Source organism: Pseudorasbora parva, chromosome 1, assembly GCF_024679245.1.
Source record: "Pseudorasbora parva isolate DD20220531a chromosome 1, ASM2467924v1, whole genome shotgun sequence".
Lineage (NCBI taxonomy): Eukaryota > Metazoa > Chordata > Actinopteri > Cypriniformes > Gobionidae > Pseudorasbora > Pseudorasbora parva.
The window spans coordinates 57,598,348-57,656,809 of NC_090172.1; the positions used below are offsets into that span (position 1 = coordinate 57,598,348).

General features: G+C 39.2%; 4 protein-coding genes across 8 annotated transcripts in view; 3 read left to right on the forward strand and 1 right to left on the reverse strand.

Annotated features, from left to right (window-relative positions):
• Nucleotides 1-1,676: 1,676 nt before the first annotated feature.
• On the forward strand, nt 1,677-9,965 carry si:dkey-19b23.7 (uncharacterized). Of its 4 annotated transcripts, none has more exons than XM_067446261.1 (9): nt 1,677-1,976; nt 2,178-2,249; nt 2,337-2,416; nt 4,667-4,738; nt 5,401-5,576; nt 5,660-5,717; nt 6,475-6,646; nt 8,577-8,774; nt 9,036-9,965. In XM_067446261.1, the coding sequence occupies exons 2-9, from the start codon at nt 2,210-2,212 to the stop codon at nt 9,149-9,151; spliced, it is 912 nt and encodes a 303-aa protein (XP_067302362.1). In that variant the 5' UTR covers nt 1,677-1,976; nt 2,178-2,209; the 3' UTR covers nt 9,152-9,965. The 4 variants fall into 4 exon arrangements, with proteins under 4 accessions (XP_067302362.1, XP_067302380.1, XP_067302372.1 ...); XM_067446279.1 differs by having other exon boundaries at nt 1,680-1,976; nt 2,337-2,408; XM_067446271.1 differs by lacking the exon at nt 2,178-2,249 and having other exon boundaries at nt 1,680-1,976; nt 2,337-2,408.
• A 1,943-nt stretch (nt 9,966-11,908) lies between these two features.
• Nucleotides 11,909-30,224, reverse strand: si:dkey-19b23.8 (uncharacterized). 2 transcript variants are annotated; one of them, XM_067446315.1, is made up of 4 exons: nt 30,203-30,224; nt 27,801-27,901; nt 14,141-14,830; nt 11,909-13,208 (listed from the first exon to the last, which is right to left on the reverse strand). In XM_067446315.1, exons 2-4 carry the CDS (start codon nt 27,817-27,819, stop codon nt 13,123-13,125), a joined length of 795 nt encoding a protein of 264 aa, XP_067302416.1. In that variant the 5' UTR covers nt 27,820-27,901; nt 30,203-30,224; the 3' UTR covers nt 11,909-13,122. The 2 variants fall into 2 exon arrangements, with proteins under 2 accessions (XP_067302416.1, XP_067302407.1); XM_067446306.1 differs by lacking the exons at nt 27,801-27,901; nt 30,203-30,224 and adding an exon at nt 17,299-17,628.
• Nucleotides 30,225-35,043: 4,819 nt separating this feature from the next.
• Nucleotides 35,044-41,946, forward strand: LOC137078742 (thialysine N-epsilon-acetyltransferase-like). The gene is made up of 6 exons (XM_067446388.1): nt 35,044-35,248; nt 35,732-35,783; nt 35,901-35,984; nt 39,125-39,226; nt 39,306-39,346; nt 39,436-41,946. The coding sequence occupies exons 1-6, from the start codon at nt 35,186-35,188 to the stop codon at nt 39,607-39,609; spliced, it is 516 nt and encodes a 171-aa protein (XP_067302489.1). The 5' UTR covers nt 35,044-35,185; the 3' UTR covers nt 39,610-41,946.
• A 7,156-nt stretch (nt 41,947-49,102) lies between these two features.
• Nucleotides 49,103-58,462, forward strand: part of tnfsf12 (TNF superfamily member 12) — a 13,399-nt gene continuing 4,039 nt past the window's right edge. The window contains exons 1-2 of the mRNA XM_067446419.1: nt 49,103-49,750; nt 54,561-54,642. Coding sequence (XP_067302520.1) covers nt 49,577-49,750; nt 54,561-54,642 — 256 coding nt within the window. The 5' untranslated portion in view covers nt 49,103-49,576. The remainder of the gene's footprint in view (nt 49,751-54,560; nt 54,643-58,462) is intronic.

Genomic DNA, 58,462 nt, shown 5'->3' on the forward strand with positions numbered 1-58,462 from the left:
GTACAAATTACTCAACAGAGGGACTACATCTCTATAAAGAGTCCATTCTGCTATTCTATAGAACTATATTAAACATTTTCACTACCATCAGTTGTCAGAGGCCCTACAGAGGCACACGTCTACATTTCCTAGCTGCAAAATCAGCTATCAGGTCATCATATGACAGTTTCTGAGCCACGTCCCCATTGATAACCACAAGACAAAATATTCAGGGATTCTACTGAAAACCAGAGGGAATCTGGCACAGAGATTCACCTTTTTCTCGACTAATTTGGTCTAGGCCTATGTTTTGAAGTACTTAAATTGTCTGGTTGTAATTGGTTGCAATCACTATGGCGCATCCAGTTAGAATGCACTAAGGACTCTGATGTTTCTTCTGTAACATTTATTCTCCACCATAAGTCGGGGCAAGTTTGTGGTTCTGAAAATATACATACAAATTGGTAAATAACAATATACAAAAGGATGCCAATAGCAGTACACATAAATGATGTGTAATTATGATAACAATGGACAAATAACAGTACAAAGTACTAAACTGTTACACAAGAAATGAAATCCGCACTTACTAGCCTATAAATTGTCATGTAGGCTTATTTTATCATCATGTAAGAATCCTGTTCTGAGCGGGGCTCGAACTCCCGGCCGTAACGTCATTAGCGCCATTCCGGCTGCCTTTATGTAAACAACACAACGGTGCATTTACGGCATACACATTTAGCTCGCGAATGTACAACAAAGAATATAGCACTCATGGTAAATATATGTAAACATGTCTTATAATAATTATAGTACAGAGGAATACTCGTTCTCCATTAGAATTGTCTATGCACGATTGCGATAGATAAGGATCTATGCTACTAATACTTTCAGTTCGCGGTAAACTATGATTTTAAACAATCATAGTACATTATTAGGCTATGTACACATGACAGTCCTTCATAACAGCCTATATTACTTTTGTATTGCATTTGTATATTAACATGCTTTTAGAAATATTTTATGTGTTATTTATACTAGTAGACTAGCCTATTGTGATGATTTTTTCACGACCCAGATTTTTTGGTGCCCCCCCCCCAAGCACTTGGTGCCCTACGCGCAGTGCGTGATGTGCGTGTGCGGAGCGCCGGCCCTGCGTTAACAAACCAAAAACTGTTAAATGGGTGCCTTGCACTCCCTCCCATCATGTGATTCTGCTTCTCCTTTTCACAGTCTGACAGAAATTATGGATGGTTTCAAAATATGGTCACATAACACTAAAAGTGTACAGCTGCCAAGATAAAGAGGGTGGGTCAACTAACTTACCCTCTGGCTCATCTTACCCCACTCTCTCCTACTCTTTGTAGAAGCCTTGGCCTAAATACCACAATCCATTATTTACACAAATATTAAGTAGGCTAATTCTTATGACTGAACACAAAACGGCAGATGGCTATTAAATCATTTGACTATAGCCTATAAATTCCAGATTTTTTGGGTCATAAATATGCAACTCTGTAAAGGCTGAGGTAGGCTAATATTTCAAGCGTCATTGACTATTCGTGTTGGGTTTTATTTGATTTATCAACCCTGTAAAGCTCTTTTAAACGTTAACTTCCAAAAATACATTAACAGTATTACACACAGGAGGTGATGTGTGATTTTACGTTTTTCTTAAAAAGCACATCAAGCAGACGAGCCCTTGCGGGAGATGGGCGCAGTGTCACAATGATCAGTGCGAGAAATACGAAATAAGAGCTGAATCCTGATACAGACAGACACACATGAACCCGTGGATGAAACACATGAGAGAATATTGCTCGCATTATTAATTTCCTCGGAAAAAAATATGTAGCCTAGTTGGGGGGAGACAAAGAAGAGGAGATGGAAATAGGCGTGACAGTGTGCTTGCAGTAATTTGTCTAATGTAAATGCATCACAATTACATCAAATTGGTGTGATTGTCCATCGGCTTGCATGTAAACATGAGTTCTGATGTAAGTACACATATGCGCTTGATTGCATGCATCTTTATGCTCAATTCTCTCGTTATTTCGCTAGATATTGTTTGACAATCATAAACGGTGTTGCAAATTTCGTACTATTATGATGTGTCTGGGGAAAACATTATTTGTTAAACTAGGCTACTAAATTCACGGGGTTTTATTTTCTCCTCAACCCATCGCTGGCAATGACAGGCTTGGCTGCCGTTGCCTAGTAACGGAGCCCGATGTGGGCTTCATCAAATCCTGTTCATTCAGCATTAGAAGGTTAAACACAATTTGTTGTTATATAACTGTGTCTTGCGTCCAATATAAAAACAGCTAATCATATAAACTGTTTGCCTTTTGCGACAGATGCAGGAACAAGAACAAAAGACCAGACTCCAGAACTTTCTTTCCGAACTTGCAATACTGGGTTCTTTACAGGTGGGCTGGTAGGCTACCGAGTAATACGTACATAACATTTAATTTTTAACTAACCTATATGAGTGAAGTTTGTGGGAAAAAAAACCTTGATGTTGGCTTGACAAAGCCTTTATAATAACTTATAAAAACACATTGCCAGCATGAATTAGGATGTTGCTATCATGATTTGAAATGTTGTACACATGTTGCTAGTATGAATGAATGAGCATGTTGTTAGCATGGTTTAGCATGTTGCTAGCATGATTTAACACATAAGCTGTGTCTGGAATCGAATACTAGCCTACTAAATACTAAATAGTAGGCCTACGCGAAAAACAGTTTGCCAATAGTTCACAATATTCGAAGTAGATGAAAATAATAACGTTACACTGTAAAAAAAAAAAAAAAAAAACGATGGACAACGCCTTTTAACTATCTTCCATTGTATAAAAAGTTTAAGACGCTAATGTCTGAATGGTGCTGACATCATAGACAGTAAAAGAAATGGACCGAGCGTTCCCATTGACGTCAACGGCGAAAGAATGAAGTCAACCTAGGGGCACTCACTTCCTGATGGCTGAGCGAACTGCGCAGGCTCAGACGGAGCTTGACGACGTAGAGGTGACGTGAGCCTCCTGTCTGACAGCTGTGAGTCTTCTAGTAGATCTAGTAGAAAGCTGAATCACGTTGTTTAAATATTTTCTCCCGTTGCTTTTGGCTCACTATGGGCTTCTCCCCATTCTTCCCCCTTGACTTTATCAGACTAGTCTCCACGTCCCCCCGACTGTCTCATAGACAGTAAAAGATTGCCTGCGAGCGTCTCCTCAGGTCTATACGGTAATTTCTCAATTGTGCGACAGGGTCGCGTTGGTTATGACGCAATCGTTAGCCTATTTTTACAAAAACAGCTTCTGCGGGGCGATAGTGTAAGATACAAGGTAATGGAGCCTTTTATACATTGTCGTGTTTCTTTAGAAATAAACAATGGACAAATGGAGTCTTTAAACGCCTCAGATGTAAAGTTATTCACTGTCAAAGTGACTCAAAAATGAATGGGAGTCAATGGGATGCTAACAGCAGGTGATGGCTTGGTTAGCAAATGGCAGCCCCTAGGGGTGGAACGCTTTCCGAGCGCTAGATTACCCCCTTGGCTGACATCTTGCGCTGATTTGGGACCTGAGTCTGCGCAGAGCAGGAAGTAGAGCCAGTAGGCTATACAGTTTACTGCAGAACAACTCATTACATTTCCCTCATTCCATAACTGTTTGTTTATTTCACACTGATATATCATGTCAGTGTTAAATAAACAGTTATGGAATGAGGAAAATGTAGAAATTTAAAGCTCCAATCTAAAACTAAAGCTAAAGCCCGAACAAAGTCTGTTGGTCTCGAAGGTTCTAAGAGGGCCCCAGAAAATGTAAGAGAATAAAAATAAAAATAAAAAATGGATAAAGTCTACCAAACATTTGGTTTAATTTCAAAATGTTCCTCTCATTTCTTGGCGTATACATACTTTCCAGAATTGTATACCTGTATCTTTGCTTTGTATCTTTAGTGAGTTTTTCTTACTATAGTCCCCTTTATCTTGCTCTCTGGGGTTGTAAGGCAGTTTTCTTAATGCAGAAGCTGCTTACATACATTTACTGTGGAATTTACAAATCATTTTAAATTGAACATGTTCTTCTTCAGGTTTATACATCCAACATTAACCATAGCCAATTTAAGTTTGGAAACAATATGTGTTATTTAAAATGTCACACTTACTATTTATTTAACAGTTTAAATGTTGTTGTTTTTTTCATACATAAAAATATACAGATGGATTTTAGGAAGGGGGTCCATCATTAAAGGTTCATCATTATTTAGGGGTTCCTTGGCATTATAAAGTTTAAAAACCCCTGGTGTATAAGACTTTACATAATGAAGTGTTATGTTTTTATGAGCCATTTGTATCTACATATGCCGCAGGTCATAAGTTGCCATTTTGCGCCGCCATGTTTCTACAGTAGCCCTAAACGGGCAAACTTCTCTACAGAGCTCTTGCTACTCTCTGCTGTCTCTGATGACATCTTTGTCCTGTGTCAGCCACCGTAGCTTCTCTTTGTGCTTCGAAAGGGAGGGGTGAGCGGTTGCAATTCACAACCTCACCACTAGATGTAGCTAAAATAGTAGATCAGTATTTGGTTTTGTCAAGCCAACATTCAAACTGCACAGTTTTTTCATTTTTTTTATTAAAGTTTTTGATGTAACACTGCTTTCACTGTATTTTATGTCTGTAGGGATTCCATTATTTTCAGCCCTGGCTAAGAGGAAGAGAGGAACTTCTGTTGACCGTGGTGAACGATGACATGGTGGGCTCTGTTAATCAGTTCATCTCTCTTTATTTGTCTCATAGTTTTTATGTCCACAAATGTGTTTAAGAAGTTTGGAGATGTTAAAGGAATAGTTCTCCAAAAAAGAAAAACTGTGTAAATAATTACTCTACTAGACTTTCGTTCATCTTTGGAACCAAATGAACAGTTTTTTGATGGAATCTGGGAGCTTTCTTTCCCTCTTTGACAGCTACACAATTGACACTTTGATGCTTTTTAAAAGTTCATAAAGAGATAAAAAAAACTAATCCATATCAATTGAGCGGTTTACTCCAAATAAAAGCCTAAATTCAATCTGTTCTTCACATAAAGCGATCGTGTCTCTTCAGACAATTTGGACTAAATCGGTCAATTTATTAGTTTTATGATCTGAATCAGTTCTGTAGCTGTCAATAAGGGGACAGAAAGCTTACAGATTCCATCAAAAAACTCTTCATTTGTGTTCTGAAGATGAATGAAAGTTTTACAGGGTTTAGAAGGACATGATGGTGAATTATTAATAATTTGGGGTGAACTTTCCCTTTACGTCATCAGTGGTAGTGCAGCTACAAACATCTATGAACACATATTAGTATATCTCTGGAAACAAGTGCTGCTACATTAGTGACAGTTACATCTAATGTCTTCGTCTTTGCTCACAGAGATGGCGTTCTCCTGGGTTTGCCGTGTCTGTGGCCTCCACCTTCACCAGCTCAACCTGCAGCAGCAGTTACAGTCTGGACAGCGATTACGCCAGCTCACCTTTAGCAGGAGAAGAACCACATCCACAACACAGACACCAGACACCAGAGCCCACACGGCAACACACTCCCAGCAGGTGGAGAGGAAATATCCTTGGACTCACTCTAGCAATTATAAACTAAGTGCTCTAAATCAACTCTTTTCAATATTCACTTTTAGGGATGTTGATTCTCATCTTCTCCCTGCCTCACCCAGTGAGAGAGAGATCGCTGTTCCTGTGAGTATCGTTTCGGATTCAAAGACTTCAAGGCCGATGTCAAATTTACAGATTAAGAACAAACATTACCAATCTTAAAATACACTGGAGTTTATTACACTAGTTTAGGCTTGACATTAAATTGTTAAACTATAAAAAGTCCCATAAACTTTCATTGAAGGGGGTCAAGACTTATAAAATAAGACTTATATGCTATACGGCATAATGACACTACCATTCAAAAGTTTGGGGTCTGTAAGATTTTTAATGTTTTAGAGGAAATCTCTTATGCTTACCAAGGCTGCTTTCTATTTGAATATATTTTAAAATGTCATTTATTACTGTAATAGCAAAGGTACTTTTTCAGCGTCATTCCTCCAGTCTTCAGTGTCACATGATCCTTCAGAAATCATTCTATTTGCTGATAAGGTGCTCAAGAAACATTTATTATTATCAATATTCAAAACAGTCATACTGGTTAATATTTTTGTGGAAACTCTGATGCATTTTTTATGCATTTATTTGAAACAGAAATCTTTTTGTAACATTATAAATGTCTTTACTGTCACGTTTGATCAATTTGATGCATCCTTGCTGAATAAAAGTATTAATTAATATATCCTGTACATATTGATAGAGGCATACGGATGAAAACAGTATAGGCTGCATAGTGCACCCTTGTATATTCCCTTCGACTTTTGAGTTTTCTTTAAGATAACAAGACAAAAATTCTGATGCAGTGGTCAAGGCTCTCTAAAGAGTTTTTTTCTCATTGCAGGAAATGAACTGCACCCTGTTCCTGTTAGCCGGTTATGCCAAGTATGGGCAACCTTATGCCTGGATTCGATCCAATCACGAGCGCCTAGTAAACGTTGGAGGAACTGATACACTAGTCAAAGATACACCAATGAAACTTAAGTCCATCACAGACTGGGTTTCATCATCCCAAGGTTTTAAGATCAACTTTTATTGGCCATAATTTCACAGTTTTATTTTATACACCAATTCTTCATGTTCCTGGCTCAAGGTTTAGAAACTTTTAAAAGGTTAGAGATTATGCATGAATGCACATATGACTTACTTTAATGGCTTATGGTGGTTGTATATACAAATTAGTTTTGTGTTACCATAATGCATATCATCACACCAGAGGGACAGTGATCAAACATCTCGCCTTTACCTACAATTTTGCAAAAGAACTAGCTAAGGGTACGCTAGCAATATACTAAACGTGGAAACATTGTTAAACTATCCCCGTTCAAATGGATCTGGGAAAAATGACTAAAACGCTGTATTATTCATGCCTGGCAAGTAGTGGGCAATGTGAAATTGTAAAGAAACACTTTAGACTGAACACGTGATACGCATGGTGTCACTGTTTTCACAAATTCACATTTTTGTAGTTTTTTATAGACAGTATAGCTTTCAAAAACGTGCACTTTGAAATGCATAAATGTTGAGTTTTTAGTGAAAACTGTGTTATGTAAATGACCCCTAATTATACTGAAGTTTTAATTTTAGGGACCGTTTACACGACTAAAAACATAAAACTTTTTAACCATTTTGGCCGTTTATTTACACAACAATGGCATTTTGGGGGCCTGAAAACACAAACTTTTGAAAACAAATTGCAAGTTTTTGAAAACGACAACATTATCGTCTCTGTGTAAACTGCAAAACCACGAATTTGTAAAAACTGTGACGTCATGCACGTGCTTGTTACGTGTTCAGTCTATAGTGTTTCTTTACAAAGTGGCATCGCCTGCTACTAGCCTGGCATGAATAATACAGCGTTTTTAAGCTGTTTTTGCGGATCCATGTGAATCCGTGGATCATTTTGAAATGTGAAGACAAGTCACATTTATTTATATAACGTTTAATACAATACAGATTGTTCCAAAGCAGCTTTACAGTGGTAACAGGAATATGATTCAATCATACAAACAGTTAATTTCTGCTGTACAGCAGCTCTAAAAGAAACTAATGTCATTGTTTATCTGAAGTCAGTTCAGTGTTGTAAAGATCAATAGTTATTTAGTTCAGTTCATCTATAAAGCAGTTCTGCAGAAAACAGTGATGTCCTCGTCCAGCTCAGTTCAGTTCTCATCCAAAACTGTCAGTGCAGTAAAATCAATAAAATAGTTGAATATCAAGGCCTGGGGCCAATTGCACAAAACTAGGATAAGGGATTAAGCTGGAATATCTTGGTGATCTTGTCATCTCTTTGCAAAATGTAGTACACTGCTGTCTTGTAAACATACCCCGAAGGCACACTCACACCAAGAACGATAACGAAAGATAACTGTATATTAGCGGATGAATTGAGCCAGGATCACCAAGATATCCCGGCTTAATCCCTTATCCTAGTTTTGTGCAATAGGCCCCTGGTTTCACAGATAGGTCTTAGATTAAGCCAGGATTAGGCCTTAGTTCAATTAGGCCATTTAAGTAGCTTTTATAAACATGCCTTAAAAAAAAACATTACTAACAATGGCCCTGACATATTTTAAGATCTGTCAGTGCAGGTTGCTTTTAGTTAAACCAGCTCAAACATGGATTTTAGACTACAGTAGTTTAAGCCTTGTCTGTGAAACCAGGGCTAAGTGTCCCCAACTAAGCAAGCCAAATGAACAGTGGCTAGAAGGCCAAACTCCATCAGGTGACAGAATAGAGAAAAAAAGCCTTGGGAGAAACCAGGCTCCAACTTCAAACCAACAAACGAACATGGTGCGATTCAGGCTGCATCACAAGGCAGAAATTGTTGATATAGGTCATAGACTTTGGACAACTTCGGAAAACTAGCTTTTAGAACATAGTTGTCGTGTAAACGTACATTATAGAGTCCTTACATAACACACAAAACTTTTATCTGCCCTGTAGAAACTCATGTATGGGACGTAGTGAGTGAGTTGGTGGGACTGTGCACCATGCCGCCTCCCGACAACCCTTTCTCTCTGGACATGCGCTACCTCCAAACCCTGTCCCTCCCAGAGCGCTTCCTGGCCACTGGGGCCCTCCTAAATTTCCTGGAGATGATTGTGGTTCAGGGAAGCCGAGAGGAACCGTTCTATGATCTGGGTGAGCACAGAGCTTGAGTTTCTTTGAAAGATTAGAGTCCGGGAAATCTAGGATCTAAACATTTTGAATGTTCTTTTGTCTTTGTGCTCACAAGATGTGAAGGGGTGTAAGAATAACAATACAAAAATCTAAACACAGCGAGGACTTGGGCTTGATTCATACATCCTGTCTGTTGCATATAATCACTTCACTGTATCATAGAATCCCTTAGGCTAGTTTTTACCATAATACCGTCTCTTCTCCTTCTTGTTTGTTTCTTAGTTGTGGCAGAGTTGGTGCCGTTGAGACGACTTCATTTCCAAAGCCTCTCTGAGTTCCAGAAACTTCAAGGCAGTGACAGGTTTCCCAGGACTTCATGCCCCTTCCCCGAAAAATAAGAACTGATGGGTTCAAAAACAACATGCAAGAAGGGTATTAAATACCAAGGGATTTTTACTAATTGACATCATGACTTTGCGTAAACATACACGCCACTTTCTAAAGCCAAGTGGTGTTATCTGTATGCATTTTGAGCTATCCGCATGTATGTCAATGCCAAAACGCACCATCATCTCTGCGTGTATGTCTACGCCATATGATTCCGCCAACCTGATCTCACAGAATTAATATTTATTGCCTAATTTTATATTTTGGAGCAACTAACTTTACTCCTACCCTAAAGCTACCCACTCCCAGCAGATATAAAACATGTAACAGGCAAATAAATGCACAGTCACATGTATTTATTGCAAAAACAGTATAAAAGTATTAACTCATGTTGCATTCCAAGTCTTCTTAAGTAATACGATATCTTTATGTGAAGAACAGTTGATCTTAACATTTTAGTCGTTGAAATTATGATTGCGCCCCTTTGTGAACAGCACACACGCACTCGTTAATATTTCTCATCCAAATGATACACACGACTCCTTACAATAATGTGATTGGTCATGAGACACACGAGAGCCAATGACATTTTACAATCAAAGCTGATGTAATGACGCAATTGATCACGATACATACAACACAAGTCTGTCAAAACTGACCTGACGTTTCTTCCGGCGGCAATATTTGAAATGTATTATTAATCTTTGGCGGATGGACTCGACGTTACTGATCGCTTTTGGGGATTTTCTTCACACAAATCAATCGTTTGGCCTCAGAACACTTGGGATATTTGTACTTTCTGAATAAATTGTGCCTGCAGTCGTATCTGCCTGTTATATCCTGTCTTTTATAATACACAAATGAGTAGGTTTAGGGAACAGTTTGAGTTACGCGTTCAAAATGTGTCTGAATATGTGTGTGTCCACAAGGTAAATGGATTTATAAACATGCAAAATTGTTTTTTTGAAAATGTACAAATGCAGAATGTTTCTTGTGATTGGTAGGTTTAGGTGCAGTGTGTGTGTGTGTGGTGTGTATGTGGGGGTTTAGGGGTAGGGGCAGTGTAAGGGGATAGAATGAAACGGCGCTGATAAACACGCTAAAAAAACGATTATGCTTCTTGATAGCACGCCAAAATGGCATACGAATTGGCGTGTCATACATACTCCATGTCAGGAGATCAGTCTGAATTGACTTAAAACTCCAAAATCACAGTCTAAAACTGTAACAAGTTAAACTAAGTTGAACTAATACAGAATGTTCTGTTCTTTATTTTTGATACCGAGGACCAATAATGTGTGTAAACAAAGTGATCTAATAATGACAGCTTTAGCCCCATGACTTTAAGCTCCTAAATGACAGCCATGGCATGTTTTTGTGAACCACTGCACGTACATGTCTTTGAAAAGTTATGAAATCAGACCAGGAGTATTTTAATCCCTCGCATTAAAAGATTTACACCCCATGACTTTTGCAGTAACTGCTCCCTCTACAAGGATCTAGCCTGTCCTGGAAGTCAAGGAAACCACTGGCTACACGACACCGTGTTCTACTAAAAATGGAAAACTTTTTATGCATTTTGGCTGTTCATTTACATGACAACAGCGTTACACAATAACAGGTTTCAAAGTGCAAGTCTTTAAAAACTATACTGTTATCGTCACGGAATTTGTGAAACGGACGTCATGCGTATTACATGTTAAGTCTATAGCAGGGGTGTCCAATCCTGCTCCTGGAGGGCCACTGTCCTGCAGAGTTTAGCTCCAACTCCAATTAAACACACCTGAACCAGCTAATCAAGGTCTTACTAGGCATGCTAGAAACGTACAGGCAAGTGTGTTGAGGCAAGTTGGAGCTAAACTCTGCAGGACAGTGGCCCTCCAGGACCGGGTTTGGACACCCCTTGGTCTCTAGGGACAGTGCGTTCCTTTACAAAGTGACATTGCCAGCTACTGGCATGACATGCATGTGTTTTTAGTCCCCATGGATCTGTGTGAACAGGGATCGTTTCTGCAAAGAAAAAAACACCTTTCATTTTTAGTACATCGTTATCGTGTAAATGTACCCTTAGAAGTTCTTTTTTGTCTTCACTATTAAAAAATTAAGGTGTTATTGGTCTCATTTTGGTTCCCCAAAGAACCTTGTAGGAACAATTCTTCACACCCTTTTCCACTAAAAAGGACCTTTTGTGGAATGGAAAGGTTACATGGATGTTAAAGGTTCTTCATGAAACTATTAATGCCAAGAACCTTTATTTTTTAAAGAGTGTGTGAAGTGTTTAATAAATGTATTGAAGACAAGACACAAGTGCTTTATGTATAAAAAGTTTAATATTCCATAAAATACACTTAATATTTAAATAGGTACACGCACAGTTTTAAAATAAGGTACAAGAACATTCATAGAACATTAAACACCTCATAAAGCAGACAGAACAGATCCAACAAAGGATCTGAAGTCTTTGTAGTGCGAGATATGGTTTAATACGACTTTAAATAAAATCCATAAGGATAAAACAAGGAGGGGAAGGGGTAGCTTTGACGTAATTGCCCTAACGTATCGGGCAGAATATTTAATACCACGAGGCACTGACTGTATACTACTGTGATGCATGATGCAGTTCTCAGTAAGCATATGTAACGTGTGAAGGAAATGGCTACTTATGGTGCTCGACAATCTTTGTACTTGGGGAAACTTGATTTTTCCAGTCATGCAAAGCAGGGCGTCCTTGTTTAAAATACTTGGGTTTATGCAACCAGGCCACTTGCGCTTTATAACTACAATAACGGCAATTTCCAAGGACATGGCGCTCTATGCAAACATGCCTTTAAATATGTCAGCATTCAGATGTCATAAGCAGTTGCCTGGAGACAGTGGCTTAGTTGGCTTTTTTCTGGGCTGATGTTGTAAAACAACTTGCAGTTACAGAGGAAAAAAAGGAAAAGGAAAGGAGGTGATTATGGCCTTAAAAGCCATAATGGACTCAAAAACTGCTGGAATGCATGTGCATAGAGAATACTTCTCATTTTTAGTAATACAATTAACTCTACACTTCATTATCTGGTGGGAATCAGAACATACACTTCAAGTTTAAAGTTTGAATGAATGACTCAAACTATGACTAAAAATGGCAAACTGAGGTAGAACCAGGCAAAGCATGATATGGCTATGATAGACCACCAGAAACATATCTCAGTACCTCCCGTCTTCCCAATGCCAAATTACAACCAGTCCTGTTTGTCAAGTTGGTCCTGATGCCAAGTAAATAATTCACCGTGAATGATGTTCATATAGAGGATGTAACAGTATCATTTGTAACAATGTGTAGAGATTTGGCCACATGAAAAAGAGCATTTGGAAGAATACAGTATTTAGGATAAAATGCTGATTGTCTTTACCATATGCATTTACAGCATAAAAAAGCACTTCTGTTGTGCATTTGGGACAGAAACACTTTACCGTTGATGTTCTGATCCTGCTGCTACTGTTTACCATCATGCATCCACCCACTTTCCACACAGATCGTCTCTTGATACCTCTAAAACAAACAAAAGCGGTCTCGTTGCTCATCAGTCATATTAGCAAACTACCCAGACATGTACACAGAGGAGGAGACTGACTAGAAACCCTCAACTCTGTGATGCACACATGGCACACTTTAAAACTAGATACCAGTTCAGTGCAGATGAGCAGCTTTGGTTTTGTCTCTTGGTCCTTAAGCAAACAGATAAAATGACTGAACCCATCAACTTCCTTAACCAAAAATAATTATCTCTGGAAACCTATGGTTTATCACTTTGGTAAATCTGTAACGTCAAATGTGTTGGCTGTTCGGACATAGACTCGGCACGACCTCGAGTTGCAATCTCTATAAAAGCTCAAAAGTTCCACCAGTTGTAGGTGTGGTTGTCCTTTTCCTCACATTCAGTTCTGGAATTTCCCAGGCATCACAAAACTACGGTCCAGGGTGTGACGGGGTCTCTCAATGCCAGTTGTCACTGGCAGAACCTCTTCTGGAGATGGAGCGGAGAGGACTGCGGGACACCGACCCCCTCTTCTTCCAACGGACTGCAACACAGAACAACATACAGTTACAATTTACAATGGGGAAGAAAAAAAACATTTAGGAATTATTTCAAATTTTACAAGATTCTAGTGCAGGGGTGCTCAACTCTGGCTCAAGATCCACTCTCCTACAAAGTTTAGCACCAAACCTAAATCAAACACACCTGAATAAGCCAATCAAAGGGGTCGACTTTTGGAAGATGATTTCCTTTAACCTAGGTTGTTTAAGATTAGATTGCCCTGCACACCTGCTACACTCATTTTGAATGATCTTTCAAAGTTGGGTTTGACTTTGCTTAAGAGAAGAAGAGCATTGCTGGCTGGACTTACGGCTGCAAAAAACGAATTGCCACACGTTGGAAACCTCCACATTCACTCTCCTTTCGAGCCTGGGTTTTAACATATATGGATAGTTTACTTGGAGTCGTCGACAGCTAGAGTCCACGGTGCAAAAGAGTCAGCAATAGAGGCTTGGCATTCACTGCTAACCACTCTTCATGGGCTTCAGATCTTATTTGTAACTGAGATTGAGAGATCTGGATCCAGGTTGTGGGTGGGTTATACCTGGGCTTATAATTTTCTATTTAAATTTTTTTTTCTATTTGTATTTATTTATTTTTCTCTCTTTTTTTAATATATCTTATTCTTATATTATTCATATGCATATATATATATATATATATATATATACACACACAAACATAAATACATATGCATGTACATATATTTATACTCTATTTTTGTGGCTTGTATATACCTTTAAATAACAATACAAAAGCCAATCAAGGGCTGTAACCTAAATCACCCCCTATACACAAATATAAAGGGCACTATTTGAGGGGCCAGTCATTTGTAGTGGTGTCCGAAAAAAGAAACCACGCGTGCTATAGGAATCTTGCTCTCATCTGTCTCCACTTTGATCCTATTCAACTCACCTTTTCCCAAACTGGCCGGTAATGTTGACCCTCTGGGTGCAGTGGGCGTACCAGGCACCTCCGGCTCCTTAGTGGCCCCGTCCCCCTGCGGCAAGGTTGCGCACCCACCCTGCCAGTCATTGAGCGCTCGCTGAAACGACATCGCCAGGCATGCGGTCATGTCCTTTGCTCTTTCTGCGCGACTGCACCAGAACACTCTGCACTGCAGCTGCTGACCGGGCTGCCTGCAGATGTACAGAAACACATTGGGTCTGGCCGTGTGCGAGGCGCAGTACGCGATGTCCTGCAAGTAAGTTTTGGTGAGCTGTCTTCCAGTGCTCAGTTCTTTAACTTCAACGTATCGGGGCCGCACTACCAGGGCATGGTCTTTAGAAAGCTTTCCGGGGGTCCCGTCTAGCAGTCGATCGATGGCATCCTCCGCCTGTTCCAGATCCAGGGAGAAGATCTTTTTTGTGCCCAGGTAGTGCACCTTGAAGAGGGGATCGCCATGAGAGAGGCTTTCCGTGCGGTCGCGACGAAATCGCCGCCGCAGAGCCGCCGGTGAGTTCTTTATAGTTTGCATTAGATGAAAGGAGGCCAGAGCCATCGTGGGAGAAGACAGAAGTGGAGCTTTTTTGGAGTCACAGGGATCCTTTTCCTGCTTATCCAGCAAGCCTCCCTGTGTGGCGCAGCGGAGAATAGCCTTGAGATCTGAAACAAAGGAGGAGAGAAAGAAACTGTTAAACTCATCAAATCAAAGCACAACTGGAAGACACATTAAACAATGCGGGCATGATTGAAATTGTCTTAAGAGACATTTACTCAAGTGTGGTTTTTCACTTACACTACTTAAATGCTTAAGTATAAAATGACCTAGAACATCATGTTCTTATGTTGCAATTTGACTGCAACTGTCTGTGAGCTCTTCATGGAAAAATGGCCACAAATAAACACACACCCAAGGATAGGATCGGTTTCAGTCAAGCATTAACACACGTGTGCATTGTCTCCTCCTGCATGCAGCGCAGGAGCTTCAAATATTAAACAGGCCACATTTGCGTCTAGCAAGAGTGGAAGAACGTCTGCGAGTCATCTGAGACACTTTGCTGGAAAAAGGATGTTAATGATCCTATGTGTGTGGGGACATCGAGAAGTACTTTCCACTTCAATTTAACAGCTTCACACCTTTTTGAATGTCCTTATTTATGCAATTTTTTTAATGTTAAGATTTTCTTCCAAGTAGGGATGGAACAATTCGGCCCAAAACTGATCAGCAACTAATTTATGTTAGGGCTGATAACTGCAAAATGACCAATATTAAAACTTATAAATAAAACTCAAAAGAGTAACTCACTAAAAGAGAGTTCAGGCATCAGAACATCATGAATAATAAATACTCACTCTGAGATTCACTAAAGATTAGATGTTATTAAATTAGTTTTTGAAGGTTCATTTTAGGTGAGCATTAAATGACAGAATAATTTTGAATGTGAAAATAGAGTAAAATGAGCATGCACATAATTAAATATCTAATACATAATGAATACATTTCTAACATTGTCTGATAATCAATATGGTTCAAATATATCATGCATCCCAGTTCAAGCATGTCCCTTAAGTATATAATTAGTATGTTGAAACATGCACACCACCCATTTCAAACATGTACTTAAACAAAGCCTAGTGTTAACAGACCCTTGAGGGCCTCATTAGGTCAAGCCCAAATGCATGGAGGAGTGTTGAAGCTGAAGCAGAAATTATGTAACACTTGAAGACGTTTTTTTTCCCCCTTTGTCTTGTGTTCCAGAAAACATCTCACTTTTATTCCCAATTCTGTTGGCCATGTGGCAGATACCATTGTGTTGCATTTTTTGCCTTTCTTCCTGGTCCATTATTTGAGCCTCCCCAGAGGCGTCTGATCTTGGTCACCACTCAGACTTCCAACTGTTTTTAGCTCTGATGCCTATTGAGGAGAAACTTTCTACAGGAAACAGCTTTAGACGACATCCCGCAACGTTCAAAATATTTCTTATCCCTAAGACAATGGTGTAATGTGTCATGAGGAATGCCAAAATGAAATAACTTAGGCTGATTTGATCTAGAGACAACAACAACAACAACAACAACACACACCTGTAAGGAAGTGACCTCTCTGTTAGCCGACCTTTGAATACATCTGAACCAGAATGAGCTTTGTGAACTGTCTCCAATGGCAATTTTTTTTAGTTCCCTGCATTTTAGTTTGTGTAATGCGTTTGATGTCGCCTCAGATGTACTCGCATGATAAGGACGTGTAGTCAAATACAGTAGGCAACCAGACGTAAATGTAAAGTCATCCTGATGGTTATCGCCTAGTGGCAGCTAATAATAGAGACAAGCTTTTTAAAACATGCTGTGGTCAACACTTAGGAAAAACTAACGTCTAGCTGATTTTAAATGTCTCTTGAGATTCTCACTGTGGCCAAAGAGTTGATCACAAGTCAGTGCAATTACTTCATAGTGCAAATCACTAATGTTTTGTTATATTTTGTTTTAAATAACGGATGCCAATTGCTGTGCGGGAAAAAAACAGCATAAAATTGCTTGCTCTTCTTCAAGCCTGTTTTTTCTGTGGTTCAGATCAGATAAAAATAAATAAATGCAATTTAATAACTTATAATTGTTGCAATGAGTCTGACAGACACCCATTACTCCATAAAGACAAATAAAATATACCAATTAAATTAAAAAACTAAAAACTTAAAAATGAAATAGATGACACCAGTAGCCACACTGTGTGAGTGTGTATATGTATATATATATATATATATATATGTGTATATATATATATATATATATATATATATATATATATATATATATATATATATATATATATATATATAAATATAAATCAGGTCTCCAATTGAAAACTACATTTTTCAGTTGGCCACATTGAATTTGTGTGAATTAAATTGCATCAATTCACAGAAATTCAATTTGGCCAACTGAAAAATGTAGCTGTGATCAGTCATTAAAAAAAATGTTTTTTTTTACAGTAAACTTTCCACCTGTTTAGGCTGGAAAAACCCCCAACTTAAACAAATGTATAACTTAATAAGGGTGAAAGAACAAAATCCTCATGCACGGTTAAGTATGTGCACTTCCTTTACAAACACAATTCAGTAAAAGACCCTCACCTTTCATGCACTCTTCGCTTTGGGTCCGGCACAGATAAATCATGCGTTCTCCAGCTGAATGGAAAGTAGACGTCCAAACCTCGTACTTTTCGTCAGCTTGTAAAACGTTTATCACTGAGGTCGAAATTGTCGCTTCACGATACACTGAAACAAACGCACTGTTTCACAACGTCGGGAGAAGATATGGTACGACTCCGAGACAAACGCATGTTCTCCTGGCGTGGGCAGCGCGGCTCTGCTTACCTCACTGCGCGCTCTGACACACCGAGTGATTCAGGCGCGCGTCTGAGGGCTGTATTTGAGCGGCGGGGGCACGCCTCCGCGGGGAGATGTGAGGAGACGGAGTTAACGAGTGCTGGAAGTGTGTGAGGAGGGTGTGGGTAAAGTTCAGCCCTGAAGAAAGCGTCAGCGATGTACTCAAAAATAAAATTCACCAGGGACAAAGACAATTTATCTTTTGAAGCGGTGGAGTGAGAAAGTGAAATTGCATAAGCTATGTAAATGCTCAAGACAGATAACATCGAAATATGATCTTGCTGTAAGCGCCAATAAGGGAACTCAACACCCATGTGTTTGTGTCTATATTTAGTACTTTCGCACTTTCACTGTGATGTACACGGTGTGTGCTTACCTGCACATAGGCTACAGGTGGTATGATAATGTTGGTGTAGGCCTATAGGCTAGAAAATGTATATGAATGATACAACTTTCACCAGTATATAACTTAGTAATAACTTTTCTTAGAAAGCATTTTTTTAATTAACTTTAAAATTTAAATTAAAGCAAAATTAAACATTTATGGCCTAGATTTGACACTTTAGAGTCATGGGACTTTAAGAAGGGAGTTTTGAGGGATTTGTATGTAACACCTAGCCTAGAAATCTAGACGCACCCTAGTGGCAGCAAATCTAATCTGCCCGCAAGTGTCGTCTAGCAACTCTCAATACCCTTCTGAGCTGTATTCCCCTAACTCTTGCCGGGCCAATCACATCGTGTATAGAGTCGGTGGGCGGGGCCATAATGACGATGGCCGAGTTGCGTTTGCGTGCTTCTAGTAAACACAGAAACTGGCGAACGGCGGTCTTTCGAATCAGCTTTGACCGCGACTCTGGAAGACTTGGAGTTAAGCTTTTCTCTGAGAAATGAACAAAGAACGGCACTGAAGTCATTCTTAAAAAGGGAAGATGTGTTCGGAGTTTAGCCGACCGGATACGGCAAATGTTTAATCTATTAACAAGCTCTGTTTCACATTCGTTGCTCTGGTTGGTGGTAGCGCTATCCTATCGCGTGCAGGGGGAGTTTGAAAGACAACCGTTTATCCGCCCCTCGGATTGAGCTGTCAATGGTGAGTTTCCAGACCAAACATCCTGATGTGGGTCTGGCTTGTCAGGCTATGTAACACCATCAGTTTAACCAATATGACCCCCGCCTTCCTGAAAGGACAGTAAGTTGTAAGACTGCGATTAAAAATATAATTTACAGGACAAAAAAAAAAAAAAAAAGGTATGGAAAGTATATTTTAACATTTGATAATTTGATTGTTGATAATGATAATGGATGTTAAATGAGATGTGTTATCATCATCAGTAAGATGTGTTGTTTAATTAGATGTACAGTAACATTATGATATTGCTATTATGATACATCCTAGTATTGTGTTGGTCCCCCTTTTGCTGCTGACCCGTCGAGGCATGGACTCCACTAGACCCCTGAAGATGTGCTGTGGTATCTGGCACCAAGATGTTAGCAGCAGATCCGTTAAGTCCTGTAAGTTGTGAGGTGGGGCCTCCATGGATTGGGCTTGTTTGTTCAGCACATCCTTCAGATGCTCGATTGGATTCAGATTTGGGGAATTTGGAGGCCAAGTCAACACCTCAAACTCATTGTTGTGCTCTTCAAACCATTCCTGAACCATTATTGCTTTGTGGCAGGGGGCATTATCCTGCTTAAAGAGGCCACAGCCATCAGGGAATAACGTTTCCATGAAAGACAATGCTTAGGCAGGTGGTACCTGTTAAAGTGACATCCACATGGATGGCAGGACCCAAGCTTTTCCACCAGAACATTGCCCAAAGCATCACACTGCCTACTCCGGCTTGGCTTCTTCCCATAGTGCATCCTGGTGCCATGTGTTCCCCAGGTAAGCAACGCACACACAACCGGCCATCCATGTGATGTAAAAGAAAACTTGATTCATCAAACCAGGCCACCTTCTTTCATTGCTCTGTTGTCCAGTTCTGATGCTCACGTGCCCAAAGTTGGCGCTTACGGCAATGGACAGGGGTCAGCATTGGGACCCTGACTGGTCTGCAGCTTTGCTGCCCCATACACAACAAACTGCGGTGCACTGTGTATTCTGACACCTTTCTATCAAAACCAGCATTAACTTCTTGAGTAATTTGAGCAACAGTAGCTCGTCTGTTTGATCGGACCACACGGGCCAGCCTTCGCTCCCCACGTGCATCAATGAGCCTTGGCCACCCAAGACCCGGTACTCCACTGTTCCTTCCTCTGAGAACTTTTGATACATACTGACCACTGCAGACTCTGAACACCCCACAAGAGCTGCAGTTTTGGAGATGCTCTGACCCAGTGGACTAGCCATCACAATTTGGCCCTTGTCAAACTCGCACAAATCCTTACGTCCATTTTTCCTGCTTCTAACACATCAACTTTGAGGACAAAATAAACGGCCAAAATGCATAAAAAGTTTCCTATTTTTAGTTTTTCAAACATTGCCATGCAACAGCCCCAAATTTACTTCTATGGACCCAAAAAGATTGCACAAAATGTGACAGTATAGACATTTGAAGCAAATGAGACTCAAATTAATTCAGCAAATTAACACCAATCTTCAATGAGTTAATTAGTGGGGAGAGTAATTGAAAGGTTAATGATCATGGGCCATCAATGCCAACATTGCTCGTTTAACCTCAAATGTAGAGGATGCATCACCTACAGTTTTTAATAAAGTGTTCTATCTATTTTTATTGTGCCAGAGCAAGGACCTTAACCTCAGAAAAGGACGAACTGTTTCTGAAATTAATGTACTATTCAGTATGTCCCTTATCAACATCTTTCCAATTGTAACTAAAGCCTTCACGCTGTGCAGCCCCCCTAAAAACTGCTACTCACCGGTTTGCAAATTGGCTACAATTTATTTATTATCACCTTACCGCACTGCTAGTTTTGCTTCGCTCTGTCTGTGCTGTGTTTATACTGTACTTTTATTGTTTAATTGTATTGCAAGATATTATTTCTCTGGAGCACTCGTCTATTTCTATTCCACTGTACACCTTGTTTTTGTGAAATTGGGAATCTTGTTCCCTAAATATTGGTTCTCGTTTTTTTTTTCCAAAGTGAACTAGAGTCCACAAATAAAGAAGATCGGATGTGTTATTTCAGAAGATTTAAACATTTTGATGTTTTTTAATGTTTTTTGAGTAGAGTAGGTGAAAGTGAATTGAGTTAATTCATGCCATGTGTGTACACTGAGAAAGGAACACTGAGCGCCTGTGTAATCAGCAAATGGGAGGCTTGGGAGACACACCCACCAAAGTACCTTTGGTAGCACAGCAGTGCTATTATACAACTGCCAATGACGCCACAAACCCCCCAAATCCCCCCCCCCCCCAACAACACACACACACATACACACACACACACCGAATGCATAATGAGTCCAATACATTCAGCACAAACACACTGTCTTTCATGTAAACCCAACATGAAAAACATAGTGTGCCAGGTTCATTACGCAGTGCCAAAGCAGGAATGAGTGAACAATTGTCACGGGTAAAGCTTTTGACGTAAACCATTCCATTTTTTTGCCAGCAGGATGGCAAATTGGCATGAAGAAGTAGGACATCATGCATGCAAAAATATTATATAAATGTAATAGAAACACAAGCTGTATAAAAATAAATACGACCATAAAACTGTCATATCTGTGATCTTTTTGGTTATATCTCTGATCTTAATCTAATGTCCATTAAGTTGTGTTGTTTTTTTTAGGGGTGGGGTTGCTATTTGTGGAGCCTGAGAACTTCAGGAAAGCAGAGCATAAAAATGTTTGCTGTTTTCTTTCTTCAACTCAACATCTTGGTAATCAGAGTAACCACCCACTTCTTTCTGAAAACCTCCATATCTTATCTCACAGGCCTAAACTAAAGCTTTCCAACAAAAACAAGAAAATCTTAAAAAGCAGACAGCGCCTGCTCTAAGTAAGGGACATTTTGAATTGCCTAAAATGTGATTTGGGCTTTTCCTCTCCATAAGCAGGTAGCCATTTAGCAGATGTTTTACCCAGGGCTGTGTTTCCTGAAAGCATTGTTAACTATTGTCACAAGCGCCGTCATTATCAGCATATAGTTCTACGAGTTGTGTTTTCCGAAACCATAGTTCCAAAGAACATTCGCAAACAGCATCTTAAAGTTGTGTGGTTGAAATGACAGCTCTCGACCTGTGGTAAATAGTTTCTTGTTTGCATGACATGTGGACTTCATAAATCCTTATCTTGAGCAAAATAAGCAATCTGACATTCAGTACAACCTAACATGGACCAACCGGCCACAAATTGGCCAATGGTCCATTGTATTTGATTTCGAATATATACAAATGTCATTTACGTCACTTTATTTGTCAAGAGATTTAAAGAGCCGTTTTTGAAGTGTGCACATGCGCATGCTCTTGTAGCCTGCTGAGAACAACTGAATCTGGAAATAAAGCAAGATTTAGTCCTCAAGATGCCACATCCATAATTTCTAGCAAAAAATTTGCCATTAATTTGATCTCAAACGGATTAATTAAAATAAGTTATTACTTCACCACCTGCGTGTCATCATTAACCAACATGGTTGAACAACAAATTTGCGACGGTTTCAGGAAACTAATGACTAGTTTCTAGTCATGGCTAGTTGATTTCTTCACCAATGCACCATACTATAGTAGATAAGCAGCATGTTACGTATTTGTATGGGAAATGCACCCCAGAGTGACACTTATTATAAAGATGATCCCCTTGCAGCAACCTGACGGATGTTGTCTTAAGGCCAGTTCACACCATGGACAATAAGATGCTCAGTTTTACTGATGGCAACCCAGCTGTGGTTCCCAGGGATGGTCCGGCTGCTATCACCAGCCCTATGCACAATCTCATTGGGGAGGGACCTCCTTTCCCAAGCGGGTGGGACAATTTGCCTTCCCCAACCCGAGTTGTGGAGCCTCCTCGAAGGGAACAAGAAAGGGAACAAGAATCTATGGCCTCTCGAAGGGAACCTTCACGCATTTACCAAGAGGTCATGAACACGATTTCAGAGGCTAGGGTGCCCTTTACCAGGTGCCTATACGCTCAAAAATTGTCTATTTTTCCAGCTGGTGTGCAGCCCAAAATATAGACTATCTTGTGAGGTTGCATTTATACTCTCATTCCTGCAGGAACTGCTGGAAGGCAGCTAGTGCTGCAAACCATGCTCCTGTGTCTAGCCAATCAGTTGGGAGAAATGACTTGGCCTTCTCAGAGGGGCCAGAAAGCTAAATCTGCATTGCCCCCACATGGTTTCTTTCTTGGACCTGTCCACAGTTCTGAGGGCACTTCAAGGCCCCACGTTTGAGCCACTCACCCTACATCCTCTTTTGCTAGCTTTGGATTCGGTCAAGCGAGATGGCGCATTGCAGGCACTTTCAGAGGACGCATCTTGCCTTGAGTTTGGGCCTAATGACAGTAAAGTTGTCCTTAGACAAAGAAGAGGCTACATGCCTATGTGCATTCCATGCCCTTCAGAGCACAAGTAACGCTCTCTGCTCTTCCTTCCACTGAGGATAAGCAGGCGCCACACCCACTCTGCCTAGTTCAGGCCCTCAGGCTGTACATTATGCGTTCTAGCCAGTTCCGGAAATAAGAGCAGCTGTTTGTGTGCATCGGAGGTCAATGGCTGCCAGTAACAAGGCAGAGACTTTCTTGAGCTATAGTGGATGCAATATTTCTGGCCTACAAGTCCTTGGGCTTGCAGTACCTTATAGGGGTAAGGGCCCACTTAGCCAGGGGACTTGCAGTACCTTATAGGGGTAAGGGCCAACTCCACCAGGAGAATTTAAGTACCTTATTGGGGTAAGAGCCAACTCCACCAGGGGACTTGCAGTACCTTATAGGGGTAAGGGCCAACTCCACCAGGGGACTTGAAGTACCTTATAGGGGTAAGGGCCAACTCCACCAGGGGACTTGCAGTACCTTAAAGGGGTAAGGGCCAACTCCACCAGGGGACTTGAAGTACCTTATTGGGGTAAGGGCCAACTCCACCAGGGGACTTGAAGTACCTTATTGGGGTAAGGGCCAACTCCACCAGGGGACTTGCAGTACCTTATAGGGGTAAGGGCCAACTCCACCAGGGGACTTGAAGTACCTTATACGGGTAAGGGCCAACTCCACCAGGGGACTTGCAGTACCTTATAGGGGTAAGGGCCAACACCCCCAGGGGACTTGCAGTACCTTATAGGGGTAAGGGCCAACTCCCCCAGGGGACTTGCAGTACCTTATAGGGGTAAGGGCCAACTCCCCCAGGGGACTTGCAGTACTTTATAGGGGTAAGGGCCAACTCCACCAGGGGACTTCCAGTACCTTATAGGGGTAAGGGCCAACTCTACCAGGGGAATTGCAGTACCTTATAGGGGTAAGGGCCAACTCCACCAGGGGACTTCCAGTACCTTATAGGGGTAAGGGCCAACTCCCCCAGGGGACTTGCAGTACCTTATAGGGGTAAGGGCCAACTCAACCAGGGGAATTGCAGTACCTTATAGGGGTAAGGGCCAACTTCACCAGGGGAAATTGAAGTACCTTATAAGGGTAACGGCCTACTCCACCAGGGTAATTGCCTCCTCTTGGCCTGTCTGGTCCTTGCCATCCACCTTTGCCAGGATTTACAATCTGGTTTACAATCTGGCATCAGGTATAAACGCCTCGACCGTTTGGGGAGGAGCGCATGTAGTCAGCGGAGGCTCGTGCCGCGGAGACAGGCAAAATTATAAACAAGGCTTTGTTTGAAGTGGTTTAACCTGTTTTACATGAATGTCTTGAGTTTCTCAGTGCTTATTTATTAACATGTACAAATACATTCTTCTGCATGGTGCAAAAGTCATGATGTTGATTCATAATGAGGTCAATAACAAATATGATTTAGTGAGAGATCATTTACACTTGTAGTTTTTGATTTGGAAAGACTTGTAATATGCTTCTAACAGTTAATGTACAGTATTATAAACTAATGTCTGTTTAGTGAAGTTATAAATCACTTTTTCAAAGGGCTGTAAAATAAGACTGAGAGCCAGGGTTAAAAGATGTTTTAATTTGTAACACAGAGACATTTATTAGGACTGGACTTTGTCTACTGCAGCAGATTCAGAGACAGCTGTGTGCTGAATATTTATGTGTGACCTCTGACAAAGCACTGGCGCTAAATTTAGTAAAGGTGAATGAGCCATAAACAGCATTATTAGATTAGTTGTGACAATTTGTACAACATCTCCCACATAACACACATTCACAACGTAACCTGCATGTATGGAGTTTTAACATTAGGATAATGTCAATCTAATTGCCTAACATACTGCCTAACTAGATGAGCTTCTATTAACCCTGCTGAAGTATAAGGTGGACATCCTCTACATTTTAGAATAGACATCAACAGTCTTCCTTTTATTCAAACAAGACAAATGCCATGCTAGATTTTATCTGACAAAACACTTCACACATGCAGTAACACGTGCAGAAACATAATACTCTAAGCATGAGCTTTTTGTTTATCTTGTTTAGATATGGGATATATGTTTATATGTTGCATTAATAGTTTCAAATTTATTGCTTTTTATACATTCAAATGCTCTTTCTTTACCCATATGATTTGAAAACAAAAAATGTCAACTATTATTCAAATACATGTTTAAGGAATGATAAAGGTCAAAAACAACAGACATAATGCCAAAACTTTTTATGAAGGCCAAATAAGGGTCTGTTTACATGACACTGTTTTCTACTAAAAATGTCTATTCAATATATTTAAATTGTATTTAATAAATAAAATATAAGTTTTAGCCGGCCATTTACACAACAGCCTTTTGAAAACAGGGATTTAACACTTGCATTAAAAAAAAATGCGTACAATTCTAGCGACCTTTAGGGGTACAACAGTTTAGTACCCTTAAAAGGTGCATATTAGTACCATAGAGTAGTAATATGTACCTTAAAGCTACACTATGTAACTTTTCCGTCCAATTTTTTTGTGGATATTTTACTGCAAAATAGTGTTTGTTTACATTTACAAAGTGACATCGCCAACTACTGGCCTGGCGGCATAATACAGCATTTTCGTCAATCCGTGTGACCGGGGATCGTTTTGACACTGTTGTCGACTGTAGCGAAACTTTTTAAAAAACGCAATGGAAAATCTTCTCCGTTTTTAGTACATTGTTGTCGAGTACCCATAGTCATTCGGTATCTTTATTCTGTTAAAATAAATTTGAATTACACTGTTTTTTCTTTCTTAAAAAAAAGTTCTTAAAAAGTGCATAGCAAGCAGTGCTGACACACTCACAACATCTAAAATAATTCCCTCAGTGTACTTTCTTGTTGGCATGAGTAGATGTGTGCACACTATGTCCATGAGTGCCTCTACTCATAGTCGACTGGGTGTGTAAATAACACATGTACTAGAAAATGCTGTTTGTTTTGGCTGCAAACACACCGTGAGGAGCAGCAATTTCTGCTCAAGAATACTGCATGCAGGACATGTAAGTGTGGACAAGAGTCCATGATAAAATAAGGTTTTACCTATATACTATTTAGCAGATGTAGTTTAGATGAAGAAAAATCTAACATTTCTGAATGGCTCACTCACTGACTGAATCAGTTAATGTCTAACAAAATATTAAGTCTTGCGCTGGATGGCCCAACATGACTAGCACCAGTCACTGAATGTCACATGACTAATGCGTCTGAACGCTGACGGCCAACATTTGCTCAGTCTATTTCCTCACTGAGATACGGCAGTGATGACAAACAGTTGTTCTTCTCCTAATATGGGAAAGAGGGACGTTGGTCCTACACTGAATAACAGATTTTTTTCTTTACCTCACTCTTGAATTCTCTTGCGACTCAGTTGCATCAGCTAGATTATGAGCTCATTTCCCTTTTTTTTTAATCTGATCTATATATAAAACAAACAGCAGACAACGAGATATTAAATAAGTTGGTTAATCGTGGTTATTCGAACTGTAATACTGTCCAGTTAGTAGTACTTTTACATGGATACTCTATAGGGCAGGGGTTTTCAATTTTAAGGTTATACAGTCCTCATATTCATATATGACTATCTCTGGTGCGAGGTAGCTATATTTTCATATATAAGACCCAGGACAGGACAGTTAATAATATGCATAAAATATTATGTTTCTTAGTTTAGTTTCTATGTTGTTACTATGTTTTTTTTGTTTTATTTTATATATATATATATATATATATATATATATATATATATATATATATATATATATATATATATATATATTTGATTAAAAATATAAAATAATAATACAATTATATTATAAAACTGGCATCCAGGACCCCTCAAGGGACCGCAAGGAAGTGTTAAAGGTGTTAAACTGTGTAATTTATTTATATATATATATATATATATATATATATATATATATATATATATATATATATATATATATATATATATATATATATATATATAAATAGTGTGATAAATTATATATATACTGTTTTTCTCTAAACTTTAACACTTCCTTGCGGTACCTTGAGGGGTCCTGGATGCCAGCTTGATTATATAATTGTATTATTATTTCTTATTTTTAATCAAATTGGCTCTGTGTTTTTCCTTCTGGTTTCATCATGCCACATTTTAACTAATGGAAAGCACCCAAAAAAAGATACTAGTATAGTAGCAGAAAAAGAATGTCATCACGTCATAGACTAAACAGGAAAGGAAGACGGTTTCCTGCCCAGCACAGGATCAAGCGGAAAATGCATTATATAGTCTGTAGGCTGCGCGCGGACCTTCAGCTGATGTTATTTTGGGTGTAGACAGTTGTTATTTGTGTACTGTTTACATTTTGCATTTAGTGTAGATTTACATTGTTTGCAACGACTGTTAAATACAGCTAAAATCCTCCATTTCTTTCACTGTTTGGATCAATCCCATTCTGCATTACGGTTCTTGCATCCCATGTGAAGTGACTGAGTCTTTGTTCTTCCATCTGGTGTTCTTTATGAGGTGTGTTTGAAAGAGTCTTAGGCTACTGGTTGTGACGTCAGGGCCGTTATTTTTCCATGAATGCATGAGTTTTCTAAGTGCTGTGGTTAAAAGTGTTAATGTCAGTTATATAATGGTTCTTGGCGCTGTACTGTTACTAATGAGCCTATTGCCGGGGCACCATGTAGCGTAAAGAAAAAAGTAGCATCCATTTTCTCTTTTATGTTGCCACACCTTCAACATTTTCATACATCTGGTGATCACTCACAGGTCCTCTTTACGTCAGCGAAGTCCTTGACATTTCAGACACAAATTCAGATGTTCCGTTTGTAGTCCTAAAACACAGAAGAGATTTCACTTTTTTCCAGTCATGGTTTTGATCCTAACCATAACTTTCTGACATTTACTATGGATTTATAGGAAAGTATGAAGATGTATGTTTTGTTTATTAATTAAACTAACAATTGTACCACACGTGTGAAATTTAAGCTGCTGTTTAATTAATTATTTTTTTATTTTACACATATTGTATGCTATAGTTCAATTACGGAGCCCCAAGGGGACATGGTGTTGAGATGGGAGGAAAACTAATGAGTCAAAACTCTTGCGTTCTCTGCGAGTGAATGCAAAGTTTCTCGGGGAAATATACAAATATTTTGTTAGCAAAATCAAAGTTTCTCAGGGAAACGTAAAACATGTCCCTTTAGGGGCCCCGTACTAAATAAAGACTTAAACTATATATAAGAATGCTGGTGCATTCAAGTCATGTCAGAAATATCATATTTACGAGTTGAACGCACATGAAGGCCACCACAAAGTCATAAATGCTAGTGGGAACTGGGAAGCTCTGTATTTTCTTTAAGCCTGACCTTTAGGAGTTGGGGGGCGACGGGCGTGCCAGCGAGGAACATGGCAGAAGACCATCATTTTAATAGGTTTCAATAGCAGTGACATTGTCAGACTTTTTATTTACAACAAAATAAGCAAATTTCCTGCACAGAATAGCATTGTACGGGGTAAGATGACCCCCCCCCCCCCCCCCCCCCTAATTTTAGATGACACAAAATTCCTCTCAGCACTTTTGATGGCTACACTATTTTTCTTTTTGCCATTTTATCTGAATATCAACATTTGTGAGATTTTGTCAGTCTCTGGAAAATAGTGATTTAGGAAATTGATAGAAGTTTTCTTTGTGTTTGTGTCTATTCGTTATTGAGGGATTTGTGGACACACCGATGTTTTTTGGATTTGTGGAGTAAAAGTTTGTTTTTAGTAAAAAAGATACAATTAGACACTTGGGATATGATGATCATCCGAGAATTGGCATTTGTTACTACTACACTGTAAAAAAATTGTTGGTTTTTGTTGGGTTAACTTAAAAAAGTAATTAACCTGGTTGCCTTAAAATTTTGAATTTATTGAAATTAAAAATTTGAGCTGATACAATGAAGGAAATTTGTTTAATAAGAAACTCAAAATATTATTGTATCTGAACCACATAAAAAAATTGATAAATCATAAAAATAGCACTATTTGGCATGTTTCACTGCGTCATCAAAAATAAAACACACACAATTACCCAATATGCGTACAAAAAATGTAATAATATTTTAATAAATGTTGTCAAATCTCAAAAAATGTTAATTGTATCAACTCAAAATTTTAATTTCAATGAACACAAAATTAAGGCAACCAGGTCACTTTTTTTCTAAATAATTTTTTACAGTGTAGTGATATTATTTTTAAAAGTAATAATTATTGTCATTAATGGGTTTATTATTTAATAATTCCTTGAATTAGATTTCAGACTTTGATTCGGATCGCGTGTCAAACTGCCAAACTGCTGAAATCACGTGACATTGGCTATCCGAATCGTGAATCAATCCACTGATTCATGACCTTTTGAATCTTTATTTGAGGATTGAAAACAAACCCGAAGAGAAGACAATGCTGAATAAAGTCGTAGTTTTTGTTTTGTTTTTTGACCAAAATGTATTTTCGATGCTTCAAGAGATTCTCATTAACTAACTGATGTCACATATGGACTACTCTGAGGATGTTTTATTCCCTTTCTGGACATGGACAGTATAGTGTGCATGCACTTAGATACGCTCTCGGACTAAATCTAAAATATCTTAAACTGTGTTCTGAAGATGAACGGAGGTCTTACGGGTGTGGTTGTTTACGTTCAAGTCATTTTTGTCGGTGTAGTTTTTAAAGGTACAATATATAAGATTTTTAGATTAAAATGTTCAAAAACCCACTAGAACAATGTTATATATTTTGTTGACTTGTCTAGTTCCATCACCAAATATGAACTTTCCAGGACAAATCAGACAAAACTGTAGTCCTTACAAAGCTAGCAGCTTGTTTTAAAAAATCGAGAAGCCAATTTAGATAATGTGTACGGTATAATGTACAACTTGTCTATGTGTTTGTAATTTAAATCAAAAGGTATAGTCGTTAGACTAAATAACGTTAGAAATTAAAATAATGTGGTGATTAGCCTCGACTACAAACTGACAGCTTTGTCAAAGGACTCACGGAATGTGGTAAGCTAATTATTAAACAAGTAGCCTATTTTGTCTGAAGATGTTGCTATTGTCTTGTATATTTCAAGATTTTCTTGCCCTCACCTGTCCAGGCATTCAGCACACTCAAGTATACAACCTATAATAACACAATTAGCTGCTTCCGTCTGAAACCCACGCGCGCTCTTCCCATTGAATGAACAGACGCGCGGGCACGGGCACGGAGTGCATGCGGTTGGGTCTCTCCAATATTAACCGACCGACGTCATCTGAAGATCATGAGTGCGTCGCTGATGGAAAACGGCAGCATTTTCCCCTCGCTTGCGTTAGTCAGCCTCAGACAACGGGTCAGTCAGCAGCTAGCGCCCGTTACTTCAACACTGGACCTGTTTTGAGTGGCACGAGGCCAGTTTCTGAGAGCGAAATCTGAATATAACTGTTCAAATGAAAGCATCCCCACCCTGTCTGTATGCCTGAGTCAACGAAGCTATATTTAGCAGCATATAGCCTGCAAACTCTGAAAATACAGTTTACACCCCTGAATTGAACAGCGACTTTGTGGTGTGGATGTGTGGTGCTATTGATTGTGCGAGCTAATGCCACAGCTGACACTAAATGCATGAAAAACTGGTTAAATAATTATGCAGTCTAAACACTGAAATTAGAATAGTACAAATACGCTTGTCAATATGATTCATGCATTTTGGATATCTTATAGATCTAATAATATGTTTATGTTGTTATATAAACTGTTCACATAACAGCCTATATATTATTTACAGTAATAACCTGAGAATGAAAGGCCTTTGAGTTTACTGCATTACTGCAGCCTGTCAGACAATTTCATCTCATTGAATGTATGAAATTAGGCTACATTTAAAGGAACAATAGGTCATACCAAATAAGCTATCCTAATGCATGTTGGCCAGCAAACATTTTATGTTCTCATGTTCAATGTTTCAAGGTTATTCTGGCTTTAATATTGGTTGAATATGCATCATATTTGAATGATTCATGAAAGAATGTGTGAGGGAGTAATAGTTTGGTCACTGCATCAAGTTAATAATTAAACGGCAATATTACTAGTAATAAAGTAACTGTTAAAAGTCCTCTGAAGTGACTGAAAATGTGCATTATTATTCAATGTGTTGAAGTCATTTCCACTGAAATAGGAAAACAGGACAGGACATATTGAACAACTCCTCCCCTTTCAAAGTGTTTAGTTTATTTCACGGCCAGAGATTGAGCTCCGTTAAAGCCACAGTTTCCTCCTAATCTTCTCCATGTTGCTTTAAAATACTGCATTCTGTGCAGAATTCGTTTGTTCGTTTATTTATTTATATAGCACCTGACATACCACCGTTTACTGTACATTGCAGTAAAAAGGAAACCAACAATACAACAAGACAAAATACAAAACATCCATGTACTGATAAAATGCCAGAGAATACAGATACTTTTATATAATACAGACTTTTGCCTGCACTATAGGGCTTAATAAGCTCAACTAAATATTCAGGCACTATTCCATGCAGTGCTTTAAAAACATATACTAAAATTTTGTACTGTATCCTAAAATGTATTGGTAGCCAGCCTAGAGACGCTAATAATAGAGTAACATGGTCCTTTTTTCCACCATTCATCGCCTTGCGGCAGCGTTTTGTACAAGCTGCAAGCGTGCAATGTGTGTTTGACACGTTCCAACATAAAGTGCACAACAGTAGTCTAAAGTGGAAAAAATATATGCATGGACTACTTTTTCCAGGCTACTTCACTGGCTGAGAGTATGGGTTTCAATAATAAATAATGTGTTCGATTTATATAGCGCTTTACATTGAAGGGGGGAATCTCCTCAACCACCACTAATGTGCAGCATCCACCTGGATGATGCCACGGCAGCCATATTGCGCCAGAACGCTCACCACACACCAGCTGATTGGTGGAGAGGAGACCGAGTGATGAAGCCAATCAGGAGAGGGGGATGATTAGGTGGCCATGAAGGACAGAGGCCAATGGGCAAATTTGGCCAGGATGCAGTTTCAGTTTGGCTATTGCTCTTAAATAAAAAAGAGGCAATTACGGACCACTGTCTTTATCTGCCGATCAAAAATTATGGATAAGTCAAATATGACTCCCAAGTTCTTTATTTGTTCCTGAGGGTACCCCTTCCATGGGCCTAAGTTATCGATTACTGTTGGGCTACCAGAATTCAAGCTTAATTAAGATTAAGTGATCATCTAGATTTAGACCTCTTGTATATAAAGTGTTCACATAGGCAAATTTGCTTCATGTATACCCCGGAGTCGAAATCAGGCACATATAAATGTCAGGAAACACAATTCCTTCTGCATGCCAAAATCCATGGATTACTGGATCTTTGTTGCAGTTTTAGGGAACACTTATAATGAGTCCAAACTTTAGTTTAATTGACAATCGTTAATTTTACTCAAGTTTTCGAGTCTCATGCAGCATCACTCATGCATGCCACTCACTCCGGCTGTGTATATGCATACCCTCTATTTGGCAGAAGTAAAAGACTAAGTTTTGAATGCTTTTATCCAGGGTTTAAAATAAACACCCACCAAATGAAGGTAACAATCAGTTTTGCTGGGTAACACTGTCAAATCAGCCAATCAGGTTATACTTATTATGTTCACTTTGCTAGGGGAAGTTTGTGAAAGCCAGATCTGCTTAGATTTAGCGCAAATACTCAATTTGTGAGTCAACAAGCAGCGTATTACGCATGATTTGCACATTTCTGGCTTATTTGAATATAAACGTCACTACACAACAAATAACGGCACGCTTGTTCAATTGCTTTAGTGCAATTGAGCAAATATGCCGTTATTTGTTGTATATATTTGTTAATAGCGAAGATTTAAAAAAAAAAAAAACTAATAATGTGGCAATACTTGCCTGGGGTATAGCTAACCTCAGTGAAAAAAGCCGAGCAACGAAGCAGACCTTGGCTTAGCCTGAGTTGTTTTGTTCCGCGTGATGTTTGATGTTCTTTGTACTTTATTGATCTGTCCACCAAAAATACATTTTTGGTGATGAGGATTAAAGAGGAAGGGTGGAGATGGCTGGATGACATGATTTTGTTTGAATATGAAATTAATGTATGAAATCTAAATTTTATCAAATATAGGCTATATTGTGATAGTTATTATGGTTTATTTCTTTTCTTGGTAATACTTTACAGTAAAGTTGTTAATCTTTTAACGTGTTAACGTTAGTTAATAAAAGTAGCTACAGCTGTTCATTGTTTGTTTATGTTAGTTCACAGTGCATTAACTATAATGTTAACCAGGGCCGTGCACAGAGATTTTGAGGGGCAGTGGCCCAAACCAAAAAAGGGGCACTATAAGGGGATTGGGTATCATCTTAATATATAAAATGAATAACAAACCTTTTACAATCATACAGTAAATACAATTGTTAGGCTTTAGTATTAATTCAATTTATGTTATTCTAATTATTCTTCCAAAAAGTTGATTCTGGGCTAATTTGATATCTTTTCTATTTAAACTTTTTATTGGAGATTTAAGTAAATCAGAATCACTAAAATTATTGAATATGTTTTGAGACAAAGGTCTTGTTTATGATTTATGTAAATCATATGCAACAGATTTTTAATAACAGAATATGAAAAATTATGGTATTTGGGGTAAAAGGCATATTTAACATGATGATAAACAGCTGACTGACTTCCATTTGCTGGCATGACATGGTTAAGATTCAGCTTGTAAATATCTTAAGTTGGGTGTCCATCTTAGAGGCAACATCATATTTATAATAAAAAAATACGATAATAATAATATAATACAAATATATTTAGTTGTTACAACGATAACACTATTAAACTATTATGGAATCTCATTTATTCAATGTTTTCAGATCATTTTTATATTAACATTTTAATATTTACTGAACAATAATTAAATATTTTATTAATCAAAATAAACAGAAAATACTGCACTGTAAAATGTGATTAGTTGTCCTTACTTTAAAAAAAGTATGCAAACTTGTTGCCTCAAAGTAATCTTAAGATTAGTGAGTTAGAAAAGCTTGTTTATTTTAAGTCTATAGAAGGATGTGTGGAAACTGATTGCCTTAAAATTCTCAAGTAAGCTGAACTTAACACTCAGTTAAGTAAGCTTAATTGCATCAAGTTGTGCTTACTTAAACCATTCAAGTCAACATAATTCTATCTATGAGCTGAGGAAGTGTATTCCCAGAATGCATTGCAGCATGAATAAATTAATCACAGGGCAATCGTAACTCCGTTTTATTATTTTTGGCGTTATTTTACCATTTTATTTGCTGTCTTTTGTATAACCCCATTAATGACAGCAAAAGAACTTGTAATGGTCTTATTAAGTGTAAAAAAAAAAAATGTTACCTTGTTGATGACCCCCCTGTGCACAGCCCTGATGTTAACAAATATAACTTTTATTTAAATAATGCATATAATTAGTAAATGTTGAAATAACTTCATGTTAACTAATGTAGTTAACCAATGAATTCTTATTGTTAAGTGTTATACCCCTTTTTGGCTAGTAGAAGTTCTGAATGGCCAGGGCAGTAACCTAAAAAATTGGCCTGTGAGTTAAAAAGTTCATTTCAAACCCTGCCTTTTGTCTTCTAAATGTGAATTGTCATTATTTTGGAGCACACTGTCTTATAGATAACAGTCATGCTGAGATATTCATATCAAAAGCCCCCAAAAACACGTCAATTTTGATTTCATGGGGACTTTAAAATGGCTGTTATGAGTCAGCTTTGAATATAACGTTACAGAAGAAATGTTTCTGTGGCTCAATCCCTCAAATAATTACGTGGCTATATCTAGATATGTCTGATAATAATTATAGGCCACATATTTTAATCTACCGTAGATTAATCTAGGACTACAATGTCATATAAGTACATGCAGATGGCGCTGTTTCAGCAGATTCGTCTCTAAGTTCCGCGTGCTGAGACTCAGTCAGTGCAAAGTAAACACATCTCTGCCATTTCTTCGTAATATTCCACGTGGACAAACGCTCAGATTTTGTTGCGCAGTGTGTTATTATTGTTGATCTCAGGATGGACTACACAATCCGGGCCGCCACGCTCGAGGACTGTAAGGACATCTCGCGCATGATTCTGGTGAGTCGAAACGCCCGCGTGCCTTCGGCCGCCGCGCGCGTCCATTTCTGAAGAATTGGAAAGCTCCTCTGCTGCGTCACCGAAAGCACGCGCGGTCTTTCATTATCCTCCAAATTGTGTTGTTTAACCTGTAAAGTGCGTGTAATGGCATCGGTGTGTATGACATGGTGACAGTAAGCCATATCACTGACACACACACACACACTGTAATCTGACACTTTCCTGCTTGGAGAGCTCGGAAACGTGCAGTAGGCTTGATGAGCTGAATGACTGACGTCATTTTAATGAAGATGAAAATCAGATAGTGTGACCGCTTCAATAAGCAGGTCATGTCATGTATTAAATATGCATGATTAATAAAACCTTGCCACAATAGAAATCTTAGAATAACTATGCACTTTTGTTGATGTCAGAATACTGAAAATTGTCCTTTGACCAATGCAAAAATCAATATAGACTGTACTGTCAAATTCTTCACACTAGGAACTGGCAGAGCATGAGAAAGTTTCAGACCAGATCAAGATTACACAAAGAGGTAGGCATGATTGTCACATCTCTCCAAATACAATGACTTGTTTGGAATTGTTCATGCGGTGGATTGTTTTAGTAAGAGTTTGGAGCTGGTACTAATCATCATACTTCTTTACTTTAGATCTGGAGCAGGATGGATTCTCCAAAAACCCTTTTTTCCATGGAATTATTGCTGAAATGCCAGAGCATCTTAAGTCCAGAGATGGTGAGAAAAAAGAACCGGGCTGCCTGATTCAATATTTCTCTTTTGATCAACAATCCTATTAAAACATCAGATAAAAACTGCTGCATTAGGATACGCATTTGTAATCTAATCATTTAGTGATCTAAATGTGGTTTGTTAACCACATTTGTTATCTAATCTGGGCATGTGTGTCATGTCTAGCCTGAGTGCATTGATGTTACATAAGCTTGTTTTCCCATATTACTCTCTTTTGCTTTACCTCCCCAAAGTTACATTTTTTTAAAAGGAGTCATGACATGAGAAAAGAAATTTGCTTTGATATTTTGACACTCCGTAAGAGGTCTTTGTACCAAAACATCCTGCATGTTTCATAGCTTAAAATGTACCGCTCATTATAAACAAAGCTTTTATTTAATCAAGCTCCAAAAACGGCTCATACACCGGGCAAACACATTTGCATATGACTGCCTCTAGCAAGACTTCAATGAATAGTATGCATCAAAAGATCATTATAATCACTGTCGCTGCCTATACTGGATACAGTATACAGATGTGCGCTCAGTTTCTCTTTACAGACTTCAGCGTCAGAAACAAAGTGGATGGTTTATTTAATGGCGTCCCGGATCACATCAGAGGATTATATGTTTGTTCGGATCATTTGACTGCAGATTGTTTTGTAAACAAGGCACTGTGTAAAAAAAGAGTTTACAAAGAAACTTATGTTGAAAAATTAAGCTGCAACTGTATTTGGATCTGACAGATGTGGATTTTTTTGTACTTTATTGTCATTATAAGTGTACTTCAAGGAACATAATCAAATAATAAACATAAATCCATGTCACGTCCCCTTTAAGTTGAATTGCATTTACATATGCATGTTAGAAACAAATGGTTGTGGCAAGCCATATGTGCCAATGTGAAAAAAAAAGAGTAATGAACACAATACTGATATTGTGGTAACTCTATGTTTTGCAACTTTATATTGTTAAACTCACAGTATTGTTTCTGAGTTTGGTGTTTGCATTAGAGATGCACCGATCGAGCTGTTTCATTTTGTTGCCAAAAGTACAGACAATAATGTCAGCTTCACTCTCTTCTCTCCGACGGCGTAGTGAGTGACACACACCCACGTTCTCTCACTCTCTGGTCTCATTCGCTCTGGGCAAATATTTTATAAAATCTTGTATTGAGCAGAAATGTACTAATTCCTGCAGGTTTCACGAGCTATATAAGTGGAGTGCTCTGCCGCCACTCAAACAGCTTTTGAGTCGCAAGTACCAAAATGTGGCTTACTGCACTTAAACTGTCAAATACATACAAATTGTGTCAGAATGCAAGTCTTGGTCAATATTCAGTTAAACACAGTCAGTTCTGGAACGTTACGTCGTAAACTAAATAGTTTATGCAATGTTGATAAAATAAGATAATGCATGTTGTGTAACAGTATATTGGATCAGTGAATTCGCTTGTAAATTGACAGCAGCCTAATACACTCACCTAAAGGATTATTAGGAACACCTGTTCAATTTCTCATTAATGCAATTATCTAATCAGCCAATCACATGGCAGCTGCTTCAATGCATTTAGCGGTGTGGTCCTGGTCAAGACAATCTCCTGAACTCCAAACTGAATGTCAGAATGGGAAAGAAAGGTGATTTAAGCAATTTTGAGCATGGCATGGTTGTTGGTGCCAGACGGGAAAAATGTTACCTGGTCTGATGAGTCTCAATTTCTGTTGAAACATTCAGATGGTAGAGTCAGATTTGGCATAAACAGAATGAGAACATGGATCCATCATGCCTTGTTCCCACTGTGCAGGCTGGTGGTGGTGGTGTAATGGTGTGGGGGATGTTTTCTTGGCACACTTTAGGCCCCTTAGTGCCAATTGGGCATCGTTTAAATGCCACGGCCTACTTGCCTACAGAGCATTGTTTCTGACATGTCCATCCCTTTATGACCATTGTGTACCCATCCTCTAATGGCTACTTCCAGCAGGATAATGCACCATGTCACAAAGCTCGAATCATTTCAAATTGGCTTCTTGAACATGACAATGACTTCACTGTACTAAAATGGCCCCACAGTCACCAGATCTCAACCCAATAGAGCATCTTTGGGATGTGGTGGAACGGGAGCTTCGTGCCCTGGATGTGCATCCCACAAATCTCCATCAACTGTAAGATGCTCTCCTATCAATATGGGCCAACATTTCTAAAGAATGCTTTCAGCACCTTGTTGAATCAATGCCATGTAGAACTACGGCAGTTCTGAAGGTAAAAGGGGGTCAAACACAGGATTAGTATGGGGTTCCTAATAATCCTTTAGGTGAGTGTAGTCCTGCTGCTGTCTGTCATGTTAATCAAAGAAAATGTCTGCTCTTGACTGAATAACTTTAATTGTAAGCATTAATCTATATTTAATTTGTACAATGATGACTATCCAGTGTTATTTTACATTTAATTACTTTAATTTCTGTAGTATTTCTTAAATAATGTTAAAGTAACCAATAGACTACTATAATGACACTGGCTTGTAAACGTGAGCATCGTGATTATTTGGCGTTTGAAAAAAATAAAACCCATGAAATTATATTCATATGACATCTGCCACTGACTGTACCTGGGATGAAGACATTTCACACGCGCCGCCAGAAGAACACCTGAATGTGAACTCCTCCTGCAGTGTTCAGGGGAACTGTTAGTGCTGCACCAACCCGCGGGGCCGCTTTTATGTAGTCATTTGGCCCGCCCCGCACCACTGTATATATTTTTACAACCCGCCGCGCACCCGCGACCATTAAATAACCCGCAGACCCCCTATGTCTATGAGACGACCCGCGCATCACTAGTTCAGGGCTATCAGGGTTGTCATGTCAACAAATGCACGCACGATGGCATCTCCTGTTGTAGGATGACAGAGTTTACGACAGTAGTTGAGGACACTATTTTTTCCCAACTTTAGGGGGACCCCGAGAGCAAAAGTTACCAAGTGCTGCTTTAAGAAAAGTAGATTTTTGTTCGTATATTCTGTCAAGTATAGTTCATAGAAAGAAAATCGGAATCAGCAGGTCATACATACAAAAAACAAAACAAATTGGAATCGGCGCATCTCTAATTGTGTTATTTAAGCCATCAAGCTGACAGAAATGACTCTCTTTACAGGTCATACCAAGATTGGTTACTCTCTATACTTCTACACGTACAGCTCATGGAAAGGTCGGGCAGTGTACATGGAGGACCTGTATGTGATGCCAGAGTTCAGAGGTAAGAAATCGACACTGTGTGCTTTTGTTCATTTGAATGTAACATAAACTGATTAATGATTTTCTGTGAGTATTTCCAGGGAAAGGCATTGGCAAGGCTCTGATGGCCAAAGTTTCCCAGGTGAGCGAAGTTTATTTATGCTAGATAACGGCAGCATGTGCAGGTGGTCATAAGAAGCTGTTGTGATTTGTGTTTATGATCACCCTTAGCTTGGTCTGGCTGCTGGTTGCACCCAGCTGAATTTCACTGTGCTGGACTGGAACAAGTCATCTCTTGACTTCTACCGAAAGCAGGGCTGCTGGGATGTGACCTCCGACCTCGGCTATCATTGTATGCGCTGTGAGGGCGATGCCCTTGAACATTTGGCACAGGGGGACCTTTAAATTTTAAAGCACATTTATGCCCCTGTCAATCCTAGACCACAGCCACAAGTAACAAGTTGTTTGATAAGCACATGAAGAGAGTAAGTTCAGTTAAAATGGGCACAATGGATTAAGTAACCATGCTCATCTCCTATATCAATTTTCTATATAGACCAGAAGCATTGCAGAAAAACAGCCACCAGATGCTGCATATTTATGTTAAAATGCACATGCATTATTCTACACATTTAAATTGTGAAGTTTGGCCTAACCAAAGATTCAGAAGTGCACTGTAGTGTTTTTGGGAATCACATGTATTGGGCATATTATCACATCATTATTTTGTACCAGTGGAAAGAGTGGAAGTGAAATTGTTACAGTTGTTACTGATACCATTATATTTTCTTAGATATTCTATTTAAATAGCCATTTTAGTGTTTAGCCGTATGTGTCATTTTATTTGTACATTTTAATGTGTTTGCTTAAACATCTAGTCAGTCTTGCTTACAAATCCACCTTATCTGAAAATATACTCAAGCTCTTAAACTACAGTGCATCTGTAAAGTGTTCACTTTTTCCTCATTTTGTTACATAACAGCCTTATTCCAAAATTCATTATTTTCCTCAGTTCTACAAACAATACCCCATAATGACAAGGAGAGACAAGTTTGTTTGAAATATTTGTGAATGTAAAAAAAAGAAAAGAAATCACATGTACATAATTATTCACAGACATTGCTCGATACTTTGTTGAAGCACTTTTGGCATCCATTACAGCCTAAAGTCTTTTTGAGTATGATGCTACAAGTTTAGCACACCTATTTTTGGGCAGTTTCTCCCATTCTTCTTTTTAGGACCTCTCAAGCTCCATCAGGTTTGGATGGGGAGTGTCAGTGCGCAGCCATTTTCAGATCTCTCCCGAGATGTTCAATCGGGTTCCAGTCTGGGCTCTGGCCGGGCCACTCAAGGACATTCACAGAGTTGTCCCGTAGCGACTCCTTCGTTATTTTGGCTGTGTGCTTAGGGTCGTTGTCCTGTTGGAAGATGAACCTTCACCCCAGTCTGAGGTCCAGCGCGCTCTGGAGCAGGTTTTCATTAATGATTCTCTCTACATTGATGCATTCATCTTTCCCTCAACCCTGACTCGTCTCCCAGTTCCTGCAGCTAAAAAACATCCCCACAGCATGATGCTGCCACCACTATGCTTTACTATAGGGATGGTATTGGCCAGGTGCCTGGTTTCCTCCAGACATGACACTTGCCATTCAGGCCAAAACGTTCAATCTTTGTTCCATCAAATCAGAGGATTTAATTTCTCATGGTCTAAGAGTCCTTCAGGTGCCTTTTGGCAAACTCCAGGCGGGCTGTCATGTGCCTTTTACTGAGGAGTGGCTTCCATCTGGCCTGATTGGTGGAGAGCTGCAGAGATGGCTGTGCTTCTGGAAGGTCATCCTCTCTCCACAGAGAAAAGCTGGAGCTCTGTCAGAGTGACCAACTGAATGGACTCCAGTTGTAGAAACATCTCAATGATGATCAGTGGAAACAGGATGTACCTCAGCTCAATTTTGAGTGTCATGGCAAAGGCTGTGAATACTTATGTACATTGTGCGTGTTATTTTTATTTTTATAAACTTGCACAGAAACAAACAAACTTCTTTCACATTGTCATTATGGGGTATTGTTTGTACAATTTTGAGGAAATTAATCAATTGAATCCATTTTGGAATAAGGCTGTAACATAAAAAAAAAGGAAAAAGTGACGCACTGTGAATACTTTCCGGATGCACTCTATGTTGTTATATATGGAAAATTGATTGGTACTCAAGTGTTACAGCCCCCTAGAAGATGATGTGTCATTTTACATTGTACGTGCACATATGTGAGCCACACACCTTTCTCATCTAACATTTGATAACTGTGACCATGCATTTGTTAGTCATAACAGAGAATAAGCTCACAGAAACTAGAGAAATGCACTACAATTGTGAATAAGCAGAATCCTATATGTTGTTGGTTAGTGGAACCATGACTGGATTTAGCTTTTCTGAATTGTTTACTTTGTAGAAGAGTTTATTGCATTTTGCCTTGTAGATCAATTTTGTGCAATATTTAAGAGACTGGATATTTTTATGTTAAAATCTTGTGCTGTTACTGAATACGTCACAAACACGAACAACATATAACTCGCAAGTACCTCAGTCTATACATTTAGTTAGTTGTAATTGGTAATGTGTTTGACCTGCTAGAAAATAACTTATTTTGTAGCACTTGGCTAAACTATAGCTGCTGTATCCAATGTACTGTAGATTCTGAATTATCTGTTCTTTCGGTCCTCAATAAAAGTATATTTGTGTGGGGTTTATTTCACTGCATGGGTTATAACTTACCTAAAGGCCTGTTCACACTAAACTTAATAACTATATTGATACAGATAGCTATAAAAATAGATCTAAACATAAAAGAGTCCACACCAGCTATAACGATAAGACTTTCAGAACTATTTTCACCAGCTGATGAACTGACTGAAACTCAAAATTCATCTTGCAGCACACTTAAGAGTGAAAAGAAATATACTGTGCATTGGTGTTGAGGCTAATAATAACAGTCTAGTTATTGTTCTTGGTGTGAACAGGCTTTAAAGTATTAGTTTATTCAAAAGTGAAAATTCGCATTAATTATTCACCCTCATTTTGTTCCAAATTAAAACTAATCCATATGAATTGAGCCCTTTAGTCCAAATTTCCTGAATAGACATGATCGCTTTATATAATGAACAAATTAGATTTAGGCATTTTTTTCCACATATAAAGAGATTCATCAACTCACATTGTGAAACGGAAGCTCAACCATGTAAGCTTGCCGTGCAAGAACCAATGAGGTTCATTCTTGTGTTACACGAGCTTCAGCAAGAACCAATGAGATTCATTCTCGTGCATTAAGCCCTTTTGGTTGAGCTTCTGTTTATGTTTACTGATCAATGAATGTGAATAAAGGCGTCTGTTCATCATAAAACGATTAAAGGTGCACTATGCAGCTTTTGTCCACTGGAGGGCGCCTATGCAAAACAAATGTGTAGTTTGATGACGCAAAGTGTGAGCGCAGCATCTTGGGAGATGTGGTCTTCTCATCACAGCCGGTGAAAAATAGGACTCGGGCAGAAATCACGTTCATGCATGCGGTTATTAACGTTACTGTAGTCTAAAGCAGAGCAGGACCGAGTGTTATGGACCTGAGCAAAGCTGCTGGAGCGATTGTTAAACAAATACCCGCCTTGCGAATACCGGGACTTTTATTATGACGGGACGGGACTCATTTGCCGGGCGCCTGCACAGATCCGCTCTTCCGGTTATGATTTTGAGGTAATGGAGCTCTGTTTATCATATTAGATACATTTACGTGTGTTTAAAACGATGTTATGACGTTACTCCGTGCGTTCAGTTGTTCACACTGCTAAGAATAAAGCGCTCCTGCGAAATAAAAGCCGAAACCGAGGGTAACGCAGATATGACGCGATTGACAGGCGACTCTCTCAAATGCAATGCTGCAACGTCCCTGTCCTTAGTTAAAATAGCAATTTTCTCACAATTTACAAATAGTTGGAAACATCTGGGATATTGTAGGTACTCAACTGAACAAAATATATAACACTGGCCTAGTGGTTTTTGGATATTTTACTGCAAAAATACTACATAGTTCACCGTTAAGTCTCTTCGGAAAATTTTAACTAAACCGATCAATTCAAATGGATTTACAATCTGTTTAGGAACTTTTTGAAGTGTCAGCTGTGTAGCTATCAACGGATGAACAGAAAGCTCACAGATTTCATCAAAAATGTCTTGTTTTCCAAAGATGAACTAAAGTCTTACAGGTTTGGAACGGCATGTGGGTGAACTATCCCTTTAAGCCTTTAAAACAGTGTGATCTAGATTAGTGTTGAACAAAACTATGCACGACTAATCATAAAATAAACAGAGTTAATGCCATCAAAGCTCACTTTTGAAGTAATGACCATGAGATAAATTGTAGCGGGAAGAAGGATTCACATTTGGCCTGCAGATCACTAGGATACATTTCTAAGCTTCTCAATCGCCAACAGGTTGCAGTTTCCACACCTTAAGCAACAGCGACATCAAGTGTTCACCCGGAGAAGTGATTAACGATATAACACATTTATGACTTTTTCCAGAGCACTTCACTGAGGAATTCAACGAGTATTTCAATGTCTGTAACAACTGAGACAACAATTGTGAAGTTCCTTCGTTCTCAGCTGATTGGCAGGCCAAAGTGGCGTAGCAAATTCGATGAGAAAAAATGTGAGAAAAATCTTCTGTCTGCAATAATATATCAGACAGGCTCTGATTTGCTCATTTTCCGAGTCATGATAATCAAACTCACTGCCAGGAAACCATCCTTTTTTGGGGTCTTATTTTGAGAGGGAGAGCAGAATTACGCACATCTTGACATTATCTACGTTTATGTTAGGAAACGATGATTAGACTGAACTACTTATCATTAAGCGACCACAGAGGAGATAATGACAACAGATTTCAGAACTAGCCATTTCAACATATTACATTTGGGATTAAAAGATAAAACGCAGCTCAAGCAAAAAAAAATATATATAAAATATTGTGTGTGATAGCACACACACAAGTTCATTTATAGACCTACTATATCACATTTCTACTAATGTTCTAATGAGTTGATTCAGGTTACATAAAGAATCCAAAATGTGTATTGATGGAGTATTTTCACACAAAATAGAAAGAATATGTCGTTTAACACAATTATCATTCTTTGGCATATGCAAAAAACATATTAAAATGTATTATTAAAGTGAGGGTATAGGCATTTTTAGAGCAGCTTGCAATAGAAAGCTAGCTTTGAAAGCATGAGATCCTTCGCCCCCTTCAGAGCATATCCAAAGCCACGTCTCCTCCAAAACTCATGAACATGAACAGTAGAGTCTGCAAAGCGTTCCTGAGAGACAGAGTTAAAGTCTCAAACTCTCTTAAAGCACATAACTTTACAATAATAATGAATGAAAACAACTTTCAACAAAGAATCACTGACCTGTACCACCTGACTGCTGCCGATTCATTTCAGCTAGTTATGGCATGAACGCAGACTGGTTGTTTTGGTTTTGTAAGGGTGTTCCAAACGAAATTGAACAACTGAATCCCTTCATGAAGGGCCCTTCCACAAGTCTGCAAGCGAAGGGAACATGCAATGGTTATTTCAAGGAAGTAATTGAATTGTTTTAATGGTCGTGCGACCCAGGGTGGCGAATCTTAATGATTCCTTTTAATATGGCGGGAGAGTTGGAGTTAACCGATAAACTGAATAATTCGCATTGTTTTGTTGTGCTATATTACACACATTTTCATCATGCATTTAATTTTAAAGGATTATTTCACCCCAAAATTAAATTTCTGTCATTAAAGGGGTACTTCAGCGCTGGGAAGATGAATCTGTATTTGAACTGGGTCATCAATGCAGTAGAAATGTGAAATTATTTTTGAATTTGGTGCTTTCTAGACTGAGAAAAGACAGAAAATGTATTTTTGTCCCATGGGGATGAAAGACTACAATTCCCAGAATGCTTCGCTGCCCTGTGCCATTCCCCAACGCCACCAACTTGATTACAGTGACTGAGTTAGAGGAAGACACTACAATTAAATACTGAACGTGTCTGTTCAATATAATGAGTGAGTCTCCGCGCGAGTATCACAGCACTGAGCACTAACTGCACGAGTGATGAGAGCTGAGGTAATCGCGACTACACTCGCGGCATACATTCACAACGCGAGTTCAGTCTGGCGCGTTTCAGTTCATGCCTTTACAAGCTTAACTTTCATAGAAATTAATTTGAGAAGTTAAAAGACTTACATTGCACACCATAGCTCCGTTTAAATGAGTGCCTGCCAGCTGAGCTCTCCCTGCAAGCTGAGTGTTATCTCCATCCCCCATGCGCGAGTTCAAAACATGTGGAAATGGCTCCCTCTGCTGGCTGTAGTCTTTAGCCTTTGGGAAAACATTCCTCCTATGATGCAAAAATCGTCAATTTGCATCATAGGAGGAATTTTTCTAAAAATAAAATGCATAAATCTCTTGTCTCAGGGAGATATGAGGGGGGAAAGCACAATAATTTGAATATACTCCAGGGTTTCTACTGATACAAAGCCATATGCTAATCGCTGAAGTAACCCTTTAAAGGAAGTGTATGTAAGATTGTGGCCAAAACTAGTACTGCAATCACATTCAAATGACTGCAGAGCGGTGTATCCCCCTCCCCCCAGATGCCGAATCACTACTGACTTTGTGATTGGTAGATAGGTGGAGGGTGGAGCTTCAGGCCAAAACATCAACATCAGCTGAGGGCTGCAACAACAACTTTTAAATGACAATATCCTGGCTGGACTACTGTTGTCAGTGATATAAGGATTTGAAATTAACATTATTTCTTAATGTCTAGTGGCATATCAGGACCATTTCATGATTAATTGAAATACATTTCTTACATACAGTTCCTTTAAGTACTCCCCCTCATCGTCCCAAACCCGTAAGACCTCCGTTCATCTTCGAAACACAGTTTAAGATATTTTATATCTAGTCCGAGAACTTTCTTTTCCTCCATTGAAAACGTCTTCTCTTCCGGGTCTGTTGTCAATCTGCATTTGTGACTCTGCAGTGACGCTGCTGACGTCTTATCTGGTGCGCCCGTGTATTCAGGGTTCAAATAAATATTGTCTTCCTCCAAATCGAAATCCTCAGACATGTTTGTGAAGGCTGTTTGTTTTGTTTACAGCGTGCGTCTCTCCCTCAGACTGTAAACGAACATCAGGCGCATCAGATAAGATGTCAGCAGCGTCACTGCGAAGTCATGACTGTGGATGACAACAGACTCGGAAGAGAAGACAATGGACAGTATAGTGTGCATACACTTGCATACACTCTCGGACTAAATATAAAATATCCTAAACTGTGTACTGAATATGAACGGAGGTCTTACAAGTGTGGAACGACATTAGGGTGAGGAGTTAATGACCTAATTTTCATTTTTAATAATAATAATAATAATGTGTTCGATTTATATAGCGCTTTTCAAGGCACTCAAAGCGCTTTACATAGAAGGGGGGAATCTCCTCAACCACCACCAATGTGCAGCATCCACCTGGATGATGCGACGGCACCCATACTGCGCCGTATTATTATTATTATTTTAGGGAAGTGACAAAAATACTTTTTTTTCACAAACAAACTAAACTATTCAACAATTCTCGTCAACATTAGTCTCCTACTCTGTTGACGTGGTAAAAACTGTGAAGCGTTTCCGGGTTCTACGTCAGAACGCCGGCTCATTATTGGCATTATTATTCTACCAGATAAATTATTATTGGCTCAAATTGTCGGCCAATGGTGAGTCGTCGTTCTGACGCAGAACCCGGAACCGCTTCACAGTTTTTACCACGTCAACAGAGTAGGAGACTGACAGTTGTTGAATACAGTCGTTATTTTGAGGGGGTTTTGCACACAAAAAGTATTATTGTCACTTCATAACATTAAGGATGAACCACTGTAGTCACATGGACTATTTTAACAAACTCTTCACTACTCGAAAGTTGCAATGACGTTGCTGTCAATGGCTGGTTCAGAAAACATCTCGGATTTCAACAAAAGCATCTTAATTTGTGTTTCGAGGATGAACAAAGGTCTTACAGGTTTGGAACGACATGAGGGGGAGTAATTAATGACAGAATTTCCATTTTTGTGTGAACTAATCCATTAAGTTTAAAAAAGTTTCATAGGTAAGAAATGTATTTAACACACACACACATAAAGCATATTTTAAGAACTTAATTATTTATTTGTATCATATAAAAGGGATAGTTCACCCAAAACTTAAAATGAAGCCACCCCATGATTTACTCACCCTCAAGTTATCCGAGGTGAATATGACTTTCTTCTTTCAGTCGAATACAACCGGAGTTATATTAAAAATATCCTGACTTTCCCAAGTGATGAAGTGCTATGTGCTATGCTATGCCTGACGTCATTGTTGCGCCGGGTCCAGGCGGTCCGCCTGAAGCTAGATATTTTACTTTAAAAAGTTTTAAATATGGATATTTTTCTTACACAAATCATTTATTCTCTTCAGAAGGCCTTTATTAACCCCCTGAAGCCGTGTGGATTACTTTTATAATAGATAGATGCACTTTTTTGAGCTTCGAGTTTTGGGCTGGCATTCACTGCCATTATAAAGCTGGGAAGAGAGCGGACATTTTTAATATAACTCTGTATTCATCTGAAAGAAGAATGTCATACACTTATGATGGCTTGAGGGTGAGTGAATCATTTTCCTTTTTGAGTAAACTTTCCCTTTAACAGCGATTATAAGAATCCTATTGTTTCTGCCTAGCGTTGACGTGGTAATTCCATGCGAAGCTAATGAGGAAATGATGCGTCTTTCTAATTGCTCCCTTAGCCAAGCGCGTCCCAAATGGCTTCATTATGACACACAAGTGCCCTGCTCCCTACAGAGTCCCCACTTCAAGGGCTCTGCCCTTCGGAGGGAGCATGGCATAGAGATGCTCACTTTGATTGTAATTTGCCCCAACTCTGCATAGCATGAAACACAGATGACGTGTGATGTCTGCGCGAGCAGGTGCATGGAGGTTATGGAAATATGAATGCAAAATGCAATGCAATGATTGGATGAACATTTTATGGTCGGACTCCTACGCTGTCCAATACATCTAGACCACTTAACATAGTGAGTACTACCAGGATGTGAAGAGACTTTCAACCAGCACAACAAAAAAACTTTTATTGAAATGTATTTTTCATTATAGGTCAGAGTGAAATAAAAATTAAGAATGTAACAGCATTTCACTCCCCTTTTTCTTTCCTTTTCCTGTTTTTTTTTCTTCCGCAAAAAATATTGTATATATACAATATTATATATATATTCTTGTGGTGACAATTTAATTAGCACTCTTTACTTAATTAGTCCATGGCCACACTCTTAGAGAATCAACCAGTTCAACATCTTATTTAAAAAAGTAAGTTACCTGGTTGCCTTAAAATTTTGAGTTCATTGAAATTAAAAATTTGAGTAAATACAATGAACATTTTTGAGAATTGACAACCTTTATTCAAATAATATTCAAAGATTTTATTTTTTTAAAGAAGCATATTGGGTAATTGTATTTTATTTGTGATGACGCAGTGAAACATGCCAAATTTAGCTATTTTCATGATTTATCAAAATTTATTAAACCAATTTCCTTCATTGTATCAACTAAAAAAATTAATTTCAATAAACTCAAAATTTTACGGCAACCAGGTTACTTACTTTTTTAAGTTAAACCAACAACTTTATTTTATTTTTTACAGTGTAGAAAAAGACGCGGAAAAAACGCACTTGTTGATTCGGGGCAGGACAGGACAGAGCTAAATAGCATTTCACTACAGAATAAGAATACTTGGCACGCACGAGGGGGGGAAGGAAATCTGTTTTCCACTGCTGTGCAGGACTCACTTCCCCGCAGTGCATACTTGAGCACATGGACGCAGGAGGGCTTTGAAATGACACCTCTCATGGACTAGACCATGATCTATTTATCACAGAGAACACGAGGAAGTCGTGCCAAAGAATCAGGTCTCGGGAAGATGCGAATCACATCCAAATCCCACAGTGTTGCTGTGCCGCTGTCAACTCTCTGCACAAGAATGAACGGAATATTGCAATGCCATTTGGGCCAGCTGCAGTTTATGCAATAAACGCAAGACAGTTCTCCGTATACCAAAGCAGTGCCAGCGGCGAGTCAATCTTGTGCACAGGGTTCGCGTTGACCGCGCAGCACCGAAGTTGAAGAAGCCCCCGCGCATGAGACCTACCAGAGAGGCTCAGGGATGTTCTCGTGGAATATGGACAGAATGATTGACGTGGAAGCTTCAGAACGGTAAACGACCCGTGTGCGCAACAATGCAGCGAATTTTCCAGAGGAGACGGATCCGCACACTGCGCTTGGTTTGGTCGCTCATGGCCGCGCTCGCGCTGTCACTAGCCGTGTGCAGTGCCATATTTACAGTGTGGACATTGCGACAAACGCGGGACCTGTCGCGGTCTTTCCAAACTCTGCAGGAGCGCTTGGAGCAGGTAAACGCGATGGCTCGTTTGGTTTTGGTCTTTCAAGCGCATGACAGATGCATGCATGCATTCTCAAGCACATTTGTCAAACAGTTCTTACTAACCATGCAGTGATCTTGCAATTACGCGTTTCTTTTTTTTTAAATCACTAGGTTCTCCTTGCTATTATGGTCCTGACCATCCAAGCCCTTTGCAGGCTCTTTTAGGGGAGGTATATCATGAGGAATGCAAGCATATCATTTCGAGGCACTTGATTACACAAACATACAGCTGCGGCTCCGCTGGGGGTCTGCGGGACGCGTTTTTATGAGCCTTCCAGACTTTGCGCGCGGGGTGCTGTGAGTTATGGCCTATTTAGTTTCTAAAGTCGCTGCCAAGTGTGATGGTTTTGTTGCCAATTCTGCTCCATGTTTAGGGCAATTTACTGGAAATCTTAGACTACTTGGCACGAGCGCGTTTCGAAGCCAATTGACATTGCGTTTTAAGCATCTCGTCTCGTAAAAGCATTTGTGTAATTATAGGTAAATGATTTGCGACTTGTAAGCTACCATTTGGAGCCGTAGCTTACCCTCAGATAAAGATGGGCAACTTTTTCATGAGTTCTTCCGCCGATGTGGACGAAACACTACTGAACTGAAGTACTAAAGTGTTCCGACTGAGAGAGGGGCTCATCGCTCATGACGCCACAGAGCACGACCAGTGTTCGATTCCAGAACGAATGACTCTTATGAACCGGTTCTTTTAAGGAATCAAATTATACAGCGTGACTAGAGCGATTACTGCACGAAGGACTCTTGAGGGCCGTTTTTTTTTTTAGTGACTCGAAAGCACTTATGAATCGGTCTTTGCAGTTACTGAATTAACTGGTGGTTAATGAATAGGCATGTTTTGAGTTTTGCTGTAAGTTACTTTTAGGCTCTTGACACTTAAATCAAATAGTTTTTAGTGTGACAAACATGTAAAAATCAATGACGAAAATAATGAATTAAATACCAATATTAATATTTTTTATTATTATTAATATTTTTTTGTTGAGTTTTTTCAGTTCCAACCGAATTTGAGAGCGATTCATACACTTAACAGATTAATTAAAAACACAGAGACATAGGCCTAAAATAAAAATACAAAACACCATGGGCAGGTATAGTTTTAAAAGTATGCTCATATTTCTACCTTAATTGTAGATTAAACTCATTCTCTGATTGTAAACTTGAATAGAGTTCACAAACTGCTAGCAATATTTCCAGCAAATATGTTGGCTACTTGTTTAATTGGTTAAAAATGTGGGGAATATGTTTTCCGTTGATTTTCAGAAAATGAGAAAAACATTACAAACAATTCAGTTAAACTCTTAAACATGCTGGGTTAAAAACAACACAATTTTGGTTAAAATACAACAAATCCAGCGCTGGGTTGCTTTTCCCTAGCTGGTTGGGTTAAACGTTTGACCCAACATGCTGGATTATTTTATTGAACTCAACTATTGATTAAAATGACTATATTGCTGGCTTAAAATGCAGCAAAAATGAACCCACACATATAATTACTAACAACATCAATAATCAAAAGGTACACATGTATTAATAAGCAAGAACACCCAGGAATGCAAAAAATATATATAGGCAAGAGTTAAAACAACTAACTCTTGCCTATATTTTTAAGAAGTGCAGGAAAAAATGACAACTTAACAAGGATGCAGCTTATACAGTTAAACAAAATAACTTTTTAATTGTTAAATATTTAATAACTTGTTTGAAAACAAATCTGACCATATTTCACCAACGTACCTACTAAATGCACTATTGCCAAAACTCACCGCAACCAGTTTTCAAAGTTCTTTCTCCTCTCTGCTTCGTTTACTTCTATTCTCCACATATATTCCTGGCGTACACTTTAAAAATTGCTGGGTTAAAAACAACCCAAGTTGGGTTGAAAATGCACAAATCAAGAAATTGGGTTGTTTGAATGGGTAAAATCACTGGTTTCAAACAACCCAATTTCTGGGTTTGTCCATTTTCAACCGATCTTGGTTTTTTTTTAATCCAGCATTTTGTAGGGAGTGTAAGTGCAGCGGCGTGTTGCCGAAATCTGCACCAGTGATGGGCTGCTGCGAACTTCAGACCGCTGATCCGCATTTCTCATAACTGAAAGATATCGTGACCTGCAGATAAACAAACAGTGCAGAGTTCTGAGAACATTTTATAACATCCAAAGTAATTAGATTCAGTATTATGACAAATAAAAAATATAAGGGCGGCCATCTTTGTTTGAAAAGGAAAAAGCCAGAGTTCTGTGTATTTCAACAGATGGGTTGTTATAGTAAAGCCCCATTGGGTTATTGCGTCGGAGGGTGGGTGGGGGTTCAGGGAGTCTTGTTTCAATCAGGGGGGGGAATCATTTTGTTTGTCCCATGCCCATCAATAGTATAAAAGCCGAAGTGGGTCAAGACTTTGGTCTTGGCTGGGCCATCTATTATTTTACTCCCACTCCTGTCCGCCATCTCGTTAAAACTAAGGCTAGTTAACTTATGTTCATGTTTCCCTCATTCATGTGTTAAGTGCCACCTCGAGGAGCAATAATAGCTCGTTTCCACCGGGCGGTGCGGTACGGTTCAGTACAGTGTAGTGCGATCCGAGACCATAAACGCTGATCCGGCTTGTGTTTCCACCGGCAACAGTATGCTTATGATAGGCGTGGTTTAGCAATCAACTAAATCCCGCTCGAAGGGTGCCAAAAAAGTGGTGCGGTACAGTTTGGAATCAGGTTACTATTCATAACTTCTGACAATGGAAACAGCAAAAATTGTGTACCGTACTGAACCGTACCGCTCTGTGGAAATGAGCAGGGAAATCTATTTAGAGCACCTATTTTATTAAAGGTGCACTATGCAGCTTTCCGTCCACTGGAGGGCGCCTATTTAAAACAAATGCGTAGTTTGATGACGCAAAGTGTGAGCGCAGCATCTTGGGAGATGTGGTCTTCTCATCACAGCCGGTGGAAAACAGGACTCGGGCAGAAATCACGTTCATGGATGCGGTTATTAACGTTACTGTAGTGTGAAGCAGAGCAGGACCGAGTGTTGTGGAGCTGAGCACGGCCACTGGAGTGATTGTTAAACAAATACCCGCCTCGCGAATACCGGGACTTTTATTATGACGGGACGGGACACATTCGCCGGGCGCCTGCACTGATCCGCTCTTCCGGTTATGATTTTGAAGTAATGCAGCTCTGTTTATCAAATTAGATACATTTAAGTGTGTTTAAAACGATGTTATGACTTTACTCCGTGCGTTCACTTGTTCACACTTTATGGGGCACAGTATAACATGTATTAATACTTACTTTTTTTAAAAACGCCGTATTTTTCATATATTTGACCTTTATTCCACACCGCTGTCTCCACTGTCCTTTGAACGGCTTGTCTGCTTCCTGTTTCTATGAAGCCCATCCCTCTGAAAAACGCAATGGTCTTAGATCGGTTAGATGGCCAAATGTAGTTTCCTGTATTTTTATTGGCTGAAGTGCCAAGCACAGGTTGTCCGGAAATGCCACGCCCCTTACCATTACGGGCAGAAGTCACATCTGCGGAGACTAGCGAGGGTTTATGATGTCACCAACCCAGGAAGAAGCTTGTTGTAGTCCAAACCGGCCGCTTTTGTAGGCAATAAACTGCTGTAACTATAAAAGACAATATCTCCGTTTGCATTGAACTTTCAGCGCTGTAACTTTGCAGATACTGTTTATGCTCAAGCAGCAACATTACACACTAACTAAAGTTAAACAAGTGACATCGCATGCAACCACCCCTTTAATTAAAATATCGATATTTTCCGCCAACTTATTGATTTTTGTATTGCATGGAGAAGGACAACAATATATTGCCCTATCGATATTTCGTTCCACCAATAGTTTCAACTGTCAGTGAGATTGACCGGCTGGGTAACACAAAAACTACCCAACCATGGGAAAAAAAATAACCCAACAGGCTCAAGCCAGAGTATATGGTTTGGCTTCAGCTACAATCATCTGTTTTGTAATCAATATCTGGCAACAGTACATTGCTTTTCCACATGGGCGAGCAATTCATTGGAGCTATTGTGCATGTTAATTTAATTACTGTAACCCCCCCCCAATATTTCACCCCTAAAAAGCTGTAAAAATGTTTACAGCTCTGCATATGTCGCACAGTACAATTTGTGTGCACCGACTGCACTGTCTACGTCTATAGTCCATCTGCATGGAGTTGATTGAAAGTCCAGATGGACAGGTACTCACTCACACACTTCTAGGCACAACCGCAGATCCTGTTGCCAAACATTTCTTAAACTGCTGACAAAGCTTTCACATGCTTGTCACATTGTTTGTCAGCCTTTTCTTTTCCACATGCTTTAAAGTTTCCTTTTAACAAAGAAGCATTCCGGGAATGTATTGCATTAAGAGAGAGAATTTTTTTTTTTAAAGGTGTTGTTACCGGTTTTCATTTAGGGGAAGTGGTTGACCTATTAAAAACTTGAGTTTCAGCGTTTGCCAGGCTTCTGGCGACTGTTTGTTTGTGTCTCGCTCAGGAACGCCTCCGGCTTTGGGTTTGATTATTTCAAAAGCTATGACTACTGCATGGGTTACCCGCAAAACGCCAGTTAATAGAAGCCAGCAGTGTTTTTCTCCCCAGTGGCCTGCTCGAACTTGACACACACATTAGGTTCCTTTCCCGGCCCAGTCACGCTGCTGTTGTCTGTCTCACATATCTGTCTGCAGAAGCTGTTGAAAAATGTTATTCTGTCCTCTTCTCCCGCTCGTTATTTCTCTCTCTCTCTTGCAGGTGAATATGCAGCGCAAGGCCATCTTCCAGCTCATCCTGGAAAAACGCGAACTGCTGGAGAGCCAGAGGTTCCGCAGAGATGGTACTGAAGGACATCATATTTCATAATGTCAGGCATTAAGCCAGTTATTGAAATCCATTCAAAGCACTTTACTAGTAAAGACTGAAAAAATGATCTGTGATTATGACAGTTTCACACGCAGAACATCCATTATAGCAATCACTCTCTTTGAGGGGAATTGAATAAAACCACAGAGATTAAAAAAATGCACAAACACGTAGCCGTAAAACGGACACATGACAGATGCTGTCAGAAAACCTTGGATCACCTGCAGTCTTTCCAGCTGCAGAAGGATGATCTTTGCTCATTGCACAGAATATTTACAGAGAGACCAAACCGTTTTGGACACCAAGCCACCTTGGGTAAACCATTGGGTATATGTTTCCAAAAGCTGCAACAGGAAACAGTAGGCAGCAGGCTGAATGACAGCAGAAATTACAGGTTTGAGCTGGATGGACACGCACACGGCAAAACCCAAACTGGCACAAGGACCGCAAGGGCATATTGGTTTTAGCAACCTTCTAAAACAACTGCATTGAAGCCAGAAACAGCTTTAATTAGTAATACACCGTGAACCCTACAGTGCTCATTATTATTCATTGATCTGAGTAGGTTGAACTTAAAGGGATAGTTCACCTCAAAATTTCAATTATCTCAAGATTTACTCGCCCAAGATTTACAAACACAAAAATATCATTGCTCTTCTAAGCTTTATAATGGGAGTTAATGGTGGTCCTGATTTTGAAATCGATGGGTTTTTGTTAGAAAAATATCCTTATTTAAAACTTTATAAACTAAAATAACTAAATAAATACACAAGTCAACTTACGGCAAAAGAATAACTCCTGACGCAGGATGTAGGAGTAGCGTAGGCTCTGACAAATAGAGCTGGGCAACAAACATAAGCTCCTCTTATATTGAAATCCTCTGACATTTCCCCTTTAAAAATTCTCATTTTAGACTTCTAATTCATGCCCGGTGTTTTGTTTTGCTCTATCCTTTGCATTTCCACATTCGTCCTTACGTCATGCATCAATGGTTACTCTTTCGGCGCAAATCGATGCATACAGCCGTCCGTCGGAAGTCAGTGTTTTTAGTTTATAAAGTGTTAAATATGGATATTTTTCTTACACAAACGCAGCGCTTCGCTTCAGAAGGCCTTCATTAACCCCCTGGAGCCGTGTGGAGTACTTTTATAATGGATGGATGCACTTTTTTTGGGCTTCACAATGGGGATGAGCAATGATATTTTTGAATATAACTCTGATTGTATTCGTCTGAAAGAAAAATGACATAGACACCTAGGATGGATTGAGGGTGAGTGAATTATGAGATCATTTTCATTTTTGGGTGAACTATCACTTTAAATTCAACAAATTAGTTCAAACAAATAAACTTTTATGAGTATTAAGAACTTTCTTTTAGATATATTTAAGTAATCTGGAACGTTTCGTTGTTTTGAGTTTTATGAACATGTTTATTTTAATTTAGACAAACTTAAAGGTCCACTGAAATCAAAATTTAAGTTTTTTAGCTTTTAGTATGACTGTGTTAGCCTTAAAGTTATGAATAAGCTGGTATGTTCCAAAACTATGACAAAATTTGCATTTAGGAGATATAAGCATTCAAAATTTCCTCTAAAACGAATCTCAGATTTTGGTGACATCATCGCAGACTTCACTTTCTCGTCAAATCTTCTGTCCAATCAGAATGCGCTCTAGAATCCTAAAGCCCGCCCCCCTACTCTGCTGAAGCTGAAATCGGTCAGTTGTTAACACACATTTACTAATTTCTACATGGTGAAAGGCACATAGCACACTATATATGTGATAGGAAACGATTCAGTGTAAATATGCTTTCATTTGAGGCGAATAAAGTCTGTTTTCACGTTAGTTTTACCGCAGCCGCGCACACACCCCAAAGGCTCTGGTCTAAATTTAGACTACAGACACGAGAGCGCAGCGCGGATCATATGCGCGAGTCCGCGCAGACAACAAACATATCGATCCATTTGAATTCTGCACAGAATGCTGCATTTCAAAGCGATATGGAGGAGATTATGATGGTAAACAGTGTTAGAGGAAACTGGCTTTACCAAACAGGAAGGTCCGCTCTTGCGCTCTAGGTCAAACTGTATATTAAAGAAACGCTATTGGCTGTTTCAAAAAAAGGGAGGAGCTGCTAACAGCTGGAGCAGTTTCAGGGGGAAATTACGTCAACACATTGAATAATGCGGTGCGTTTCAAGGCACTTCAGTGGGCCTTTAAATTTAACTGAAACTGGGCTCGCATTTCTATTCTATTTCCCAGCATTCTTTGGGAGAGTAAATGCTAAAAGTAATTGTTAAATAATGTTTTTTTTTTTTTTTAGCTTAAAGGGTTACTTCAGCGATTAACATATGGCTTTGTATCAGTAGAAACCCTGGAGTATATTCGAATGATCGTGCTCCCCCCCTTTTATATCCCCCTGAGACAAGAGATTTATGCATTTTATTTCTGGAAAAATTCCTCTCGTGACGCAAATTGAGATATTTGCGTCAGGAGAGGAATGTTTGCCCAGAGGCTAAAGACTACAGCCAGCAGAGGGGAGCCATGTGCATGGGGAATGGAGATCACACTACAGCACAGCTCACCTACAGGCATTAATTTAAACTGATGCTAAGCAATGTAAGTGTTTTAACTTCTCAAATTAATTTCTATGAAAGTTAAGCTTCCAAAGGCATGAACTGAAAACTAGTTGTGAATGTTTGCGAATGTGGTTGCGATTACCTCAGCTCTCATCACGAGAGCTCATCAACTCATTTATGACGTTAAATGTAATCTGACTCCTAATCTGAGTCTGCTGTGAGACTCACGCAGCAACTCAATATTGAACACATGTTCAGTATTTAATTGTAGGAACTCAGTCTCTGTAATCCAGTAGCGGTGGCTTTGGGAATGGCCTCACAGGGCAGCGAAGCATTCTGGGAATTGTAGTCTTTCATTCCCATGAGACAAAAATACATTTTCTGTCTTTTCTCAGTCTAGAAAGCACCAAATTCAAAAATAATTTCACATTTCTACTACATTAATGACCCAGTTTAAATACAGATTCATCTTCCCAGCGCTGAAGTAAATATTAAACTTTTAAGAGTAATTCAAATACATATATAGTGGCTATATATAGTACAAATTACTTCAACTTTGAATTTCTTAACTTAAACATTTAGTTGTAACTGATAACCTAATATTTTGTTTTGTTTTACCAAATTATTCAGGCTCACAGTGTAGACTTACTTCAGTTCTGTTGCAAGTATGCGATAAGACATCTCAAGGCCACTCTCCAGAGTACATGGTGGAAAAAAAAACAGTGCCAACGGGGTAAAAACAACAGAACGTGAGGAGCTCAGGCCAAAAAGATCAACAAAATAAACATTAGCATTGAACAGATGGAGCTTCAGAAGTCTAATGAGCAGCCGCAAGTCTTCAGCTGACACCTGACGGCTGTCTGATTTCAGAGCCAAAATGCTTATCCACAATCATTGCTCAAAATATATTGTTTTCCTAGCCAGAATAGTGCCCCTTAGGGACAGTCACGGCTTCAAGTTGAAGCGGTCAGCCAGAAATAACAGTGGCTTTACCCATTTCTACGAGGCTCCTTTTGATGTCTGAGACGTAGGTGATCAGTCAATGCATATTTTGACGGACTACCGGGAGTTCAGGCAGCTCCCCTGAGGCCAGATTTCGAGAGTCTCTGGAGAGGGGCAAAGAAGAAAAAAACATATTTCTCAAAGTGGTTTCTTTGAATAATTGCATTTAGTTGAACGGTAGCCATCGCTGTTAATCTCTCTCATTTCATATGA

What these genes read in the sequence shown, in the direction of transcription:
- si:dkey-19b23.8 (XM_067446306.1), bottom strand. Translation starts at nt 17,341, where the DNA reads ATGATTTATCTGTGCCGGACCCAAAGCGAAGAGTGCATGAAAG. An exon ending in AAGCGAAGAGTGCATGAAAG is followed by an intron (nt 14,831 to 17,298) that starts GTGAGGGTCTTT and finishes CCTTTGTTTCAG; the next exon opens with ATCTCAAGGCTATTCTCCGC. An exon ending in ACCGGCCAGTTTGGGAAAAG is followed by an intron (nt 13,209 to 14,140) that starts GTGAGTTGAATA and finishes TCTGTGTTGCAG; the next exon opens with TCCGTTGGAAGAAGAGGGGG.
- si:dkey-19b23.7 (XM_067446261.1), top strand. Translation starts at nt 2,210, where the DNA reads ATGTGGGCTTCATCAAATCCTGTTCATTCAGCATTAGAAG. An exon ending in TGTTCATTCAGCATTAGAAG is followed by an intron (nt 2,250 to 2,336) that starts GTTAAACACAAT and finishes CTTTTGCGACAG; the next exon opens with ATGCAGGAACAAGAACAAAA. An exon ending in AGAGAGAGATCGCTGTTCCT is followed by an intron (nt 5,718 to 6,474) that starts GTGAGTATCGTT and finishes TTCTCATTGCAG; the next exon opens with GAAATGAACTGCACCCTGTT.
- LOC137078742 (XM_067446388.1), top strand. Translation starts at nt 35,186, where the DNA reads ATGGACTACACAATCCGGGCCGCCACGCTCGAGGACTGTAAGGACATC. An exon ending in ACATCTCGCGCATGATTCTG is followed by an intron (nt 35,249 to 35,731) that starts GTGAGTCGAAAC and finishes TCTTCACACTAG; the next exon opens with GAACTGGCAGAGCATGAGAA. An exon ending in GCATCTTAAGTCCAGAGATG is followed by an intron (nt 35,985 to 39,124) that starts GTGAGAAAAAAG and finishes CTCTCTTTACAG; the next exon opens with GTCATACCAAGATTGGTTAC.